General features: G+C 41.7%; 1 protein-coding gene across 1 annotated transcript; it reads right to left on the bottom strand.

The window, feature by feature from the left end:
- Nucleotides 1-16,091: 16,091 nt before the first annotated feature.
- On the bottom strand, nucleotides 16,092-58,343 carry mbd2 (methyl-CpG binding domain protein 2). Its single transcript, XM_062988880.1, has 7 exons — nucleotides 57,926-58,343; nucleotides 42,441-42,600; nucleotides 38,044-38,181; nucleotides 31,766-31,856; nucleotides 28,651-28,828; nucleotides 25,242-25,368; nucleotides 16,092-16,584 (listed from the first exon to the last, which is right to left on the bottom strand). Exons 1-6 carry the CDS (start codon nucleotides 58,039-58,041, stop codon nucleotides 25,254-25,256), a joined length of 798 nt encoding a protein of 265 aa, XP_062844950.1. The 5' UTR covers nucleotides 58,042-58,343; the 3' UTR covers nucleotides 16,092-16,584; nucleotides 25,242-25,253.
- Between the last annotated feature and the right edge of the window lie 2,605 nt (nucleotides 58,344-60,948).

Below are 60,948 nucleotides of genomic sequence, written 5' to 3' on the forward strand. Positions count from 1 at the left end.
ATCAAACACATTTTCAATGTAATCATATAAAATTAATCAATCAGAGACAATCGAGTTCAGGATTTTGCTCAGTAAGGTTGATCAGAAGGAATGTTTAAGCCGTGAATTACAAACAAAATTAATACCTGCTCTGTGGTGGTCCTGTTAAAAAGTATGTAGAGAAACAGATGGACTACAGTCAGTAATTGTAGAACTACAAAGTGCTTATATGGTATATGGTATATATGGTAAGTGGAGCTTGTTGGTAGAAACAAGGAGGTGGTTTTAATGTTATGGCTGATTGGTATACAGTATATATATATACACACACACACACACCAATCAGCCATAACATTAAAACCACCTCCTTGTTAATGTAATGATAAACTTCATAAAAAGGAATTTAAAAATCAAGCGCAAATTTACTTTACTTTCTGTTACTGGCTTTGATTATGGAATTTTAAAGTGCTGGCACAGCTGGTAGAGTGGGTTCTGCACAGCTGCATAGATCCTTATGTTTAATCCTGGGTTTAATCCTTGATCCCATTCTCAAGCCCCACCTGAGTTTTCTTTGGGTACCTCGGTTTCCGTCCACCCTTCACAAACATAAAGAAGCCGGACCGGCTGCTCTAAATCCCCCCCAGGCTTGAGTAAATCAGTGAATGTGTGAGTGGTTTGGCACCGCGTTCGGAGTGTATTCCTGCCATACAGACGGTGTTTCTGGCTGGCGCTGCACTCATCACCATCCTCGCCAGGATGAGCAGGAACGGAACGTGGATGAGTGGTTTTGAAAAGTAAGTTTAGGTGTCAGGAATTCTGCAACTTTTAGCAACATGACTAATCATTTGAGTGTATTTTAGCTGTCACTCAGATCTGATAGCTTTATTTTTGTCCGGGCGTTTAATCTGCTAATGGTAAAAGCTCACAGCTGAAGTGCGGCGCTGGCTCTTCGTCTCTGTTTTATTACTTTGACATTTATGAATGAGATGATAATTTAGGGTTGTGACGTTCTTGAGAAATGAAGGGCCCAGCATGCCAGGGGTTCAACATAATAGGTGAGTGTTTATTTAAGTAAAAAATTTCATAAATTGGGCCTGTTAAACATCTTGACATTCTGGTCAAGATTAGCTATTATTAGGTTTCAGAGTGTTAATGGGTCCTACCAAGATCCCAAAGCTTGGATGCTTGGATGGATGGATGGATGGATGGATGGATGGATGGATGGTTGGATGGATGGATGGATACACAACAAACTGTGCTGCATTGTGTATTCTGACCAGCATTAACTTCTTCAGCACTTTGAGCTACAGCAGCTCCCCACGTGCATCAATGAGCCTTGGCTGCCCATGACCCTGTCGCCGGTTTACCACTGTTCCTTCCTTGGACCACTTTTGATAGATACTGACCACTGCAGACCGGGAACACCCCACAAGAGCTGCAGTTTTGGAGATGCTCTGACCCAGTCATCTAGCCATCACAATCTGGCCCTCGTCAAACTCGCTCAGATCCTCACACTCGCCCATTTTTCCTGCTTCTAACACGATAAAATGAGGATAAAATGTTCACTTGCTGCCTAATATATCCCCCCCACTAACAGGTGATGAAGAGATAATCAGTGTTATTCACTTCACCTGTCAGTGCTCATAATGTTATGCCTAATCGGTGTATATGTGTATACATATGCTTATACTAATATATATTTTATATAATTTATATATTTTTATACTATTATTATTATTATATAATAATAATAATAATAATAATATAGCAATTACAATAAAACGAATATATTTTATATAATTTATATATTTATAGTATTATATAATAGTAATAATAGTAATATAATAGCAATTATAATAATACTAATACAGTTAAAAAGATGTTTGATGAATTGATTTTAAAATGTAAAACTAAGTCACATCACCGTCAGTTAAAAGAAGAGGAGATTCTCTTTTGTTCAGTGTGCTGGAAACACACCACACTCCCTGTTTGCCCTGGTAGATTAAATAACTATTTGGCAGAGAAACTGAGCATATTTCAGATCAGACTCTCATGCTGGAGATCCACCACCCTGCAGAACTGCATTCCAATTTTATTTTAACTCCCCCATCTGCTTTATTCATACACGTCCAGAATCCTCCATCGGATCGAATATGTTCGATTAGAGCTGGAGCCAAACTCGCGATGCTATAAGGAGCTTAAATTGTACACGGACGGGCAGATTGATTTATTAAATATATCATTATTAGGGAGTTGTATTGTATTGTACGTAGTTACAAGTGTCATGTAGCTAATGTTTGCATTTACGGTACTGAGCGGACGCTGTTATCCAAAGCGACCAAATACAATGCAAGCAACTGAGGGTTAAGGGCCTTGCTTAAGGGGCCCAACAGTGGCAACTTGGCGGTTGTGAGGATTGAACTGGCAACCTTCTCATTACTAGTCCAGTACCTTAACTGCTCAGCTACCACTGCTAACAAGTAGGGCAGTTGTAGCCTAGTGGTTAAGGTACTGGACTAGAAGCAATGGCTGCTGGTTCAAGCCCCATCACTGCCAGGTTGCTGCTGTTGGGCCCTTGAGCAAGGCCCTTAACCCTCAAATGCTCAGACTGTATACTGTCACACACATACTGTAAGTCGCTTTGTATAAGGTGTCTGCTCAATGCCGAAAATGTAAATGTACTGACAACCAATCGCACTAAAATCCCTAAATAAATTTAAAAAAAAATAATAATAATAATATATATATATATATATATATATATATATATATACAGTATATATATTCAGGAAAAATCTGGCAACCCTGGAGGTGTAAACTACGTGGGTTCAATTTTCAGAGTCTGAATTTGCTCTGAGAAATGTACCTTAGGTCCCCACGTCTGAACACAGCAACTCTTCCAGTATTTCTTTTTGATTATGCCACAAATATCTCTATAACCAGATATCTCTATATTTTCTGGCAGAGGGGGTTCATACTGTACACATTAAAAATACATGCACAGTAACACCTTATTTTAGCAATGCCTGAAGCATTTCTAAAAATTCTGGCTCCTGAGCGTCTCTCTCTGTTCCACATTCCACATCCAGACTCAGGTTTGGCTTTAAAAATCACCAGGTCTCTGAAGGAACTTCAGCAGAGAAGTAACTGCGAATGGTGGAAGAAGTAGAGAGGACAGGACGTACAAACAGCTTTAAGATGCTACACTGCATCAGAACAGCTCCATGGGAATAGCAGTGCGCTGGTTTTTTCCTGTGCTGTGTTTTTCTGCGTGTTAGTATGCACCAGACAGGATTTCTTCTCCTCCAGTCACAGCATGGTTCGTCTCAGAGCTGCTTGATGTTGTGGAAGCATAACTTTATTTACAGGTTAAAACCAGAACCGGGTGCAAATCGTGTTCATTCTGAGAAGTGTGTATGTGCGAGTACCTGGGCTACGGTTCAGGCCGAAGTACCTGGTCGTGTTTAACAGACGTTTATTTGTATATCTCTGTGCTTGCTAACATGAAGAAAGCATCGACCTGCAAGGTGTGGGGAAAAAATGACAAACAATCCATTAAAAACCAGCTGGACTCAGAATTGGCTAAATTACAATTACAGTTACGGACATAGAACAGCGTGTATCGGCTATCACTGACCCCTGACAATTAGTGTTTATTGTGGACACTTTCGAAGCAGAGAAAGGCAACCCACAAAGTTCCAGAACACCAGAACAGCAGGAGAAGCAGTTACAAAGGCATACAGTATGTCAAACATGGACAAATAGCATTAGCAAAAGTCAACAAAACTACAAAAACTACACTGTGTGCTTTGTCTGGATTGATTTATGTCTAAATGAAGCCAAAAGACAAGATGCATTCATGATTAATTTTAGGTCTTACTATTATCTGTGGGGCAGCACGGTGGCTAAGTGGGTCTGGGTTCGATCCCCAGGTGGGGCGGTCCAGGTCCTTTTTGTGCGGAGTTTGCATGTTCTCCCTGTGTCTGCGTGGGTTTCCTCCGGGAGCAACCATGATTGGATAAGCGGTTAGGAAAGTGAGTGAGTGAGAATTATCTGTACAAACAGTTGTCCCATAGTATAAAGTAAATGGAACAGTGGTCCATTTGCCAAGGGCACAAAAAAATCCAAACTACCACCCTATGCAAAGAGTAAACTGTTCATCTGATCAGATGTAATCCAAGAACCAATGAAGAATGCTGAACATACTAATGACATACTAACTAATGAAGCTCTCAGATTTGCCAGTTCCGTAGTCCTGACTTCGATACTTTTGAAAACATTTACATTTACATTTACATTTTCAGCATTTAGCAGACGCTTTTTTATCCAAAGCGACTTACACAATGAGCGGAACACAATGAGTAATTGAGGGTTAAGGGCCTTGCTCAGGGACCCAACAGTGGCAACTTGGTGGTGGTGGGGTTGAACCGGCAACCTTCTGTTTACTTGTCCAGTACCTTAACCACTGAGCTATCACTGGCCAAAACACAAAACATGACGAGTGTACTGAAAAAGCAAGCGTATGCCAGAAGTTGATCCTATTGAAAGGATTCAAGGTGAACGCTACAAGTAAATGTGTTCATATTGTCAAATGTAATCCAAGAACCAATAAAAAACGTTGAAGATACGCACTATAAGAAAAAAATATATAAACCCAACACTGACATGAAAAAGTGTATGTAAAGTTGTATGTAAACATTTGACCCTTAACTGTTGATCTCCACCTTTTTCATTCATCGAAAAAAGTGAGATTTTTAAAAGTCGGCTTTAAAACCACGACACAAACCATTTTATATTTAAAATGTTTAAAGGTGTTCTGGAGGTTTAAAAAATGGTTCTATTGCTTATTATTATTATTATATTGTTTTGTTCCTGTGTTTGTTTTTATTCTCCGTTTTGATGAAATGAGCTGCTCTACAAGGACCAGAAAACAGCTTTAATGTTGCACTAATGTGAACCCAGCGATATAAAAGATCTGATGTAACGAGCATTTTGTATTCAGTGGCGTAATAAACCTGATTTTAGTGGCGCAGGAGATTTTTAACTCGCGATTTGGTCGGACTTCAGACACGCCGGCTTGTTTGATACCGCCTGTGAGAATTTTTCACATAACGCGAGGCGCTCACGTCCTGCCAAAGCAAATCTGCAAATGAACTCAGTTTTCTTGATTTATTTTTTTTAAAAGTAATTGAATTAATTCACTCGCTCTGTCCTTTTCCTTTTTCCTTCCCTGCAGCAATACGTTCACAACTGACTACCTCCAGCCGACTTAATTCATCTGGATACACGGTGTGAGCACATTAATACTCTCGCTCAATACACTTCATACAGACATTTTTCAACCGCGTAATCAACTGAGGAAAAGAGCAGCAAGGTTTATAAATTCTTCACATTTTTTTTTCCTTTCATGCCATTTTGTCTTTGTCATGCAGCAGCGCATTAATAGTTTCATTTCCTGTTGTTGCCAGGTCGTTGGATCATCTCTTGATTAATGTTTCTGGGCTAAATTAAACCTGGTTCTCCACGTCTCACCATAAAAAAAAACAATAAACCGAAGGTGTTTCAGAAAATCATGATACTGAAAATCCACCGAGCTGGTGATGATTAGAGTGTCACAGCATTTGAGCTGATCACTGACCGTGGGGTTCGAGGAGTTGACGACAAATGCCCTGTCTGACTATAAACCAAATCAATCACTGCTGTCTCAGTGTCGGAAACCAGCTCTATTTCTGACTCATTAATTACAAAGGACCAATCAATAGCTTCTCTCATTCGTCTACTGTTTGGTGGGGGGGCTGTAAAAGCTCAGCAGCCGTCTCTCTCTCTCAGTGCATTCTCAGATTCGAGTGTTGTTCAGTCAGCACGCCCATTAAATGTTGATTTATTTGAGCCTCCGCTTGGCATTTTGGGTAAACCGTGAGTGTTGATCGGCAATGTGGGCCTGGCGCTCATTAAAATGATGGACAGAGGTTTTCAGGATCAAGCGCTTGATGAGACGTAGGACAATTATTTCTGAGCTCTGAGTAATGGTGTGATACTGCAGAGCTTTTTAGCAATTTCATCTCATCTGACAAGATCCAGCCTGTCTCACATCTAACACCAACAATGTTTTATGACTTTAGATTATAAACAAACACTTAATTAAACCATTAAAATCAATGTGTAGTAATATATTGGTTCACATGTTTACTAATGACCAAGATAATATTAAAAATGGCCTACATCTCTACATCCTAACTCTTATTAAAAACCATGAATATTTATCTGAGTTATCTGAGGCACATATCACTGATATAACCAATGTTGGGTGTTTGGATGGTGCAGTGGTAAAGCATGCTAACCCACCAGTGCTGACATCTCAAACCCGCATGTTCGAATCTCAGTTCTGCTACCAGCCAACCATGCTCCTACACAGACAATAACAGGCTCGTCCAAAAGAGGCAGGGCTGTATGGATTCCTTTCATCTGCTGTGTTGGTATGTGACTCTCCATGTGCGATATAGGACAAATGAACCCACCTCATGAAGGTTAAAAAGCGGTCCGCTACTGCACGTGTCAGAGGGGGCGTGTGCTAATGGCCGACCGTGCTCCTACACAGACAATAATTGGCCCCTCCAAAAGATGGAGGACTGTAGGAATGCATTTCATCTGCTGTGTTGGTGTGTGACACTCTATGTGCGATATAGATTCCTATTTGAACACACCTCATGAAGGTGAAAAGAAGTGGTCAGCTACTGGTTTGTGGGAACAGTTCGTGTGTTAGTTACAGCCCTCCACGGTCAGGACTGGAGGTCAGCAGCAGTAGGGGTGAAAATGCATCAAAAATGGCCAATGTTTATATCTTTAAAGTAATGAAATGGGGACAGTTGTGGGTCTGAAATATTACGCCTCTTTTTTTCTCCTGTTTCATCACCATTCATTCTCACTGTTTTCACGATCCTGGCTTCATTCCTGTTACTACATTTATTTCTACTTTTATCTCATTATTCTCTCTTCAGTAATTCTCATCTCTAATATTTCCTCCTTTTCAATATTCCAGTAACAGAGCCGATCGTGCATAAATTAAAATCTCTCTCTTTTTCTTTCCTTTTCAAAAGTATGTGGTGCCAAATTGGACAAAAGATGCTCAACAAAGCAAAAGAAAGTGAGATAATAATGAATGAGATGAATGTTAATAGGCTTAGTGCACAGAAAATAAACTGATACGTTTAAAAAGTCCATTTGGTCTTTTTGTTATTATTATTATTTCAGCAGGTAGGAGAGTAAAATCAGCCTGTGGAGGCAATAAACTGCAGTACTGAGCAGCTCCCTCTGCTGGTTAAAGCAGTAATGACATATTATAATGATATAATGATATATGCGCTTTAAGTGAATATTTAAAGTAAAGGCAAAGCAAAAATCAGGAACATTACAGGGGACATTTCTTACTGGGGTTTAGTTCCCAACTCATTACATTAAAATGTATATATTTATCTTTAGTAATAGATCTAACATGAGCCTGTTCTGGAAACACTGGACACAGTGGGAAAAACCCTGGATAGGACACAGTTCTCTTAGGGGTGATTTAGAAAAGCCCACTGACCTACTGGTGAACTGTAGTTTAAGGTGAGGACTGATCCAGTGTTTTAGCAGCACCAACATTTTTTGTAGTTTTTAAAATAAAACTTCAGGGTAATTAACCGAGTATCTAGTGACTAATGCCGAAGCATTATGACGGTTCAGCTTAATTAAAGACAAGTCTTTAATTTAACGGCTGAGTCGTGAGTCCCCATGCAAAAAAATAATCAAATAAAGAAAAGAAAAGCCACAGAAGGTCGTGTTGCTCCTAAAGCCGTCACTGCCCGTGAGGAGTTTAATTAAGAGTGCCTATTTTTTTCAGACAGGTTAATTACACGTAATGAGGCTCCTGATGGGTTTTTGTTCATTTTCAGCCGCCGGCGTGGACTCCCGTCACCTCCGCCGAGTGCATTAACCCAACTTTTTGATTCCCTGAGAACGTCCACCACCCTTTCGATATCAAACACAGAGCTTGTTGAAGTGGTAGCACAGCTTGAAGCATGGCGCCGGAGCTCATTAGACAAACTTCTAGAGGATAACAAGGGGATTGTGTAAGGTCCCTGGACGTGGTTCTGAGCCGTCGCTTGTATAGGGAAGTGCCAGCCTTCAAGAAATTGCTCAGACAATAAATTTGCTCTCTTCACCGTGTGTTCGGAGTTTGAATTGTTATGTTTTCAGATTTCTGCAGGGTCAAGTGGAACAGCAGCACCCTGACAAGAGAGCATTCTAGAAACGTCAAATATTTTGTTCTCAGTTACAGTGCTCAAATCAGCTTGAAATATTAATGTTAACCATGCTCTTTATTCTTATAATAAATTCATGTCATTTAATGTGTTGGACTGAATTGTAAGGCTGTGCAGATTGAAACCTTCTAGGCTAGCATGTGAAGGTCAATCCAGTTGACCTCAATACTTCAGTTTATCAGCCTTTGAGCTGTCTTAGTTTATTAGCAGTTAGCCGGTTTGCTTATATGAATGGCAGAAGGAAATGGGTAGGGTGACCAGACGGCGCCCATATGGGAACAGTCCCCTATTTTGGGAAATGCCAATGCTAACACTCTTCTCATTCTTATAATAGATTCATGTCATTAAATGTGTTGGACTGAATTGTAAGGCTGTGCAGATTGAAGCTTTCTAGACCGGCATGTGAAGGTCAATCCAGTTGACCTCAATACTTCAGTTTATCAGCCTTTACATATTGATTATTCACATTTATACGTTGATCTATGGACGTTTAATAAAGTAGCCGAAACTGTCACTGGGTCTCTGGATCCATGAGGACTTCAAACAAATGGCATACTTTCTACAAGAGACAGAATGAAATCTGTAGCTTGTCACGTTCAATTCAGATTCTCCCAAATGACAGGTGAGTTCCTAGAAAAGCACATTATGGAATAAAAGATTAATGAGGAAAATAAAATTCACTACAGAAAGTGATTATTGTCATTTATCACCAAAGATCTGTTGATTTGTGGAAAGCACGTTTTGGAAACATGACCATAGATCATGCATCACGTTAGACAGTTTGGAAATGACCCATGAATCATGCAGCACACCTTCAAGTCATGGCTTTCCTACATGATCAATATTCTACAAAGCAAACACGATTTACATCGAAAGGAACTAGCATTATGCAACTGATGTAGTGCTTTAAAAGAAAGAAAGAAAGAAATGCAACTTTGTTTATGGTTTCATTTCACAGTGTACTGGACAATCAGTTGAAAGATCTGCCAGCGTTAGACGCATAAGCAAGAAATTAACTTCTGAATTGTTTGTGTTTGTGTTGGAATGAAGACTAAAGATTATTTGCAAGGTCAGTCACTGATGTTCGACAAGAGGCTCGGCTCACAATCAGTGTTTATAAATTGCAAAGGCATCTGCCGACACAAAATAACCTCAGTTGAATAGCTAAACAACGACTTTATATAAAAGTGAAATCTGTTAAAAATGTGTGTAATAAATGATCTGACAGCTTGAATGTAAAGAAGTCTAATGACCAGTTGTTGGGGCAGTCAGCAGACTAGAGGTGCACTGAGGGGCAAATTGTGCTGTTTTAACACCCTAAAACATGCTGTTGTTATTCTTTATTACATTTCACAATAAGCACTACAATTTTTAAATAACATTATAATAGTTTTTTCTACAAAATGTTGAACTAGGAGTCTCCTGATTGAAACTTGGTCATCAACACAGCATTAGTTAGTAATGTAATTATGCAGGAGATTGTAGGCACAAATTCCCTTAGACATACATAAGTCCTGTGAGACGTTTTCTCAATATATAGAGCTTACATAAAGGTCACTCCATCATTTGTTTTTGAAATAGAATGTCCAACAAGCCAACAAGCTCATGGTCACGTGTCAAAATACATTTGGCCATATAGTGTATGTCTGTGGGAATTTGTGCCCATTCAGTCAAAAGAGCGTTTGTATAGCTGGGCACTAATGTTGGTCAAGAAAGCCTCGACTGATGTTCCAGTTGACTGAGGTCAAGACTCAGCAGGTCAATGGACTGAGCAGGTTACTGGATATTCTTTAAATTGAGCTTTTGATTTGTGCATGGGCACAGTATTGCTGAAACATGAAAGAGCCTTCCCTAAACTATTGCTGCATAGATGGAAGCTTATATTTTTTATATTATTGATTTAATACACCTGTTAGCAATTATTGTGGCTCAAACATGTGATGTTTGTCCATATAGTATATGTGGTTTTCCCTCCTTATAATTAAGTGTAGGTATTTTAGCCACACCCAAATCTAACAAGTATTAAAAGCGCCATCATATAAATTCAAAAATGTCCTTTTGGATTTGTGGTAAGAGTCTTGTGAAGGTTATTTCTTGTTCCAGCATTATTTTGTATCTGTGCTCAAATCAAAGTGCAAAAAAACATAGTTTGACGTGTGTAGTGTAGCAGAACGTTAGTAGTCTGAACAAAGCACTGACTTCAACCCTGTAAATCACTTACAGGATAAAATAAAACATCCAATTCAAGCCAGAACCTCTTGTGTCTGCCTTCACAAATGCACAATGATCGTTATGGCCGCAAATAGGTTGGAGGAGCAGCTCGATTTCAGTATCTATAGTTTTGGAATGTGTCATCCTCAAGATCATGGTCTGGTGTCCACAAACTTTTGGCCCTGCATTGTCAGTTGACTAATTGTTAAGATGCCTTGACAATACTAATTTCCTACAGCAGGTCAATAAATATCCAAATCATCAATATCTAAATCCCAAAAGCCAGTCATTTGTTCTATTCAAACATCACCTTCCAGTATTAATGACTTCCTCTTGGTTTCCCTGGAAACAGAGTGATCCTTCTCCCTACTTCCTTTTTTTTCTGCAAAAGGAGACGAGTTTGTAATCCAAATGATCCATGGCCATGTTAAAGAGGCCACAAAAGAGCTCAATAGATGGCCCTTCCTGACCCCGATTCCCTTCCTCCTCACCCCTGAGTGATTGCCTCCCCTGCTGCAGAAGCTGCTGGTCAATTTGGTGAGAACAAAAGCAGAAAGAAAATGCAGCGCGTCTCGGCCCGGGCTGATGATCAACCCTGATTTATACCAGCAGAGAGCCGGGGAGTCTTTTTATCGCGTGGCGGAATGTTTTATAGCGCCCCACTGAGTTCTGTCGTAAAAGCATAGAGGGCAAAAAGAGGAGAGAGAGAGAAAGGTGCAGATGATGAGATGCAGCATATGGTAGTGAGATACAGCCCAACATCTGGATGAGAGAGACAGTGTGCCATTATCTTATCTACAGCTGCAGTGTGAAAGCCTCAGCAGCAGAGATGAGAGTGCCGGATACTGTTCGCCTGGCAGATTTAGGGAGTGTAAGTGTTTGACGACGTGCACACTGAGGGAGATTGATCATAAAAAATAGTGCCTCTGCGTTTTACTCTTGAGAGACCAGTAGTGCACTCGTCTACACATCTGTATTCACTACAGTAAATCTTAATTTCACACAGCGCTGCTGAGAATAGCAAGCCAGCTGTGTGATCGGATACTAATTATACGTAAGATTATACAGATGTGGTATGAGTGGGGAAAATATTGGAACACACCTTGTAATTATCGAATTCATGCATTCCAGCCACAACAATTGCATACAGGTGCAATAAATCAGTTATAAAAAAGGGAAAGATAGTTTAGGGAACAGTTTAGGGAAGGCCCTTTTCTGTTCCAGCATGACTGTACCCTGTGCACAAAGCAAGATCTATAAAGACATGCAGAAAAGCTCAGTTTAAAGAGCCCTGATCTCCGCCCCACTGAACAGCTTTGGAATGAACTTGAATACCAACTGGGGCTTTCTTGACAAATATTAGTACCCAGCCATACAAACACTCTTATGACTGAATGGGCACAAATTCCCACAGACATTCAAAGCCTTGTGAGAAGCCTTCTAAAAAGAGTGGCTGTTGTTATAGCCAAAAAGATCACATAGAGTTCACTATAATTTAATACCATTTGTTTTTAAAATGGGACGTCCAACAGGTGTCCAAATACTTTTGCCCCTGTAGTGTATCATCAGAAGATTTCATTCCAGTTCCTAACGTTGCTACCGTTATCTGTTTCCAGGAGAGCATAACTGGCCCTGCTGTTTAGGTGGGAGGGATGGCATTTCTCTCACTCCCATTAATCAAACCCATCCCAAACAATCTCGGGTCTGTGAGAGCTCACATCCACAAAACTGAGCACTTACAGCATTCAGCTACTCAGTGACTCTGCATGAGCTGCTGTAAAAAAAAAAAGTGATAGAGCTCCTTGGAGGAAGCACATGTTTGCTGCAGTGGCATCGGTGGATTTCAGCCACCCAACAACCTGTCGGCGGTTCATGGCTTGTCCTGGACCCCGTCAGTTTAACACATTTAACCCAATCGTCTATCCATTACAATTTGGGCCATACTTAGGTCTTATGTCTGATCATATGTGCTGCATTTAACACATGAACATGATTAGTAACTACCATCAGCCTGACATTTAACTCTCTGACCATGAAAAGCATAGATGTCATGAAACAGACACTGACGTGTACATTTCGGAGGATGGTTCTAATGTCTTGGCTGATATAGGAGACATTGTGAGGTAGCAGATATTATGAATGCTGCACAACACCATAGTCCTGGGTATAAGCCTCACCTTTAGAACCTGTCTCTAAGAAATTGGTGTACTCAATCATTAACTGGTTAAAGCTGTCGTAACAAATGTATTTTTTCTTTTCAAAAAGTCAACTGATCTTCCATTATTATTATTATTATTATTATTATTATTATTATTATTATTATTATTATTATTATTATTACTACTACTATTTTGTTATTATTATTATTATAATTATCATTGTATTATTATTATTATTATTGTATTATTATTATTATTATTATTTTATTATTGTTGTTATTATTAATATTGTTATTATTTTTTATTTTATTATTATTAGTAGTAGTAATAGTAGTATTTTATTATTATTATTATTATTAATATTTTATTGTTGTTATTGTTGTTATTTATTTATTTATTTATTTATTTATTATTGTTATTGTTATTGTTATTGTTATGTATTTATTATTATTATTTTATTAGTAGTAGTAGTAGTATTTTATTATTATTAAATTATTGTTTTTATTATTATTATTTTATTATTATTATTATTTTATTATTATTTATAGTAGTAGTAGTAGTAGTAGTAGTATTTTATTGTTATTATTATTATTATTATTGTATTATTATTTTTTATTTTATTATTGTTATTATTATTATTATTTCATTATTGTTATTATTATTTTATTATTATTTTATTGTTATTATTATTATTTTATTATTGTTACTATTATTATTATTTTATTATTATTATTATTAGTAGTAGTAGTAGTAGTAGTAGTTTTTGATTATTATTATTATTATTTTGCTTGCTTGTGCTTTCCAGTAAAATTAATGCTATACTAAAAAAAATTCTCTGACAAAAACAGAGTTGAACTGGGTTTAAAAACAGACTTTGACGGTGCTAACGAAGCTAAATAGAAGCAGTCATTTTCCTATTAGTGGGGGCAGAGACAGCTCATCTTATATCACTAACAGAAGTGGTCGCCCGCCAAATGTCAGCTCGTGCAATGTAAGCTTTTGGCTCTGACAGCCAAACGCATTAAGCAAAGGAGTTTTAAAATCAATCCTGGATGCCCGGATGCCAGAACAGGTGTTATAATGTTTTACTTCATATCCACTGCCAAGTCAGTCTGCCGGCCTGGCACGAAGACAGAAGCATTCACAGAGCACAATTATTCATATGAAAAACTACAAAACCAGTACAGTACAGCTCAGAGGTATTGTCTCGTATCTGTTCAAAAGTCTCCTGAAGGCTCAATCACACGACTTGGGAATAAAAGCTGAACTCTGTGCCATGTTGCTTGTTCAGGATTTCCTTACAGTAGGGTTTTATCAGCGTTTGGGCGTAATTATTATGACTATAAATACTAGGGTTAAAGCTTTGGTGCAGGCAAAATACAGGAACCATGGGCAAGGTATGAACTACAGGATTTGACATTTTGCATGGTTTGTTTCACTGATGTGTTGATGAACGATGCTGTATTTCTAGATCCTTTTCTATGAGGACAAAAGCTTCGTGGTCGTTCCTGTGAGTGCAGTAGCAACCGTGCTGACACGTCTTCTTACCTGAGCTGCCGCCATGAGTTCTGGGTGGAAAGTTGCTGCTGGATGAAGTGATACTATGGACTTTCTTTCACTCTTTAGCAGGAGACCGCTGTTCCATGAAGGTGCTGTCGATCCAGCCCTATTTATATAGACACAGAGAAGTGACCAGTCATGTAGTCAGACATGTTCATAACCAGATCACTTCAGAAAATATCACCTATGTTCACACTAACAGACGATAAGTTGCTGATCATTTTTCATGGTTGGCACTAAGGGCGGGGCAGTGAACAGGAGATGGCCAACTGGTAACTTGTTTTAAATGACTCCTGTTACTGTTTTAAAAATTCTGATTGGTCAGTAAAATTTACCAATATGTACCAATATGTCGGATTTGTCACTAAACCGTGTCGAGGTTCATTTGCATAAAATTAGGAACATTTTAATTCCATGTTGTGTGTCGCTCTGTGTCGCGTAAATGGAAGCTCTACTATCACATTTATCCAAAGTGACTTACAGTACAGTGACAGTATTTTATCTAAGCAATTGAGGGTTAAGGGTCTTGCTCAAGGGCCCAACAGTTTGCAATCTGGCAGTGGTGGGGCTTGAACCAGCGACCTTTTGATTACTAGTCCAGTACCTTAACCACTTGGCTACAACTGGCCACTATTAATACTATTACTAGTTCTACCAACAACAGCAATAATAAGATATTTATAAGGCGCTACATGGTACAGCGGTCTCCACAAAGTTGAATCAGTTCATCTGGACACAAGTTTGTTGTAGAGATAAGTTTCGCCACTCAATCCAAGTGACCAGATGAACTGATTCAACTTTGTGGATTTGTGTACCTGGATTATTGAGCATGCATCAAGAGGTACAGCGGTCTATTACGCTATCCGGGTTTGAAACGTAGCAGCCAGCCGGGCATCTGCACAGACATGATTGGCTTTATGGTGGTACCCCTGAGATAGATTGGTGCCCTGTCCAGGGTGGACCCGCAGTGACCCTGACCCTAAAAAAGGAAAATCAACCAACATAAAGTTTGTACGCTGCTGCAGGTGAAGCAGATTTTTTGTAACTAATCAATGACACAGTCAGCTTAGCTGAGCATGTTGCTAATATTGAATTTCAGTGACTTGTTTGTTTCTCTATATTTCACATCATCAGCTGAGTCAGTCAGGCCAGTAATCAGATAACAAGCTATCATTACGAGCGTCGAGGTAATTTCATGCTGTCAAACTTGGGATCGTTTACAAGGTTGCAGAGGGACGAGATGAGACAGACACACACATTGTGGAGTCAGTGAAAAGGTTTGTTTATATACCGAATTTCAAATAATGAGCATGAAGCGCCGAGAAAGTAGAACCAAAAACCGAAGAGCTTAAGAAATGTGTTGTTTTATTTGTAGTCTGAGATAATGCAGCAGTGTCGTCGGTTCCTGATCGACTTCTAATGATCATTTTTGCAGACGTGTACTTCTTAACAAGCTCGCTCACGTTTTTAAAAATGACAATATAAAAAAAAACACAAGACCAGTCCAAAAATATATGCAAAACATAACCATTATGAGACGCAAATGGACAGTCTGGTCATTTTGTAAGGAAGAACCTGCCAGCAAGAGATGGAGGGGGATTACATTTCCATAGACTGATTTCATCTTGGCAACACTGGACCATTAACACATGCAAATGACTGAAACGACTGAACGCAGCGGCACTGTGGAACCTTTCACATAATAAAAAGATCAGATACTTGCTTTCATATTTTAATAACATATTTTAAAACATTGACTCATTTAAAACACTGTTAAAATTTAAAAATCTGCCCTTATTTTAGCAAAAGGGGGTTTCTGAAAATAATTATATATACAGTTTATATATTACAAATAATCATAAAAAACAATAAAGAACAACCATAGGAATATAATCATTTCTTTATTCTATTATGCTGCACAAAATGTACAAGTATTATTTTCACTTTCAAAGTATAAAATTATTTCTCTTAAATAAGTAGGTTTTCATTAATAAGTCCGTAAATGCATTGTTCGTTACACACCCTGAAAAGATCGAATCCCATACGACCTGACATCTGTAACAAAAGTTAGCAATACAAATCCAGCAGATTGCAACCTGACACAGTTTTACCCAGAATTATTGCTCGGCGTTCGCCTGTAAAATGTTTCACCTGATTATTCCTGGACACGAAATAAAAATGATTTTGAATCATGTATAGAGTCGTAGAGGAAAATATATGCTCTCCTTTAAAAAGAGAAGGAAGGAAGAGGCCGTGATCGAGGCCGTTTGTCCGCGGTTGTGATCGTGTGCTTGCGTCTGTGCTCTGGGTTCGGGCGCAGACAGATGACAACGTCTCCGGGAGTCTGGCGGCGGTGAGATCTGGATTCAGTGCTTCTGTGGAGCAGATGAAGAGATCCGGTAAGATGGACGCTGGCATGAATGAGAAGCGTGTCTGACTTGTTGGCATTTAAATCTAAGCACAGCAGGAGCAGTTTTATCAGACTGCAGACGCGTCCGAAGCACCAGTTGAGACTTAATTATTTATTTATTATTTATTTATTACACTTTCATTCATGACAGAAACGGTAGTTACTCATTACACAAGATTCATCGGTTCAATTTTGTATCTCCAGTTCACCTCACTCGGACATCTTTGGACTGTTGGAGGAAACCGGAGCTCCCGGAGGAAACCCACACAGACACAGGGAGAACATGCAAACTCCACACAGAAAGGACCCGGACCACTCCACCTGGGAATCGAACCCCTGTAAGGTGACAGTGCTGCCCACAGAGCCACGTGCCACCCTAAGACTTAATTATAAAAGCATGAAGAAAGCTAACAATTTATAGTTTTATTTATATTTTATGTATATTATTTTTAATATTATTTTAGCACAATATTGAAACAAGACAACAACAACAACAGCAAGAAGGTTCTGGCTTTGATTCCCAGGTGGGGCAGTCCAGGTCCTTTCTGGGTGGAGTTGTGTAACCAGTAACTAGCAGTCGTGTTATGAATGTAACCAAAGTGTGTAAAACCTCACAGTAAAATCCTAAACCAATAGTTCCAATCTCACACAAACACAACTGTTCATGTCTGAGAACAGGAAGGTGGGTGTGTTTTTTTTCCCGTTGCCAGTGTGATATGCGTTCTCCAGGACTGGTCTCCGCTGGAGTCACATGGAACGTAGCGCGGCTTTCTGTACGTCAGTGGTCCCCAACCACCGGGCAGTGGACCGGTACCTGTGATCGCTTCAAGAGCAATGAAATTTCCAACACTTCGGGTGTTATTGTTTCTAATCACCACTAGGTGGGAGCAGCATCTCGTTGCATCAAAAAAAGCTCAGGATTCACACTGATTTTCCATTCTATAGTTATTTAATTTTAAATCCACCTGCCCCAGTCGGTCCATGAAATCATATCTTATATAAATAAGAAACCCAACACTGGCAGGTGACAAGTAGTGGCTGCAGCGTCCATGCCCGAGATGTCGTGTGGTGATCCGGCTCTCTGTGATCAGATTTTGGTGTTGTTTTGGGGTTGTATTTCCCTTAAAAAATGAAGACATTTTACTAAAGAGCTGGTCAGTGATCTGAATCCTAAATCTTTGAGCAAAATTGTGATGAAATAAGATTCTGCCAAATATGCCACATCCAGCAGCTTAATTCATTTTTTTGCTAAAACCCACTCCAGAACAGAAGCCCTATAATCAGTCTGAGCTTTGCCACGTGCGTCGTTTGCATCTCCATTAACAGATGCTTTATACTTCGGATGAGATTTGGAAGAGAAACAGGTAATTAACACCACATGCCCTACAACTTTAGGGTTTCCCTGCAGCGCAACCATTAATTACACACACTTAGCGGCGACGCATAAAGGGGAAGGAAGAGTGAGCAAAATATTCAAATGAATCAAATGCTAACAAATGCTCATAGTGTCCAAACAAACGTTAATGTGACTAACGCTGCTGACTTGACTTGTACGGGGTGGCACGGTGGCTCAGTGGGTAACGATCCCTAGGTGGAGCGGTCCGGGTCCGAGTTTGCATGTTCTCCCCATGTCTGCGTTGGTTTTCATTCCTGGTTTTCACAGGAATTTGAGTCATGATACACTCTAAGAATACTGGGGGTGTCCGCGGCACTGTCCAGTAAACACTTCTACCATAATGTACTGTAAGAAGCTACAGTACAGATTGCTGATCCAATGAGATCTGAGAGCGATTGTGATTATTCAGAATAGTATTAAATTGCAGCTACTACAACTGATAATAAAGTCATTCAGATGCTACTATAGACTTAGCATTGTTGTGAATGTGGCACAATTCCAGCAGTGAAGTGAAATGTTTATTTATTTATTTATTTATTAGGATTATAACGTCATGTTTTACACTTTGGTTCCATTCATGACAGGACAGGAACGGTAGTTACTGCTTACACAAGATTCATCAGTTTAGGTTTAATGTCAAACACGCTTTTGTATCTCCAGTTCACCTCACTTGCACACAGAAAGGACCCGGACCGCTCCACCTGGGAATCGAACCCAGGTCCTTCTTGCTGTGAGGCGGACAGTGCTACCCACCGAGCCACCGTGCCACCTGAAGTGAAATGAAGCAAACACACAAGCACATCTTATAAACAGCACTTGAAAAACCCAAAGAGCAAAAGTAAAACAGACAGATGGATTTTTTTAGCTTCATTTTTAACAGCTGCGTCTGTATCATAAATTTCCGTTTATGCTCAGTGTATTGATTCTGTGACTAAATATCTAATAAAGCATTTCTCCCGCAGCCAGCAGGCCACAGCTGCTTCAGAGATTTACACGTAGGGTTTCCCGTGGTCAGATGCTCACGAGGAAAGCTCGGCGCAATGAGCCGTGCATCAGGCTCTGAGCATCCTCGCTGAAAACACACACCTATTTCCCTCTCGTGAGTCTCCGTCATAGGGGACGAGCGCCGGAAAAAGACTACAGGTTGTGAAACATTAGGTACCTAATGATCAATACAAAGCAGGATAATACTAATTTAAAGCCAAACGAAATGTCAGTTCCACAGAGACCGAGAGCAAAATCAAGGGGGAGCGAGTCGGGGAACGTTCAGTTCGGCTATTAGAATCGTATGTCTCCATTCTCCGCGATGTAATGATGTCAAAGTGGAGCTGAGGCTTCATTAATATTTAACAGTGCATTAGGACGCATATCATCCCAGTAATTAAGGGTATTTTTCCTCTATCAAATGCTGCCCCGGGGCTGAAGAAGCCTCCTGATGTGTGAGCAAGCATTAGCACCCAGGAATGTGTGCACACTTTTTGATTTCTTTAGCTCTTGGCCTCTGAACGTCTGTCGAATTGATTTGAACTGTTAAAAAGCCGAGTCCAACTGAACAGTAATTAGAACAGTAAGCTAGAAATATTTGGCTTGGATCTTTAAGCAACAGCAAAATTTCTGCGCTTATGAGAAAACCACGGCCGATCCATTAAGCTGTACAGAAGGAAGAGCTGAGCGGTTACATTTCACATCAAAGTCACATTTAAGCTTCATGTCAAGACACACAAAGCATGTGGACATCCCTCTTAATTATTTATTCATTTATTTATTTATTAGGATTTTAACGTTATGTTTTACACACTTTGGTTCCATTCATGACTGGACAGGTAGTTACTGCTTACACAAGATTCATCAGTTCAAGTTTTTAATGTCAGACGCAGTCATGAACAATTTTGTATCTCCAATTAACCAGACTGCACGTCTTTGGACTGTGGGAGGAAACCGGAGCGCCCGGCGGAAACCCACACAGACACGGGGAGAACATGCAAACTCCACACAGAAAGGACCCGGACCGCTCTACCTAGAAATCAAACCCAGGACCACCCGCATCCCGGTGCTTCATTTTTATACCAGTAAAGTTGATTGGCTGTATAAACGTATAAATAAAAAAATGAGTTTGGTGCAGTTGTATTGTTTAGAGTTTACTGTGTAGCTGTTGTTCCTGCTGCTTTCAGATCTGCAACATCTGTTTGCTTGTTTGTATGTTGTTTTATAGGCAGTTTAGCTCATATGACTATTTCCTGGCTGGTAAACGTTTTATGTTTTATATTATTATACGTGTTCTTTATTTTAAAGAAATAAGCTTAGGTTAAAGAAACTCCAGCGTCCTGCACAGAGCCCTGACCTCAGCCCCACTGAACAGCTTTGGAATGAACTAGAACATTAATCAAGGCTTTCCTGACCAATCAGTGCCCTGTCATACAAATGCTCTCGACTGAATGGACACAAACTTCCACAGAACTTCTCAGAAGAGCGGCTGTTGATAGAGATGAGAAGATCACATTAAGGTTACACTATCTCAATACCAAACGTCCAACAAGTTTATGGTCAACTGTCCACATACTTTTGGCCATATAGTGTACTTTGTTTACGTCTCCTTTTCAGGTATTTGGTTTTGGTTCTTCCTGTTCTTATGTTCTGGTTTATCTTATATAGTTTGTTGTTTTTTTCTTTATTTTTTGGTCGTCCATTCGGGCCATTCGAGCCATTCGGGCCATTCGACGTCCCATGTATTAATGATATATGCGCTTGTGTTTTAAGATCTGTTGCAGAAATTAGTTTTTGATCTTAATCTTGAAAGCCTCCTTAGATGTAGTATTCTCTGTTTTGTTTCCCTCTAGTCCACAGTGTCCAGGTATCCAGCAGAATATTTTCTTGTATTTCTGTGCTTTGAGTGAATTTACATTTACAATTTCGGCATCCAAAGCGACTTACAATACTGTGACAGTACACAGTCTAAGCGATCAAGGTCTAAGTGCCTTGCTCAGGGGCCCAACAGTGGCCTGGCAGTGGTGGCAGCAGCTTGAACCAGCAACCTTCCGATTACTAGTCCAGTACAACTGCCCTAGTGGTGAAAATACTGCCTGGATGATGCTGGGTGGGTTGGGTGAAATAATTGGGTGAGTGTTTGCAAGCATGTGTTTGAGTTTGTGCAGATCATTGACTGTTGACTTCTTGTTTTCTCGACGTACTCTAGCACCACGAGGATAGTTTGTGCTTCTGCTGTAAATACTGAGCTCTGTTCTGTTTACACACGGTGTTTCCTGCTACCTGCTGGAGCGAATCCATTTTGGGTTTGGGTTTGGGCTCGGTCCGTATAGCTTTTTTGTATCATTAGTCTGAAAGCATGTCGTAAATCGTGTGTAGTCGTATTTGACTTGCAAATTATCTGACAAATTGTCCTGAGTTGTTTCTGTTGTTTGCTATTATGGCTTTGTTGCTTTTCCTATTTAAATATGGTAAAATAGCTATTATTGGAGCTTTTAAACAGCAGGTGAGTTTGCTATTCTTGTCTCGTGTGCTTTTGCTTCAAGGGTATTATTCTAAAGATCTTGCCCTAAAAAATCCAGGCTGGCTCTGTGTTTGTGTGTATGCAAAGTGACCAAGCCAGGAAAAAAACAGCCTGATTCAGGGGTAATTGCAGCACAACCTTTTGTTTAACATAAATAAAGACAATCAAAGCTACGCTCCATTTGTTCATACTAAAGTAACCGAGGGCTGGATGGAGACCAAAGTAGAGACATGTGGAAGGGAGAGATAGGCAGCTCCTCTCTTCTCTTCCTGACCTGCACCGAGAGCGCCCATAATCCTACCCAATGCTGCGCTGCTCAGCCGTGATTAGCTCAGACGGCAGATTAGAAACAAGCAAGTAATTACGGCTCTTGCGACTATCTTTTCAATTCGCTGAGCAATTTTCCTCCTGATTGTTAAAAAGATGCTCTATTACTGCGGATGGACACACAGAGTGGTAATTTCTGGAATGGTAGTATCGCTTCTGAAGGAATTAGAACACGCTTTGTCTTTGTCAGAAGTGGAGGGAGGGAAATTATTGTGTGCTTTAAGGTGGGTCCATTTTCCCTGAAATCAGAGAGCGGAATGAGGTATAACACCCTGGACAAGATGTCAATCCATCACAGAGGCTCGGCCATCCCACCCCTCACACATAGGCAATCATGTCTGCATGTAACCGCCTGACTGGCTGATAGTACAGCTGGGGATTCGAACCCTAAATCCCAGCAGTAGTGGGTTAGTGTTATTTACCGCAGTGCCACCCGAGTGCCTAGCACAGACCCACGGTTCCAAATGCTTGAATATTATTACGGTACTTGTGTATTTTATTAGTATTATTAGTGTGATTGCAGTAGGCTGCAGTTGGATACACACACCCGTTACCCGCCACACCCATTTTTTTTTTGCCCTTTTTAGCCCCATTCACATCCATTATTTTTTTTAAATGTTGAGATATCAACACCGTTCCAATTCTAAATTGTCCGGCCAGTTGATGACACCGCTAATTGTGTACAACTTTTGGATACGCACACCCCCTCACCCGCCACTTCCATTCATCTTTTAAAATACCGAGATATCAATGCTATTATAACTCTAAATCGTCCTTCCCATTGATGACACAGTGACTTGTATATAGCTTTTGGATATGTGCACCTACAGTATTTACCAGGTTGATCTACAGAACTTCTGCATGCATGACCAAAAGTATTCCTACAGCATTTTCTTTTTCTCTAGTTAATATTAATAATGCACCCTCACTCCATCATCTAACAGAAAATACTGTAAAACACGCTAGCACACTCGTCGGTTCAAAGCTCGAACAAGAACAATGATTGGCTGTTGTTCATACAGGGTGGGAGCCGGAGCCGGGACCTCATAACTAATGCAATTGCGTCCTCTGCAGGCTGGTTGATGGCACCAGGGTTGATCAGGGTGTGGCTCTCCGTACACAAAGCTGATCCACATTTGAACTCGCCTCGTGCAGGTGAAAAGATGCAGTCGGCTACTGCACACGTGTCTCGCTCTCCTCAATCAGAAGTGGAGATCAGCATCAGTAGAGAGGAAGCGCAATGCAATCGAGTAATTGGATATGAATAGATTGGAGAGAAAACTGGGAAAAATGTTAATGATGAAATAATCTTCTTGAAACTGAGGGGTACTCAGGCATGTGGCATAGTTCAACTCCTTTTGAGTTATGGCTCCAGGGGAGGAGGGGTTAAAAATATGAACTATTAATTTGCTTTAAATTTTCATAAGAGTAATAAAAAAACAGAGGAGAGGCAGCGGGCGAGAGAGACAGCGGAGCTACAATCGAACCCTGCTCCTAATGACCATCTGAATATTTCATGGCTGTCTGGTGGCCGGGACTTCTTCAGGCCACCGAAAAGACTTTGAAATTAGCATCAGCTCATGACACCCTTCATCCACCAGCTTAAAATGCTAAATGACTGTGCAGAGCCAAAAATATAATAGCTCCGTCCGAAAGGCATTGAGTGCTACACGGTACCTTTCATATTTGTTTGTATGAGTAAATGGCATGGCGGCTGCTAATTTGAAGCTCCTTTGTGGCAGGACTGTATTTTTTGTATGTTTAGAAAATAAAGCGTGAATCGCAGCACTGGAGGACAAAAGCTAAAAGGCCAGCGCTCAGGGGTAAAAATAGCTTCTGAAGTGCCACAGTCTCCTCAAGCCATGCAATGTAATTTCAGTTTAAAGTAGGGCAGAAAGAGGGAGTGCTTTACGCAGCAGTTGGCAGGCCATATGCCAAAACTAATGAGAGCCAGAACTCCAACAGGGCTAAGATCCATATTTACAGAATCACTAAACACCCGATAAGTCAGGCTCGTTCTGCATACTGCAGCTCTCTGCTGTATCGCACTGTGGGCAAACAGCAATTTGCTGCAATCAGAATGCAAATAGGTTTCTATAAAGGGTTTGAACTTGCGCAATTTGTCTGGCGTTTATTATGCAAAGTAAAGGCGGGACGGTGGCTCGGCGGGTATCGCTGTCGCCTCACAGCAATAAGGTCCAGGGTTTGATTCCCTGGTGGAGCGGCCTGGGTTGCATGTTCTCCCAGAGTCTGTGTGGGTTTCCTCCGGGAGTTCCGGTTTCCTCCCACAGTCCAAAGACGTGCCAGTGAGGTGAATTGGAGATACAAAATTGTCCATGAATGTGTTAATTAAAAACTACCTGTCCTGTCATGAATGGAACCAAAGTGTGTAAAACATGATGGTAAAATCCTAATAAATAAATCAACAAGGCAGATTTATGCAACTACAGTTTATGTTGGGGCCCTTGATGTAGCCAGGGGTCTATTACGCTTGTCCACTACGTCTGGGTTTAAATCTGGAAGCCATCGATTGCAGAAGACACATAGCAAAGGGCGCTGAGGTAGCACACCAAAGCTGACATCTCAAACTTGTCAGTTAAACGAGGGATAATAAGGATCAGGGTGTGGCTCTCTGTACACAAAGCTGATCCACATATGAACTCGCCTAGTCAGCTACTGCACATGTGTCGGAGGGGGCGTGTGTTAGTCACGGCTCTCCTCAGTCAGAGTGGTGGTCAACATCAGTATAGAGGAGGCGTAAAGCAATCGGGTAATTGGATACGACTATGTTGGGAGGAAAATTGGGGATAATATGCAAATGGGGGAAGAAATTGTTTTTAAAAACACATTTTAATATAGATATAACACATAAACGTTTTACATATGTAGTAAAACGACCAACTAGGTCTATTAATGTACTGTGAACTACGAGGGTTCTTCAAAAAGTTTCCACACTTTTAAAAACTCTATTTATTAAGAATTTTAATAAAAATAACATCACTTTTCTACATAATCACCTTCCGATGCATTTTTCCAGCATCATACCAACTTTTTAATGCCGTCAGCAAATGCCGCTGGTTGAAAATGCACCGCTCATCATCACATGAAAATCTTCTTCCCCTTAAAGCTTCTTTGAGCGTCCAAAAAGGTGGAAATCAGATGGAGCTAAATCCGGACTATAAGCATCTTTCAGTCTCTCACACACGACTGATTACTCCTCCTCCTACTACACCCTCACAGTTTATAACCAAAATATAAAAGTGCTGAAACTTTTTGAAGATCCCTTGTACAACTATAAACAAGAGGTAACAGAGAACTGGGATTTTGGGCGACGCCTGCCTTCCTATATGACGCGCTATAATTCAACTATTTGTCTCCTGCACTCACTCACCTGCTGGAGTCTCTATGCCGCTTTACCCTCTATGCCTCTGGCAGATTCGGCGGCCCGCGCCAATCCGTCGGCCATTAAAGCCTCCTCCAGACTCCTCCTGGCCTGGTACACCTTTAGCTCCTGCTCTCTGAGAAGACAGACGTGGTGGATTAGAAAAAGAAAGATGAAGACAGGTCTGGACGTCAGAAGACTGCACTCTGTACACTGCTGTCTAACTGTTCTCTTGATTATGTTTGACCCCTCGTTACCACTTTCCATCATCCATCAGATCCTCCTCTCTCTCTCTCTCATGCCCTTCCCCCAAACTGTCTCCATGCCTGTCGCTCAACTACCCCGCCCGTCTGCCCTCCATCTCTTCTGCTCACCTCGGATCTACTCTAAGCTCTCATTAGCGAATCTCACACAACTTCAGAAGCCGTCGTGGGCTTAATTAGAGGTTAATGAAGGCAGAGGCAAACAAAACACAAGAGTGCTCACTAATGATTTCCTCCGTCCATTTCTTTTTAACATGATTTAAGGACACGCAGCATTTTAACCAAAAGGAACCTTGGCAGGCATTGCAACTAGACACTCTTCTTAATGGTCATCATAACTTATATGTAGTTGTGCATTTGACATGTTTATGATAAGCACATCAAATTTATTAAGAGTACTTTATTAAGAGTAGTTTATTTCTAATGTATTTATTTAGGCTTAGGCTGTGCTTACACAGTGGTTATATTCACGGTAGGATTTGTAGGTAATTCTCATATTCAGTTCATAGTCCTTGTCAGGTGTTGTTCTTATATGCTGTTCTTTAGATTCACTTTGTTCTTTTAGACCAATTTTTTCCAAAAACTTGAAGACTGTTTTCATTTCGGCTTAATTAAAGATTTCTCTTTGTCGTTGCTGTAAGTATTTAGGACAAAAGTATGTTTACACCAGTCCCTAATTCCACATTTCTGTCTCAACAAATGGTTGAGTGTGTAACGCCTTGCGCTCTGACCCCAGCGTCCAGGCATAACATTATGACCCCTGACCGGTGAAGTGAACACTGATTATCTCTTCATCACGGCACCTGTTAGTGGGGGGGATATATTAGGCAGCAAGTGAACATTTTATCCTCAGAGTTGATGTTAGAAGCAGGAAAAATGATCAAGCGTGAGGATTTGAGTGAGTTTGAGGGCCAAACTGTGATGGCTAGAAGACTGGAACAGAGCATCTCCAAAACTGCAGCTCTTGTGGGGTGTTCCCGGTCTGCAGTGGTCACTATCTATCAAAAGTGGTCCAAGGAACGAACAGTGGTAAACCGGCGACAGGGTCATGCTGCTGTAGCTCAGATTGCTGAAGAGGTTAATGCTGGTTCTGATAGAAAGGGGTCAGAATACACAGTGCATCACAGTTTGTTGAGTATGGGGCAGCAAAGTGGGACCAACACAATGTTAGGAAGGTGGTCATAATGTTATGCCTAATTGGTGTATGTATATATGACCAATTAAGGTATTCTATTTTGTTCTAAGATAAAAGGGAAATACAGATTTAATTCAAAGAAAAAAGACTATGCAACCCCTATATCACCCATCACTCAGACCTATATGGTCTTGGATCATATACTTCTGAAAGTCTTTCACTTCACTCATTTTTGAATAAGTGTTTTATTTAATCATAAGTTGGCTATTTAAGGTCCTGCCTCAACAGTTCAATGAAGTTATAAAAATATTTCCTGCAGGTGGTCTGGATTGCACCACCCTCCCAAAAATGATGAGGATAAAACAGCTGGTTCAGTGAAATGAATAAATAAATAAATAAATAATGTGTAAGTATAAAACAAGCTAGATTAGGCGCCCAGGTGGCGCAGTGGGATATTCCGCTAGCACACCAGCACCGAGATTCTGAACTCCTCAGTGCCACCGGACGGCTGGGCGCCATCTAGCGGGCATAATTGGCAGTGCCTGCAGGGAGGGATGACTGTAGAATAATCCCATAGTAGATAAATATAAGATATCATCACATTTGTAAAAACTTTCCTGACACTTTGGTCTGGTGAACACTGTGAAGGAAACTTTTAATGCTGACCACAAATTTGTCCTAAACAAGCACACAGGGCAGCTGGCTTCTGAACAGGCCGGTCGGTCTTTATCTTTATCTCTGAAATGTGCAAATCGAGCCTGACAACGCTGCCCACTGCCTGAGAAGCTGACATATCCAAACACAATGAGGATGAACCCACTGCGACCATTAGATGACATGGACCGGCAGAAAATCACCACAGCATGAGCCTGACACTCTGCACACACGCTGTCTCTGTCACTCAGACCCCGTCTGCTGTCTCCCTGTCTGCTTCCAGAGGGCAGAACGGACTAGACACGATTCATTTCCTTTATTTCTCCCAACTCTGTAATCACGGGCGGCGTGCAGCTCATCTCCAAAGCTTTTCACAGTCCATAAGGTTGTTTGGACCCACATCTAACACATCCCACTCAGACATCTGATCCTAATATCAAGTGGAGTGACGTGTAGAACTACTGCCATCTAGTGGGTGCCGCTTTCCCATCCTTTTAGTGATATTAAACAGGGACATCAAATAAAACAGCCGGTAATTATTAGGAATCATACAGAGTTTATGGACGAGTGTGGCTCCCTTGGCACTTTTAGCCATTTATCTAAGTAATCAATAATGTCTAAACATTTATTTGTATTACCCAGTTTTACTAGTGCCTCACATCTGATCAAAAACAGGTACCAATTATTTCTAAGCCTAGTCATTCCACATCACGTCTGTAAACGTGATAATTTTACCAGCACGGCTGACAGATAAATACATCATTTTGTGCCAAAATGAGTAAAAGCTCATCAGCATTCCGAAGGCGTTCTCCGACCGAAAACGAATCTGTCTTGCTGGGAGAAAATCCTATCTCGGTTCTTTGCTTTTTCAAATACAGAAGCTGGTCGCCGATTTATCCTGTCTGTAATGCATCACAGAGCTGGAGCGAGATTGAAATTGCCTTCCATTATGAACTGTATGGAGTCGTCCGCTATCCGGCACTCCAGCGTAACGGCGCTAATCCTGAGGAGCGAACTGAACGTACCCTGAGCAGGAGAATGGGATGGAACTTATGAAAGGAAGTAAAAACGAAGCACACAGATAATAACCTGTGTTCACAACAAACAAGTCGATACTTCAAGCCTAACAAACCACGAGTGGATTTTTGTCTTATCAGGGAGAGCCGAGAGGTCGGACGAGAAGCTTGTGGTTCCTGTTTTCACTACAAACAGGCATGAAAATCAGCAGGAATCGATTTCTGGAGAAAATAGGACTTGGATTGCGGTGACAGGCGTCTATTCGCCAATCACACTGATAGCGTTCAACTGCAATCTGGCCTTATTGTTAGACTCCCAGCTTAACACACACACACACACACACACGTACTTGATGTCATCATCAGTGACGATAAAGGATTTGCAGAGTGGCTGAGAGGTGTTGAGCCAGATTGCAGGGTTTTTCTCGGCGGCCGTGGACGTCTGACCCGTGATGGGACCCGAACTCATGTGCAGAGCGGTGGCGATGGCCGAAAGCAACGTCTCATCTGACGACTCTGGACCCACACCTAGAAAACATGTGAATAAAATTATAAATTGCTACAGAATATATAATGATTCAACACTGAATAAATTACAGCACATTAGATAGATAGATAGATAGATAGATAGATAGATAGATAGATAGATAGATAGATAGATAGATAGATAGATAGATAGATAGATAGATAGAGACAGACAGACAGACAGACAGACAGACAGATACTTTATTTATCCCGAAGGAAATTATTGCATAACAACAGATTACTGCTGTTAATCATCAGATTTTCATACATCAGCAAATACCAAGTATACAATCAATGACTACTAGTGTCGTTAAATCACAGAACCTTAATACTTTAATCATTAGTAATGGTCCAGGCCTTCAAACTATGGACCTTGTGTGCATGCTACATTTGCCGGTGTTTAACTTCTGCAGACCAAAAAATAATCTAACATCTAAATCTGTATATTAATATTATTATACTCATTCATACCTATATCTGATATTATATTTCTATGTATAATATTTATCCCTCTGTATATTTATATATAAAACAATGCATAATATTGCTTATATTGTATATACTGTACATATACCCATAACCTATATATTGTATATATATACCATAACGATAACTTTATTTTAAAATGTGTACTTCTATATCTGTATACATTGTTTATAAGAATAGTTACACAACTGCTCATATTATTATTATACCAGATGCACAATTTGCACATAGTTTTTTGCATACCGTATATTGTCTATATGCACGCTGTACTTTTGCTACACCCTATTTGTATTAGTTCTTCTTCTTTTGCTTGTTCAACTACCGGATGCCACTAATTTCCCTTGAGATAAATAATGTATCTATCTGTCTGTCTGTCTATCTATCTATATAAATCTAGACCTAGGCGTCTTTATCTGTTGAATGATGCAGCGTTTCCCACTTGCACACGTTCTCACACCTAGGAACAATTTAGAGCTGCCAATATACCTTCAGGTGAGAGGAAACTGGAGTACCTGCAAGAAAACCTGTACAGTTTAGAGGCGAGGATTTAAACCAGGTCTCCCGGACTCATCAATCACTTTACCAGATGGACCAACGCATGGCCTGCAGGGTCATTATATTCAAAATAAATGTAATGTGTTGCTTACTATAGCAATGCTTCCACACATACATACACTATACGACCAAAAGTATGTGGACACCCATGCCAATTATTAACTGTTTAAGTGTATTATTAAATGTATAAGCCCCACCCTTTGGTTTTAGCACATCGATTAAATAAAATAAAATACATGCCTCAAACTTTGCATCAATAGTTTAGGGATGGCTCCCCCTGTCCCAGCTTGACTGTGCCCATGTGAACAAAATGGGATCCATAAAGACATGGTGGCCTGTGGCCTGCATAGAGCTCTGGCCTTAAATCCACAGAACACCTTTGGTATGAATTGGAACATCAACTGCGAACCAGGACTGCAAACAGCACTCCCAGAATAGTGGAGACTGTTGATGCTACAGAGTGGAGGTGACATAAGTCACGGTTTTAGAACAGGACGTCCAACGAGCGCATAGTCGGGTGACCACATGGGATGTATATATTATAAAATATGGTTTATTTGTTTACATCTCTTAGTAAACGTTAATCATTCCGATAGATTTGGGCACCGCAGTTTGTGTGTATGACCCAGTCAGCCAGTCTGTAAACAATATACAACACTACCCTTTACTTAAACAAATTCTATTTGAGTAGCTCTTAGACAGATCTAAAAGCAAAGCTGTGTGTAAATACTGAAGCAATAGAGCGTCTCATGGGCGCAGTACAGCACTACCGGCGCCACATGAGATACCATTTAAGTGCAAAGCACATCGTTGCTGGGCTGTTTATATCTTTTGTACGTCTTTTATTATCCACTTTTGCAGTTAGCATCGGTGTGGTATTGAGATAACAAAATCAATACAGATGGAGTTTAGATCATGACATTAAATTAAGAGCTCGGGCAAATATTTATTTACGAGGCTCTGTTACATACACACAGCTGCCTGCACTGTATATATACACACACTATATGGACAAAAGTATTGGGACACCAGCTAATTACAGAATATATATGTGTTTCAGCCACAATAATTGCTAACAGGTGTAATAAATCAATTATATAAAGAAAGTTAAATGCTTTTAACTTTGCAGCGACAGTTTAGGGAAGGGCTTTTTCTGTTCCAGAATGACTGTGCCCCTGTGCTCAAAGCAAAAGCTCGGTTTAAAGAAACTCCAGTGACCTGCACAGAGCCCTGATCTCCGCCCCACTGAACGGATCTGGGATGAACCGGAACATCAACTGAGGCTTTCTTGATCAACATCAATGCCCAGCCATACAGACACTCTTTGGACTAAATGGGCACAAATTCCCACAGACATACATACAGGATTATATTTACATTCTAGGCATTTAGCAGACACTTTTATCCAAAGCGACTTACAGTTGTGACTACTGTCTAAACAATTTAAGGGCCTTGTTTAAGGGCCCAACAGCACGAAACTGGCAGTGGTGAGGCTTGAACAGGCAACCACTAGGCTACAGCTGCCTTACAGGATGTTGTTATAGCTGAAAGATCACACAGATGTCACTCTGGTTTAATACCGGTTGTTTTGAAATAGGATGTCCAACAAGCTCATGATCAGGTGTCCAAATACCCAGGCCATACAGTGTGTGCGTGTGTGTGTGTGTGTGTGTGTGTGTTTATATACTGTATGTCAATACATCAATGTTCTAATTCGTCTTTCTCAAACTGTCACAAATATCATTTATATCCATTATTTTATACAACTACACATGCCCGAAACACCTGAACTCGATACCTAAGCAGGGTGTCCACATATTTTTGGTCCTATATAGTGCATTAAGCAGAAATGGACACGGATGTAATGTATGTTGGTAGATGAAAGAGCTTTGTGCTTACTTTGTAAACCTTTAGGAAGCTCCATAGCTCTAAGAACCTCTTCCGTGACATCGGACGACCTCAAACCTTTCAACCTCCTTTCCCAGAAGAGCTGCACATACAGAGTGAGGAGGAAACGCACTTCAGAAGATAAATATATACAAAATAATCATAAAAATTATTCCTCTAGTGTTCATGAGCAACTCTAAGGTTTAAATAATCAACCTTGAAGCCTCATGTTTATTGTTTTTACCAAGAACTGCAAGGAATTTAACATTTAGGTCAAACGCTCATCTGAAAACAACAGTCAGTAACGACAAAAGCCTCCGTTTAAAGAAGCTAGCTTTTTCTGTGTTCCTGCACTGTTCGGCGGTGTTAGAATGGTTCAGTTTCACTTATTCCTCCCAGGATTTCCAAGTCATGATGAACAGTAGGTAGAAGCTGCTCACCAAGATGTCACATGTCAGTCAAGATGGGCTTTTATCACTGAAACTGCTCCCACATGGCGGGATGCATGAAGCGTATTTGAAGCAGCTTTTCCGACAAACTGTTAGAGCACAGTCCGTGCCCAGCCCAGGGGAGCCATCTTTAGCCAGCATGGCAGTTGAGCTGGCGTGGAGCTCCATACGACTTGCCAACAGCGGCTCATAAACAGGCCCGGGATTTATTGAAGTGTGTTCTTAAATAAAAGCTCCTCCACAGCCGCCGTGGGGCCTTTAGGAATAAATCCAGCCTCTACAACAGTGGCTGCGTATTTAAGAGGGAATGAAGAGCTCGGGTTTACCGCCAGCGATTCCGGGCCACAGGGGCCCTAACAGCAGGCCTTTACTTCCTGTATCATTCCAACGGCCTTGCTGTCCTGACTTGAGCCTTCTGCTCGTGGCAGATACCCAACGACGCTGCTCGCATTCTGATTGGGAGAAGAGGCAGCCGGTGACATTCGGTCAGCAGTTGTGGTGTAAGCTAGCTATAGTTAGCTGGGGTTTTTTTTTAGATCAAAACAAATACAGCCCCCTCCTTTCAGCTTTACAGCTTTAAAGTGACGTCCCTAAAACATGTGCACATAATAGAATTGAATTCCTGAACGGGAGAGCCAGCAGGGAAGCAATGAGCGACATGAGTAATAGACAACTGGATCTTTTCCTTGATGATGGTCTAGATCAGTGGTCCTTAACTGGGCTGCACAGAAAGAATAAATAATTAGAGATCGCTACAAGAGCAATTCAATTTCCAATACTCTTCGGGTGTTATTGTCCCCAATCGCCACTAGGTGGGAGCAGCGTCTCGTTGCAGTGTAAAAAGCTCAGGATTCACACTGATTTTCCATTCTATAGTTATTCTATTTTAAATCCCTCCGCCCCCACCGGTCCGTGGTGCAAAAATGGTTGTGGACCGCTAGTCTAGATCACCGATCACTGACTGCCATTAGTGTACAGTTAACTGATAACCGTCAAGCTTATAGTGCCCCATATAAAAATAACAGTTTCATATCAACACGTTTTTATACTGTACTTCATTTAATAAACAGTGAGGAGAGCGAGCTGGAGGTGGCAGAGATGGAGTGAAGAGGATGGACAGAATTAGGAACAAGTATATTAGAGGGACGGCACAAGTAGGATGTTTTAGAGATAAAGTTAGGGAGGAGATATTGAACTGGTTTGAGCATGTGCAGAGGAGGGATGAGAGTTCTATAGAAAGAAAGGTGCTGAGAATGGAGCCACCAGGTCTAAGGAGGAGAGGAATAGATTCTATAAAGCTGTTAGCAATACGTGTGGGAGAAACACCTGAGGTCAGTAGGTTAAAGGGGGGTCAACATACCGTTGGCCACAAAGTGCATGTCCAGCAGATGACAGGCTATTGATCTTCTTAAAAAAAGATGTAGCTACTAAATTAAACACCCACGAATGCTGTGATGACATTAAGCTCTTTTTGTTAGACCCCTCACACTAATTGTGATTTTGCTTTGTTATTGTAATAGTTCTGGGTTTTTTTTTTGTTTTTTTTTAATAGGTTGTTCTGTTCTTGCTGTTTATTAAAGTTTCACACTATTAATTAAAGAAAGTCTTTAATACTTGCAATCCTGATTAGAATCTAAACATAATGTCCTACTTAAAATAAGTCACTGCAGCCAAAGAACTTCTCCAAACCACATATAACTCGCCAGCTCCCTAGACAGTTCTATTTTTGAGGCTTTTAATACAGAACAATTAGTCCCACTGAGACAGCAAACTGCTCTCCTTAACTATCTAATTGTGCATCATGGAGCCGTAGGGTTCATTATAAATTGAGGACTGACTGACTCATCGTTGTAATTTGTACTCAATAGTTAATTGGTGCGCCTAATTAACTCAGCTGCTTAGTCACTGCTGTGTGTTTGAGGGTATTGCAGCATATTTATCTATTATAGTGTCCCGGGGACATGATACTTATGGGTCGCAGCGGTGCGTCTCAACACCCTCAAATTATAGTCTCAATAAACAGAGCCTCGTATAATAAATAACAACAAATCAGTTCTTATGACCGACCTGTATTCAAAGTTCTTGTTGCTATTACAGTGATGGGGATCATGTATCTGATCGCTTGATTTATTATTAAATAAAATTAATCAGGTCTGTGCATGAGTTACTTTACATTTCACATTCTATTATCATACATGTGATTTTATTTATTTTTTTTTTTTTCCATCATAAACTATCATAAACTATTTATTCTAGAGTGGGTCATGGACGGTCCAGTTCTACTGAGAAACACTTAACTCAAGGCAAGAATACACTGGACAGAGCACCACTCCATCGCATAGCTTTGGCCTCCCCACCTCCTCAGACAAAGCCAATCATGTCTGTATAGACGCCTGGCCAGCCAATAGCACTGCTGAGATTCGAACCAGGATTCCAACTATTAAGATTCTTGAGATCATTTTGCATCCATTTTTGGTTTTTGTGAAGAGTCGCACTGGATCATAGAGGTTTGTGTACAACGCCTGCATATGTAATACATCACATATTAATATGTAATATGTCAAATTTCTTCCTTTATTTAATTCTTTGTCTCAGACCCCATAAATGCTCACTTTTAACTATTAAGCGACCTCACAGTACGATTCTGAGGTACAAAATCACAAAATTGGAGTCTTAAACTAAAACATTATGGAAAACAATAACATTTGTAAGCAGTATGTCTGCTTTTTCGACCTGATTCGTAAAAAACATGCCTGTAATCAGTAGGAATCTGAAATGCTTTCTATAATAATTTAACTGATATGCCGGGATTTGGCCACCAGGGGGAACCACTTACATCTTCAAAACCACAATCACGTCTGTTACAAAATAAAATTTAATAAAACTAAAATATTCTTTCATTTGCTCATATTTCACTTAAAGATTTGCTTACTAGAACATTTAGTAATGGTCACATAATTTAAGATGCGCTGCATAATAATTAAAACTTATTTCTGCAAGCTATGGCTAAGCTGTGGTGATGTCTGAAACATTACATATTGTAAACAATATAGCTGCTAAATGCCGATCAGTCCTTGTTAAGCAGAGCTGGGTTGATTTAAACATCTGTATGTTGTGAATGCTTTTATAAGGTTTTATGAAACTTAACGAACATGTACGGGACATGATTCTGATTGAGCCTGCCAGGTTGGAGGTGCAGAGACCTAGCTGTGGATTGGCATCGGGTCAACACCGGACCCACTGTTTAATCAGTGATTGTAATGAACTGTTCACTACCGGCTACTGTTTTAGAATCTTAATTCTGGCTTTAATGTTCCTCTTACTGTTCTCCATCACTGCCACACTGATATTATTAAATAAAATATAAAGACATTTTGATATGAAACTCAATTTATCGGTTATCAATTATCAGTTAACCATCAACTAATGGCAGTTGGCAGGAACAAAAACAATGGCCAATTCACAGAATGCTTGGACTGATGATCACTCCTTGTGGCTTTATTAATTATCATTTTTCTTTTAATAATTTATTCATTTGCATTTTTTTTATCTGGCGAGGCATAGCAGTCTAATATCCATGTCCACTAGAGCATAAAAATTCCTAGAAAACTCTCAGCAGTGTTACTGGGTCGGCAAAATACTAAGCGGACACAGTTGGCTGTGTCTGAGGGAGGCTGTCCGATCTGGTTGAGGCGCTGGCACAAGTAGCACAAGAACACACAGGGCATAGGACTCTATACGTGGAACAGCTCTCTGTGAGAATCTACTGTTAGCTGGTGTAGGGAAGTTGTAGCCTAGTGGTTAAGGTATTGGACTAGTAATGGAAAGGTCACTGGTTGAAGCCCCAACACTGCCAGGTTGCCACTGTTGGGCCCTTGCGCAAGGCCCTTAACCCTCAATTGCTTAGGCAGTATACTGTCACAGTACTGTGAGTCGCTTTGGATAAAAGTGTCCGCTAACTGCAGAAAATGTAAATGGTGTAGAAGATGACATGGACATGTCTGAGGAGGAGCATAGCGGTGGTGCAATTTGAGAAATTAGAACTGGGAATTGGAAATGCCTAATACAGAAGACAAAAGGGGGACATGCAATAATAAAATGAATTTACATTTTCGGCATTTATCACACGCATTTATTCAAAGCGACTTACAGTACTGTGACAGTATATAGTCTAAGCGATTGAGAGTTAGGGGCCTTGCTCAAGGGCCCAACGGTGGCAACGTAGCAGTGGTGGGCCTTAAACCAGTGACCTTTTGATTACTAGTCCTGTACCTTAACCATCAGCAATTGTTATCCTAATGTAATACAAATTAGGTGGCTGGGAATACTGTAATAGGAGAATACGACAGTGGCACACACAGGGTGCAGGAGTGAGATCATTACAGCCCAGCTCACGGAGAACAGAGCAGTCAGGCAGCAAGCTTATTCCCAACCGCCAATGACTACCCCAAAACACACACACACACACACACACACACACACACACACACACACACACACACACACACACACACCAAAGCTCTTCGTTACCTCAACTCCCACTGCAACCCCACTCCCTATCTGCTCAACTGCTTGTGCTTATTCTTCTGACCTCTAACAGATAATTAAGAGAGGGAGAGAACGACAGAGACAGACTCGTACACTCCTGATGTATTAGCTCCTTTATGAAAAATAAACTGCCCCATAAATCCCGTATTGATCGACACCAGTGTTTTTCTTTTGTGTTTATTGCGGCCGTGTAATTGACAATGTTGCGGTCCATTTCCTGTTAAACGAAGGTACAAGGCCGAATGAAAGGAGAACGGGCGCGCCCCTTCGGACCAAAGTCACAAGATCACACTTCCTCTTTATGAAAATCACAACCGATCTGTGAGCGCCGTGTTAGAGTGAATGCCTTGTTGGCCTGGTCAAATTAATCAAAAAAAAAATATCAGCTTAGAGGAACAGCTGAATAAAACATGCTCATGTGGTTAAGAATCAATAACAAACACGAATTATCATAGTGTCAGTAGCATCAGGCTAAATAATAGCTATTCTATCTCATGAATTATGGTCAAATGTCATTAATCACAAATCTTTTCCTTTACATTCTGGGCTTGAGCTACAATGCGTGTATGTAGCGACCCCGTGTGGTTAAAATAACACACAGCACCTTCAGAAATGAGACTCGTATTGGAAGATCCTTAAATTCCAGCTTTCAGAACCAAAACATGTCACATTAATTTAGTTTAAACGAGTGCTTAAATTGCTAACTTTAAATATTCTAACTTCAACAGATATTAGTTAAGACCCAAAACCTGCTGGGATGGGAACTGAACGTATTTTCAGATTTTACACAATTAAATAATAACTCGGGAGGCATATAGGGTGGTACCCGCTGAGTGGTACCCGCGCAAGTGGAAAAGGTCTCCAGGACGATTGGGAGACGAGATAAGAATACGGATGGGACCAACATGGAGAAGACTGGCAAGATTGAGTAAGGAATGGAGGAAATGCCAGGACCAGCGGTGCCTAAACGCTACCTGATAGTCTGGTCGGTCAAGGTGATCAAGGTGAAATAATAATTCAGGTGCTCGGGTGGCGCAGTGGTGTCTAACGCCAGCCCACCAGCCCTGAGATACGGATTTGAATCCCAGCGGTGCTAGCTCTCTCCAGGTTATTCCTGACTCGTGCCCAACGTTTCCCAAGTATAACCAGACCCGCTGCAACACTGCCCAGTAATCAAACAAGCACATAAAATGAAATGAACAACCAATTGTTTACATTAATATTTTGTGTCTTTAATAAGACTTGATTGTGAGAAAAGTGAAATTCATGTGTGAAAAAGATGAAGATTCTGACCTGTCGTGGCTGTTCGGCTGCTCGCTGGGAATCTGTTTTGACTTTGTTGTCGGGATGGTTGACCACTTTGGTGACTGGTTGTTTGAAGATGGAGGCCGTTTGTCGGATGGGCAGCGCTGTGTTCAGGTCAGGCTTTCCCTGCAGAGAGCAAAAATATTGTATAACAGATGATGACGGTCATATAACAGATGATGACGGCATGAAAAATGTGCTGTGGGACACGAGTGGGTTGTTGTTTATCATGTTGCCCTAATACACTAAAGTAAATGTGAATATTTTGTTTATTTGGAGGTTTCTTAAAATGTTGAAATAATAAACACTGAAAGTTTAGACACCTCTTCTGTAAAACTACCACAATTTTACAATATTTTAATATTTGAATAATAAAAAATAGCAGAAATTGAGCAAACGGAGCCAAAAGTACTGAGACATCCACTAATTGCTGTGTTCAGCTGTTTCAGCAACGTCCACTATTTAATATAAATAATATAAAATAAATCATACAATCATATGCTTTTAACTTTATGGCAACAGTTTAGGGAAGGTAGTTTTAAGTTCCAGTATGACTGCTCCCGTGCACAAAGCACGTTCTATACAGATGGTTTGATATGTTTGGTGTGGAGAAACTTCAGTGGCCTGCACAAAGACCTGACCTCAACCCAACTGATCACTACTGGGATGAATTGGAACACTAATTTCAGGTCAGAACTTCTCTTCCAATGTTATTGCCCAACCTTTTAGGTATAAATCCTCAAAGACATATTTCAAAAGCTCCTGGAAAGCTTTTCCAGGAATGTAGAGGCTTTTATAGCCATGAACGGGCCGTCAACTCCATAATATTAACCACGGGTTGGACTGGGATTTCCATAAAGCTCATGGTCAGGTGTCCACATATTTTTGGTCTACTTCACTAGAGTGAAAAGCTAATTATAGGACTACTCGACTGTGTGACCTTTTTATACTTTATGTGCAGTCAGTAAGAAAAAAGTGAGCGCACAGGACCAGTCATACCTACATTATTCTAAAAACCCTCGTCGTTTTATTCCGGATTTACAACTGTGAGCATGCACGGTCCTTCCGGCTGATTGCAGTTTTTATTTTACAGCCGCAGTGAGGGTGCTCGTGTGGAGGTGGACGTATTTCATAGTTTCACAGTTTCACAACCGGGTTGGCGCTCATAAAGTAAAACCACCGTAGCCTCACATAACCACCCATCGTTATTCAGATGATCACACTGTATTAAAATAGAAACCAGGCCAAAGGAGAGTGTAGGCGATGGTCAAACGGGTCTTCGTGTCAACCAGGGAACAGAGATATGTAGGTTTTTCATAACAGGAACGTTTAACTACTCAATCCGACTGGTTTACCAGCACTGAATGTATGATCACAGCACTTTATTCATCAATAACAGCCGGCTCAGTCTTCTACAAAGGTTTAAAATAAAGCGCATCAAGAAGAATCCAGCAGCAGCGACTGGATTACACACACACACACAGCTCAGCAGGCAGATGGAATGATAGACAGATAAACAGACAGACAGACAGACAGACAGACAGACAGACAGACAGACAGACAGACAGACAGAGTAGATGGATGGATGGACAGACAGGCAGATGGAATGATAGACAGATAAACAGACAGATAGATAGACAGACAGACAGACAGACAGAGTAGATGGATGGATGGATGGATGGACGGACAGACAGGCAGGCAGATAAAATGATAGATAAAGAGACAGACAGACAGAGTAGATGGACGTACGGACAGACAGATAGAATGATAAAAAGATAGACAGACAGATAGATAGACAGACAGACAGAATAGATGGATGGATGTACGGACGGACAGACAGACAGACAGACAGACAGACAGACAGACAGACAGACAGGCAGGCAGACAGACAGACAGACAGACAGAAACAGATAGCTAGATGAATAGATAGATGGATAAATGGATATATAGACAGACAGACCCACAGACAGACAGACAGATAGACAAACAGACACAGTAGATGAATGGATGTGCAGACGGACAGACAGACTGATAGAAAGATAGACAGATAGATAAATAGACAGACAGACAGACTGATAGTCTGAGACAGATAGAATGATAGATTGGTTTAATCACTGGCTGTCACTACCAGTAAATTTCTAACCATGACTCTCTTTAGGCACGTGTCTAATTATTTTGCGACTATCTTAAACACACCAGTCACGTAACTCCTTCCAGGAAAAAGATTCTGAACATCTCGTCCTGAGCCTTCAGGAAAAACTAGATAAGATGGATGTTGTTCAATCAGACCAGACTGAGATGCATTCAGCCCTGGCAGGAACTGACAGCCAACCGGTTCGGCGGCATCAGGGCCAAACTGTTCGACTGGCAAAGTCAAAAACCATTAAAGGAACAGGAGTTAAAAAAAAGAGCCACTCCTCATTCCATTCAAGCGAGCGAGGATCAGAAATCTCAGCGTATAGACGCGACACTATCACACTGTAAAACACATTCAACAGAAACTGAGTCACAGTTGTTTGTTGTTTATTATTCTTTCTGGTGACGCAGAGATCTATCACGCTAGCCTACTACCGCTGAGATCCGGCTTTGAGTCTCAACAGTGCTATTGGTCGGCTGGGTGTTTACACAGACGTGAGGGAGGATGGCCGAAGCCCTTTGATGAACTGGAGCCCTGTCTGGTCTTCCTGCCTTGGGCCCAGTGTTTCCTGATGAAACTCGACCTGCCGTGAGTCTGGCCAGAACAAAGCGGCTGAGATGAATAAATTAATTAATAAATAAATGAATTAATTCTGTCCCGGAAGTTTATCACTACACGTATAAACCTGTGTGTGTGTGTGTGTGCATTAACAGGTACGTACAAACTGTTAACTAGGGGTGGGCGATATAGCCTTTAAATAATATCACGATATTTTGGGATATTTTTGCGATAACAATATTCACTCGCGATATATAAGAACACTTTTTTAAAAAGTCTATTTTAAAAACACTTTTGTTTTGCACACAGTCAGGAAATCTAAGGTACAAATGTTACTAAATGTACATTAAATTATTCATCACTTCCAGTAGGGCTGGGCGATATGGCTAAAAAAACTCTTATCTCGATATGCTTTTTAGAAGTGGTGATATACGATACGATATAATGTAAAAGTGCAATGGCAGGCCACCACCCGTATTTTACCTTATAATGTTTATAAGTTCTCTTAAAAACACAAAACATTGTAATTCTGATCAATTCTGACTAATTAAAGTGTTTTTTGTATTATTATAAGGCTGTATTTGTATTCATATTGACAATATTTATATAAAACAAACCAGCAGAATCTCACAATCACATGTATGCTGTCCGTTTTACTTGAAATAAATGAGCATTAAAAAAAATCCCAATTAATATTCAATCATGCTATCATTGCAAAATGAATATCTGTCAATTATACAACAACCAATGAAGAGAGAGCTTGAAATTCCGCCCAGAATCTGAATTCGAAGCTGTGATTGGTTTATACATCTGAATCTCTTGAACCGGAGATGAATTTTTACCACAGATAAGAGCACAGTTTTCTGATTCGATTCCAATGAATTATTCGTCTGAAAAGAGTCGTTTCTGACTCATTGACTCAGTGATTCAGTTTCCATGCTCATACGCGAAGAAAAGCGTTCCGCTTAGCGCTGTTGAGTTTTAAACGTTCTCAGATGGTAACCTGTGTGGTAACGTGTGTATTCTGTGTTCGTTCACTGACAGTTTTTGGCCTCACATCATTCTCGGACTCACGCAGTGACTGACTACAGTATTTTTGCACGTTTTGTCTGACCTTCTGTATCTGAAACTTCGTCCTCGGTGCTAACTCCGGTACTACTCTCTGTCCATTATTTCACTGTTACGCGCTTGAGAGCGAGTGACGCGCGTTTGCTAACAATATATTACATTGCTAACGATATTACATTGCCCACCCCTACTGTTAACACACATTCTTTCTCTTTTTTTCTCTCTGTCTCTTTTGTTGGCGTTCCTGGTCCTGCATGGCACCAGTGTGTTCTGCTCTTATCTGCTCGCTCAGGGTGGCACAACGATTAGAGCAACCACTGACATGTCAACAACCACATACACACACACAAGCACGTTTACACAAACACACACGCTTACACACACACGCACACGTTTACACACACACACACACACACGTTTACACATACAAAAGTCCACACAGTCACTGCAACAAACAACACTCACTGAGAAAGTGGATATGAAAAGCACTGACCGCCATGTAAACACTGTTATATGTGACGCATGGGCACCAGTGTTAATGGTATATAATTTAAGCACTACTAAATTCACAGGGAAATTTCCTTTTACACACACAGGTCCGTTTTACTGACTGAGTCTTTACCTTGGACAGACTGAGATGTTCATTTCGAAGCCTCTGCTTGTTTTTCTGCATTTTGCCCGGCATCATCTTTCCCGTCCGGAAATCGAAGCATCCCAAATCAACCGTGTTGCCGAGGCATCGGGAGAGCTGAGGCTTGCTCCTGAACTTCTTCCCCGTAGGGCTGGAGGTCACAAAGAAACAGTGTATAAGTTAGACTATGCAAACAGATACACGTTGCATATTACTAATTCTGATCGCTTTATAATTACTTATCAGAGGGCAGCTTTTAATTATATCATTTAAAAACATACCAGGCGGTGTTGTTCCAGACCTGGGCCCTAAGTGAACTTTGAGAGCTAAGCATGGCTCTCTGTATGCTACACGGCTCTGTGTGGGGACCCCAACTCTGGCAGGTAATAAGAAGCAGCCGCAGATTGGGCGTGTGGTGAACCCGTGCTTCTTGATGAGATCCGAGGTTGTGCAAACAACAACAGACTAGATTGGAAAATATCCAAGAAAAAGACACGATTGGCGACAGCTTGGATGGCTCATTCTCAGTGCAGGTCTCCAGCCCGGATAAAAATAAGGAAAGTTGTGTCAAGAAGGGCATCCGCCATAAAAATTGACCCAGATCAGGTATGTGGACCAGAATGATCCACTGTGGCAAGCCCTAAATACGGGAGCAATACGGGGGTTCATAATTCTACAGTGATCATGTGGTCCCAAAATCAATCATAAGTGTGGACCAGAGAGTTTAAACCAAGACGTTCACTAATTTACTACCAAAATACATCATATAGATAAAAGTATTGGGCCACGCCTACGTCTGAGAGGGAGGATGGCTGAAGCCCTGTGATGGATTGGCGCCCTATTCAGAGTATACCTGCCTTACGCCCAGTGTTTCTGGTGGAACGGGACCTACTAACACCACCACCCGTGACCAGGACCAGGACAATTTTGGTTAATGACAATAAAATGAGATAAAATATGAAATTTTAACACAGCTTGATCCTGGTCTGGGTTGCGGTGGGTCTAGTTTCCACCAGAATCACTGGGCAGAAACACACCCCAAACAGGACGCCAATGAATCGCAGGGCCTTATATAAAGCTTCCTTGACTAGCACTTAGCGTACAACTCTACTTTTCGCTTCAATTCCCTTTGGGTTAACTCGAAAGCTAGCAGTGAACTTGGGTCGATACGTGATTGTAATCTGTACTCAGGGTTCAGCTAAATATCAAAGGGAAGAGGAAAGGACATGACCCTATTACCTAATTATTTGCATTTGGCGAAACCTGTTACGGCACGTCTGCCTGCTTATCGTAAGACCACAAAACATCTGGATCATTCAGCTGGAGGTAAGACATCAGGTTTCCATTGTTTCGGCCAACACGGCTGTTTGTTTGCTGACAATCTCCACTCAGACAACGATATATCAGAAACTTCACAGTACTCTGATTTTTTTAAACTGTTGGTGTTAGCATGAGCCGTTTCTATTCACCCTAGGCCTACATTTGCATTGATGCTCCATGGCTACATGCAAATCTTCGGGGTAATTTAAACGAAACCCTGAAACAGATGCGAGACCTGACGCAGCAGCGCTGCACAAATTCACTCTGTTATAAAGGACAAGAGCGTCGATAAGCGAGGATCATCAGTTTCGGTTTCTATCAGCGTATCCAGAGCAGCAAAGCCAAGGCGACACGGTGCAGAAAAAAGGCAGCTAACATGGTGGCTAGATGCCTATCAGGTGGCACGGCCGCGCGTACAGCTTAATGCTTTCCAGATGCAGCTTAAGTCATTACTGACAATGAGTGCTACCGGGCTCTGTGAGCTAATGATAACGCAGACGGTCGGGTGGAAGTAAGCGAGATACGTGCAGATTATCCATATCAAAACGTTCGTACAACAGCCGTGTAGTGGTGCTTCATTCATTCTAGTTAGTAAATATGCAGCCGAGACCTGAAATGACTGTGCACCGCTCAGACCAGCGGATTAAAGCTAACCACGAGTCAGAGATGAGTCAAAACGAAGAGCGAGAGAAACCGCAAGTGCACAGAACACTGCAGGTTTCTAAAACACGAACGTGTACGCCCTCGTGTTTAGGGCATGGACGTCACGGCCGTCCTGGGAGTTTAACGTCTCCTGCAGTCGAATGACTGGAACACATATTATTTTGAAAAAACGTCTGCTGGATCAAAAATATCCATCATACAGCGACTTCGATTATTAACCTGGTGGTTTAGAAAGCTCTAGAATGCTGTACATTTTAGGGTTTGGCCTCCTAAATACTCACTTCATTTTTTGTGTTTGTTTGTTTATTAGGATTGTAACGTCATGTTTTACACTTTGGTTACATTCACGACAGGAACGTTAGTTACTCATTACACAAGATTCTTGAGTTCACACGAGGTTATATCAAACAGTCATGGACAATTTTGCATCTCCAGTTCACCTCACTTGTATGTCTTTGGACTGTGGGAGGAAACCGGAGCGCCCGGAGTAAACCCACGCAGACACGGGGAGAACATGCAAACTTCACACAGAATCAGACCGCCCCACCTGGGGATCGAACCCAGGACCTTCTTGCTGTGAGGCGACAGTGCTGCCCCATTTTTTGTGTCCAATAGCAAAGATTCAATAAGATTCAACCTACTGATTCATTTAACTGTACTGTATTTGTACCATATAATTCTGTCGTGTAAATAATAAATACATTTTACATTATATGTAAGTCCCTACCTAATTCACTGCCGTGAAAATCGTTTCCCGTGTAATATGCAATGCAATATGTTTAGCGATTTAACGTAAAGTGTCTAGCAATCCTACGGCAATTCAGTTAGCAGTCGCATAGTCAAAATGTCCAAGATGTCGAAGTGTAAAGCAGGTCAAAACACGACTCAGGTAACTGAGATTGGAAAACCCCCAAACAATTCTGTGGATGCACAATATGGGGGTTCAAAACACGGACGAGAATTTTTGTCTTTGAGGCAGTCACTGGATATTCTAGGTTAACATTTAACTATTAAGGTAGCTGTGCTGTGTATTGTAGCTTCCATTCATTCTATCATTCCATTTATGAGTATAATTTAATGACTGCTGTGAAATGTTAATTCAGAGGGCCCTAGATATATGTGATGGATTTTAACAGCAGTCTATCGGGTGTGGGTGGGGCATACAGTATATTTAGGGTTTTAGGTCTGCTCTTGTAAGCCCTGTACAAGGTCCTGCCTCCCGCAAGGTTCCTCTCACAGCAATGCAGAACCATATGGACACGCTGTGATGCCTGGGTGTGGACTATCAGCTCTTCACAAAGCGACAAATCCGAATCAGAATTGTTGTGCGTCTATTTAATCCGGGCTTCATTTTGGACTAGACGGTGGTTTAGGTTCGAGCGGGTTCAAATCCGAGGGTGTCGGGACCCTTCCTAGAGGACGCAGTGATGCCAGTACGAGGGCGTAAACCAGTGCAAGCGCAGTGTGGTTACAGTGTGCGGGGGGAGGGGTGGAAGTATGTTGCTTACTACTCCTCACCCACGACAGCCCAACCGTGCTATCCGTGCACACACACACACACACACACACAAACACACACACACACACACACACGTGAAGAAGACACGTTTAAAAAGGGATATTACACACACAATCGTACACGAAAGGAATCCCACAAAAACAACACACAGGCCGGTAAGAACCAGCGGGTCTCAGAGACTGAGCAGAGCGGCAGGAAGGCCTGGCGAGCTCCAACCGTAACACTCAATTATTCATCTTCCGGCGGTGTGAACACGTCACGTGGGTCAGAGTGTGTGTGAGCGAGCATGATTCTCTCAGACAGATCAGATCCTCCGGGCTAAGCTCAACGCCCAAGATCCACTAGAACACGACAGCGAGCGGCATTTTGGTACGGGTCACGTCTACCGCCTAACAATCTTAGAGGCTCGATGCTCAGTATGGAATACTTTTAATACAAAACACTTCTGTAAAAACACCCTGATGTGCCTTTTAACATCTTTTAAACTAAAATAAAATAGCGTTTTTGGGGATGTGTGAGTCAACTGGTCACGCCTACACGTCCCAGATATGGTTGCGCAGAAACACTGACCAGTTTTCCCTAAAATACAGTGGTGTGGAAAATCCCAGTTCACCACCAGTAAGACCTTGAGCCCCCAGGGTGTAATCCTAGCTGTGTCTGTGGTAGGGTGGTAGACAGCGGTCCTCAAGGCTGCTGCAAATCCGAATCAATGCCTGCATGAGGGGTGAGGAACTCATGAACGCCAGCTACTCAATCCACTGCCGAGTTACAACCCACAGGGCAGTGGTAGCTCAGGTAGCTGGTTCAAGCCACATCACCTGCAGTGTTGAGCCCCTGAGCAAGGCTCTTACCAGAGAACCAGACATGGGAACACAGTGAACCGGCACTGGCAAGAAAAACACAGGAAAAGCTGCCACACCGCCCATGAACCAAACTCTGCTACAGACAGGAACGTCGCCCTGTTTAACCAGGACGAAAGAATGCCGGCAGGAGAAAGCCAGGCAGGTCGTCAAGTCCAGCCTTTAGCCAGACGAGCGTATGACTAATGGACAAGACTATCAGATAGACAGTTACACAAGGAGTCAGAGGACTTCACGAGTAGCTGAGTCCGAAATGCACTTATAAAGAGCCCCCTCCAGGCGTAGCGAGTAAGGTTTGATTAGTAGCAGAAATCCAGGGATGGAGGGATGTACAGGGTTTTCCCTCATTGATGCTGCAACGGCGACCCCTGCTGTCTGGTCGAGGTATCCAAGTAACACTTAGGGTATAGCGTGACTCTCCCTACACAGTACGACTCTCTAAACGTATGACGAAAGAGGGGGTGATGCTACTCCATGGCCCTCCTCGGCCAGTGTGGGGACGGTGCATGCAGCAGAAACATTGTATTAGGGAATTGAACTTTATGTCTGGTCATACAGCATTTTATAGAAGTAACATTAAATGGTGAGGAAGTGCTTCGCTGCATCAGGGCCGAACAGACCAATAGCCATTATTGAAGAAACACTGGATTTTACTTTGTATGAGGGATTTATTGAGAAAAACGTAGGACCATCGGTTTTGTGAGCTGAACCTGGGGTAGAACTGGGAAATCACAAAATTCTCAGCATTCTTAATCATGCTATAGCTCAACCACTGTACACCCCTCCAGCCCTACAGTCAAGTCACAATCTGACAATTCGAGTACTGAGAACAATCACGGTGGCCTGACCTTTACTGCCTTCGTTACTCAGTACAAGCGCAGCAGGCAAATCACTTCAGCCCAGCGGAATTCATGATTCAACAATCAACACAAACAGGAAGCACGCATTTGGCTCGTTTCCCATAGAGCCTTTAGGGCCTCTGTTATTCCGCCCACTGGTCCAAAGGTAGATTCACTATACAGACAAAAGTATTGGGACAGCACTTTGCAGCAACAGTTTGGGGAAGGCCCTTGCCTGTTCCAGCATGACTGTGCTCCTGTGCACAAAGCAAAGACATGCTGAACAGCTGAACCGCTTTGAAATGAAATTTCAATTGAGGCTGTCTTGACCAACAACAGTGCTCAGCCATACAAACACTCTTTTCATCTCTTTTCACAAAATGGGCACAGATTCCCACAGGCATGCAGACATTCTCAGTGATTCTTGTGAGATGTTCTAATAGCTGAGGGGGTCACATAGAAGTCGCTCTATTTTAATCCCATTAGTTCTTAAAACAGGATGTCCAACAAGCTCATGGTCAGGTGTGTAAATACTTTTGGCTGTATAGTGTACGTTTATAAAAAGCTCCTTTATAAGCGCTGATGATCACGGCATTACAGACTTCGTTCCAGGAACTCTGTGCTTTGTGGTTCAGAGCCAAGAGCATCATGTCCAGAATGACGCATCTACTAAATGGAAGCAGAGGCCAAGGACAGCATGGTCACGTCTAGTGGTGGGGTCAGGAACACCACGTCCCCAAACAGCCAAATAAGAGAACGTGAGAGAGAGGAACTGCCTAGAACATAAAGAAACCCACTGGAGCTTTGATCCAAACTACAGCAGGAATGTCAGTACAGTGCAAGATCTAAAGATACAAAAGACTTTTGATTCCAACACATCAAGCATTGCTTCTTCTATTTTGTTTAGAGGTGTATGTATGCACATTAGCCTCAAATATGCTCCAAATTAAAATAAATTAAGTTATTAGATATTGTGTGTCCAAAAGAAATCCTTATTTAGGCTCAGGAAATTCGAAATGGTGCTCAGGTGGTATAGCATTTTATTATGCCAGCCCACCACCGATGCTGTCGGCCGGTTGGGTGTCTACAGACATGACAATTGGCTATGTTAGCTCAGTGGTTAAGGCATTGGACTAGGGATCAGAAGGTTTGGTTCAAGTCCCACCACTGCCAAGGCACTGCTGATGGGCCCCTGAGCAAGGCCCTTTACACTCTGCTTGCATTGTCTTTAGTAACAATTGTAAGTGTCTTATAGATAGATAGATAGATAGATAGATAGATAGATAGATAGATAGATAGATAGATAGATAGATAGATAGATAGATAGATAGATAGATAGACACACAGACAGGCAGGCAGGCAGGCAGGCAGGCAGGCAGGCAGGCAGGCAGGCAGGCAGGCAGGCAGGCAGATAGATAGATAGATAGATAGATAGATAGATAGATAGATAGATAGATAGATAGATAGACAGGCAGGCAGATAGACAGGCATGCAGATAGATAGACAGATAGATGATAGATAGATAGATAGATAGATAGATAGATAGATAGATAGATAGATAGATAGATAGATAGATAGATAGATAGACAGACAGACAGACAGACAGACAGACAGACAGACAGACAGACAGACAGAGACAGACAGATAGATCAAGTTTGTATACATTGTAAAGTATTACTTCTAAAGTGTTCTACAGTGCAAAAATAAATAAATGTGTGGATGAATGTGCAAATTCATGCCATAATCGTAAAAATAAGGCATGGACTGGCATCCAGTACAGGGTACTTCTGATTGGGGCGCAGTGTTTCCCAGTGGAACTGTACCCGCCATGATCCTGACCGAAATAAAGCTGATTGGTTGATAAAAATCAATAAAGAAATTTAAACCTAAACCTAAACTTCACAAACATTTTCATTTTCACTAACAAGCATTAAAAAAGCTACATCTGAGAGAAGAGCCCACATTCCATGAGAGGAGAAACTAAACAGTCAGTTCTCAGAGACGGGGCGCAGTGGGAGAGGAATTCGGAGGATTGGAAGATGACTCAAACCGTGACTCAATGAAAACAGTAAACTGAGGCTGAGGCTGGGACGGCGGCGAGACCAGAGTTCTGCAGCCGTACTGGTTTCGTTTCAGGATCAGATAAAGGCCGCGGTTCACGGCGCTGAGACCCGGATGGACTCGAGGGACTGATCGGGGATCAGCTTTCTGACACACGGGACTGGCCTCGGCGTAATGGCCTCGGTCGCTAGTAAAAACAGTGGGTTAGCTGGGAAAACCCCACACCCATGTGGAGCTGCTGACGAGGAGAAAGAGAGCAACAGTGCATGGCTACATTTAATTGAAACTCCTTACACGCATAAAAAAAGCTCATCAGCATGTCAAAATACTACGTGCGGAATCTCTAGATCGTAAAAAATAATTACGTTGCGCTCGGGTGATGCTGCATTTTAATACGCTGGCACATTATCACAGAGCGGCTGTCTGAGGGAGGGAGGGGTGTACAGGGTTTCTCATCATTGCTGCTGCAACAGTGACCCCTGCTGTCCGGTCAGGGTATCCGGGTAACACTTAGGGCATAGCGTGACTCTCCCTACACAGTACGGCTACTCCGCAGCCCTCCCCTGCCAGTGTATTAGGGTCGCACTTATAAAGAGATTAAAGAATTGAAAATGACTAAAGTGGAAGAAATTTAAATCCATGTTCGAATCCCGAGTCACAGACCTGGACGGGCGACCTTACAAACACAACTGGGCGTGTTTGAGGCAGGCAAGGTCAGACGGAGTGTCTTCCCGGTGCCACTGTAACATGGGGGGTTGGAGGAGACACATGGAGCATGGCGTGGCTCCTTGTACATGATACACCTCTGTGAGGGAACCAAAGCGGCCGCAGTCTGGACATGTGTCCAATGGGGCGTGTGGTGATCCAGTACTCTGGGGTTGTGTCAAGCGGCGACGGATTTACAATCAGGAATTGGAAATGACTAGATTGGGGGGAAGGGGCGGGGGTCCAGAAAAAAAGAGGGGTTCACAGATGGACAGGGCCTCAGTGACAATGACAGCTTAACTGGCTAGTGTCTGACCAATATACATTGCGTGTGTGTGTGTGTGTGTGTGTGTGTGTGTACGTGTTGGGGGGTGGGGAAGTGGGTGTTCCACTGTGGGACAGTTGGCCAGCGTAATTTAGGTCCACTCATCTCCTTTGACTGATTAACAATGGATGAGTATGTGATGCCACGCCATTGACCGGATCCCTGTCCAGAGCAGAATGTATTCCTGACCATCGCTTGGTTGCACGACAGCCCTGGTCAGGAAGGAGCAGTCTTTAAAGATTAAATCTATTACATTTGTGTGGGAAAAGGTTTTTTTTTGTTGTGTGTTAACGTGGATGATCAGTGTTATGTCAGTCAGTGTCTGACCAAGCATAGTATACCATGGTATAATGATCTAAAAATTCTTCAAATCTACTTCGATACCAATCTGGTGCCAATATCAGTCGATACTGTGCTTTAGTATCAGATCGGAATGACCCAAGTCAAACCGTCTTTCATCCCAGAGCGAGTGTTTTATCTATTTATGGTCAACAAGCCATTCGTTACCATGGGCTGGCTACCCAAAATCTAACCGGTAAAAGAATCAGATTAATTTCTAGTGGCCTAGAGGTTAAGGTACTGGTCCAGTAACCAGAAGGTTGCCAGGTCAAGCCCCACCACTGCCAGGTTTCCACTGTTGGGCCCTTGAGCAAGGCCCTTAACGCTCAATTGCTTAGACAGTATACTGTCACAGTACTGTAAGTCGCTTCGGATAAAAGCGTCTGCTAAATGCTGAATGTAAATGTATAGGGCAGTGGGAGCTAAGAAGTTAAAGTAAAGAGCTAGTAATTGGAAGGTTGCTGGTTCAACATCAGCCAGGTTGTCACTGTTGGGCCCTTGAGCAAAGCCCTTAACCCTCAATTGCTTGCAGTGTATAGACGTCACATTTGTAAGTCGCTTTGGATAAAAAGCGTCTGCTAAATGTAAATATGTAAATATTTAGGACAGCTCTTGTTTTTGAACACGCGGCGGACACATGAGTAATGTTTGACACACGTGAAGTTCCAAACGACGAGCCCAAAAGACAAAAAGTAGGTGGAAGAAGCAGGACAGGATCTCCTCGCCAGCACCCACACCCTGTTCTCCTCATGCGCTCCACACCCTGTAACGAACAGTCGGCCTAAACAGCATGCCATGTTCAAGCCGCCTGATCCACATCTCGCGATTAGAGTCGCCACCAAGGATTCTGGCTCCGGTTCCCGTACTGCAAAAGCAATTCCTGCGAACCAAGATTGCGGATCAGAGGAAGCCACGCTTCATTTAGCTCCCCTGCCATGTGAGAAGCAGCTTACGGCCGTCCACCTTCGAACTGGCAGGCGAACACAGGGACGACGTGACGGAAGATGGGAGGATTCGCCTTCCCCCACCGCCCTGACACCCTGTAGAAGCCATGCCGACAATGTCGGCGGATCGGTTTACAGCAGGCCTCCCCTCGGCATCGTGGCACCTCGAAACGAGCCGCACCAAACACCCCTCCCCCACGCCGCACCAACGCCACTGAGTCGTGAAGAGAGCAACGCGAGGGGGAAAGAGAAGCCACTTCACAGCTTTTGTTCTGCTTATTGCACTGCTGTAAAAAAAACAGTCTGATATCATCAACCTATCAGCGCAGGAACTCACAAAAATGCTTATCAGCACACTTTTAAAGTATGTGATGGAAATATGGGATTAAAAAGGAGGTTCGGAAAACATGCCTCAGCAGTCAGGTACGGTGGCGGTCGTACAGAACAGGCGGTCGTAGAAAACGAGGCCTGTTAGGGTTCGTCTGCTGCTACAGAGAGAACTGATTCGCCGCACAGGAAGTGATGGAACCAGAAATACTCAGAGGTGTGATGTACACCATCAGGCAAATCAGCATTCGGTAAACACTCCTCTCCGACAAGGCTGTGAACCTCTGAAGTCTTACTTCCCCAAAATGAAAACAAAAGTTCACCAAAGTGCAGAAGATAGTCAGGTACGGCACAAATATGGGCTAATCTCCAAGGTTTTACTTTAAACAGGGTCACGGTGGGTCCTGAGCCTATACTGGGTACAAGGCGAATACAACCAGGACCACAGACCTACACCCAAAGGTTTCCATGTACCTGCGAGCGACCTGTATATCATAACATTATTATTTTGGCTGAATAATTAAAACATATGGTCGTTATCCCAAAAACACACATTAGGATTTTTTAAGTAGATTTTTGTGGTTTTCTGAAATGACGCTGGGTCAAAGATAATGTTATTTAATTGTTATTTAAATTGGTGGTGACGAGAGCTCAGGTGGTGCGGCTGTAAATTCAGCTAGCCCACCATGCTGTCCTTGCTATCAGCCGGCCAGGCGTCTACACACAGACACGATTGGCTATTTCTGAGAAGGAGTGGGGGGTGGTGATGGATTGGCATCCCGTCTGGGGTTAATTACTGCTTTGTGCCCAGTGATCCGGGGAAACCAGACACACCCCGACCGGGACCGGGATGAAGTGGTGAGAGAACATGGAAATGGAATGAATGTTGTGACGTGGCCTCACATTTACATTTACATTTACATTTTTAGCATTTAGGAGACGCTTTTATCCAAAGCGACTTACAGTACTGTGTACAGAATACAGTCTAAGCAATTGAGGGTTAAGGGCCTTGCTCAAGGGCCCAACAGCAGCAACCTGGCAGTGGTGGGGCTAGAACCAGCAACCTTCTCATTACTAGTCCAGTACCTTAACCACTAGGCTACAGCGCCTCACGAATTCTCGTTATTAAGTCCACAAATACTAGATTTAATTTGTAATTATATATTTGCATTTAACAGACGCCTTTATTCAAAGCGACTTACAGTACTGTGACGGTATACAGTCTGAGCAATTGAGGGTTAAGGGCCTTGCTCGAGGACCCAGCAGCAGTAACCTGGCAGGGGTGGGGCTTGAACCAGCAACCTTTTGATTACTAGTCCAGTACCTTAATCACTAGGCAACAGCTTGCCTTTTTTGTGTAAATATGAGCTTATTCTGAAGATGATGTTTGCAGCATGTTCCAAAAAGAGACAGGAACAAGTAATACTAGGAACATGATGAACTGTTGCTTGTTTAGAACAGGAGCATTTAGGAAAGACATGGGCTAATGCGAAAGACCACTACGCCACCCGAGTGCCCACTGTCAATATATCATCATATATATATATATAGCTACCTTTAGCTTCAATCACCAATGACAAAATCAGGGCATTATGTTTTTCCACTTAAGGACGAATAACTCTGGATAAATATTACATGACGGGAAGTGAAAACAATGGTGGCGAGTTTCTGTTCCACCGAATGGTGTGAACACGGTAGTTAACTCAGATTCATTCGTGGCCTCGTGCCGACAAACACCTTGACTGCCTCGAAGAGCAAAAACACTTCCTGTAAATTTCGCCACGTTTCTAGTCAGTGCTGAGTCACTTCAATTCATCCAATCAAACCCACATGTGAGCTCAGCACATGCAGTGCACACTCCAGATCAGATGAAGTGATGAGTCTCAATCCATGACATTTAATCATTTAATCATTTAATCATTTAATCATTACTCCCGACAAGAACCGATCACCATCAGCGTCAGTCGATAGCTCTGATCTTATATCTATAGCTGCTGAATCAAGAAAATGAGGTCCGTACTGGACATGAATGAGAATGATTCCTTTCAGCTGCTCCTGTTAGGGGTTAATTTGGCACATTTTTTATTTATTTTATATTTATTAGGATTTAAACGTCATGTTTTACACACTTTGGTTACATTCATGACAGGACAGGTAGTTACTGGTCACACAAGATTCAAACACAGTCATGGACATTTCTGTATTTCTGTATTTACCTCACTTGCACGTCTTTGGACTGTCGGAGGAAACCGGAGCTCCCAGAGGAAACCCACACAGACACGGGGAGAACATGCAAACTCCACACAGAAAGGACACAGACCGCTCCACCTGGGAATCGAACCCAGGACCTTCTTTCTGTGAGGCGACCCTCGTACTTATACAGGTTTGGGACCAGCACTAAGGCGGCACTGATATGTGTTAAGTTCACGTACCGGCATGCACTTTCTGTGCTTGTGAGCCACGCCCGGGATTTGAACCCTCAGAACTCAGGCACCCACCACCGCTGAGGTCTGGCTTCGAATCTCAGCGGTGCTATCAGTCGGTCAGGCATCAACACAGACATGATTGGCTATGTTTGGGGCAAGTGGCCGAATCCCTGCGATGGACTAGCGCCCTGTCCAGGGTATTGCTGCCTTGCCCCCCAGGAACCAGACCCACAGCGACCCTGACCAGAATGAAACGAATAATGAATAAGAAAATGTACTGAATTAATGAAAGTAATTTACATTGTAATAAAATTATTAATAAATTAAATTATTTTGGGGGACCTGAGTTCAATCCTCACCCCAGATCACTGCCTGTACGGACTTTGGTATGTTCTCTTGTCTATGTGGGTTTCCTCCAACTCTCTTGGTTTTTTTCCACCTTCCAAAAACATGCAGTAGGTGGATTTGCTGCCCAAAGTTACCCCTAGGTGCAAGAGAATGAGTGACAGAGTGAGTGATTAATGTCCTGTCCTGGGTGCTTTGGGAGGAGTGCTTCCTGGGCCCACCGCAACCCTGACCAGGACCCAAACAAGAAAATGAATAGTGAGTAAATGTGAAAGTGTATGTTTCCTGTGATATACGATGCTGTTAATAAAACTTGTTCAATTAATAAAGACGCTTTAGCCTGACCAGGGTTTGGGTGGGTCCAGAGCCAACTAGGACAACAAAAAGCGGGCAGGAACACGCTCCGGCCAGAATGCAGCACATCACGTACTGTACATCCATTCATATTCACTTAAACCTTGATTTCAATGCATCTGAATCAAACCCAATGGGAGATGAAGAGAACATGTTAAACTTCTAGACATATAGATTTATTTTGGACTAATATGGATGTGCTCATGTGTATATCATTCATTCATCTTTAGTAAGTGCTTTGTCCTTTGTCCTGAGTCATTGTGTCCATCCCAGAAAATTGGGCGCAGGACTCACGCACTCACTCACTTTGTGTAGCAAATCCACCCACTGGCATGTTTTCGGGGGCTGACAGGACACCAGGATATCCTTTGGAGACCCACACGTAAAGCAGCCAGAGGCGAGGATCAAACCCAGGGCTGTGGAGCTGCGTGCCACCCACCCAACCAACTCATACTGAAACATTTAAACTGTGACAGCAGTGAAATAAAGTCAGACAAAGAGTTGGGGCGGCACGGTGGTTCAGTGGGCAGCACTGTCGCCTCACAGCAAGAAGGTCCTGCGGTCCAGGTTCTTTCTGTGTGGAGTTTGCATGTTCTCCATGTGTCTGTGTGGGTTTCCTCCGACGGTACAAAGACGTGCAAGAGAGGTGAACTGGAGATACAAAATTGTCCATGACCGTGTTTGACATTAAACTGGTGAACCTTGAATAACGAGTAACTCTGTTCCTGTCATGAATGTAATTAAAGTGTAAAACATGATGTTAAAATCCTAATCCGAGTCATCGTGGGGTCCAGAGCCCATCCCAGAAAACTAGGCACTGGACTCAAGTTCATCCCAAGACATCACACACTTATCACACACACACGTACACGCTTTGTGTAGCAAATCCACCCACTGGCATGTTTTTTTCGGGGGCTGATTAAAATTCTTTCTTCGCATATCCCAGCTTGTTTTGGAAGCTGGGGTCAGAGCGCAGGGTCAGCCATTGTACTGCGGGGTCAGCCTGGAGCAGAGAGGATTAGGGGCCTTGCTCAAGGGCCCAACAGTGGCTGCACGGCAGAGCCGGGATTCGAACTACCCACTAGACTACCACTGTCCAAGTCAACTTATATTAAAACATTTAAACTTAACTTTTTTGTTTTGTTACACTGTGACAGCAGATAAATAAAGAATAAAGTCAGACATGCTGATCGGATTGGTGAAAGACAGGTGAAGTTTAGTAGAGAGCTACCTGTAGTAGTTAACATCAAACCCAGGGCTGTGGAGCTGTGTGCCACTCACCCACCCACCTAACTCATAGTGAAACGTTTAAACGAACTTTTCTGTTTTGTTACACTGTGACAGCAGTGAAATAAAGAATAAAGTCAGACATGCTGATCAGATTGCTGAAAGACAGGTCAAGTTTAGAAGAGTCAGACTACCTGTAGTAGTTAACATCAAATCTTAGTCAATGCATTAGTCACATCACGGACTGACTACTGCAATGCAATCCTGGCTGGCATCCCCAACAAACTTATTCAAAGACTTCAACATATCCAGAACTCAGCAGCACGGATAATTACGTGCACCAAGTCCGCTGAGCGTGTCACACCCCTGCTGATCCAACGGCATTGGCTCCCAGTATCACAACGGATCAATTTTAAGATTGTATTACTGACATTCAAGGCACTTCATAATTTATCCCCTGCATATCTCACAGACCTCCTACAGTTTTACACTCCTTCCCACACGTTGCGATCTTCCTCAGCAGGCTTTCTGGCAAGACCAGCCATTAACCTTAGCACAATGGGTGCCAGGGCTTTCTCCTATGTTGCACCCAAACTCTGGAACACACTCCCCACCCATATTCAAACACTGCATTCCATTGCAGAATTCAAAACTGTCTTTCTTTTTAAACTGGCTTATTCACTTTAACATATCTTGTACTTTTTGTTTTATGCTTGTGTGCTGTGATAATTTGTTTGTTGTAGTTGTAATAACTTACTGTATGTTTTAATTCTTGTTTTAGTTGATGTAAGGTGACCTTGAGTGTCATGAAAGGCACCAACAAATAAAATGTGCTATTATTATTTATTATTATTACCTGTAGGAGTGAACATCAAACCCAGGGCTGTGGAGCTGTGTGCCACCCACCTAACTCATATTGAAACACTTACAGTAACTATTTTGTTTTGTTACACTGTGACAGCAGTAAAATAAAGAATAAAGTCAGACATGCTGATCTGATTGGTGTAAGACAGGTGAAGTTTAGTAGAGAGTCACCTGTAGTAGTTAACATCAAACCCAGGGCTGTGGAGCTGTGTGCCACCCACCCACCCACCTAACTCATATTGAAACATTTACAGTAACTTTTTTGTTTTGTTACACTGTGACAGCAGTGAAATATAGAATAAAGTCAGACATGCTGATCTGATTGGTGTAAGACAGGTGAAGTTTAGTACAGACTTACCTGTAGTAATAAACATCACTCTTGCCAGCACTTAGTCCTGACTTCCGGATCACCTCTTCTTTCTTCCAGCCCGGGGGTAGAGCCGGACAGTCCATCCTCTTCCTCTCCATGATCATGAATTAGCCTCACCTCCTCAAAAATCCTTAATCTGATCCCAAGACGTGAGCCAAAGGTAATCCACTAATGGCCCCGACAGGGCAGGCTGATTGGCCGGTCGCTTCTGAACGGTAAGCTAGCGCTGAGCGCTAATGACAGCTCCGGGACCCAAGTGAGCCGCTCCACCCGGCCGGATCATTTATTTCCACTTAATGAGTCTGTTCTGATCTGAACTAAGCATTAAATACTAATGAATGTAACTTCTGATGAGTCTGATCTGACACTAGCTGTGCAGAAGCTGGTGGAGCTGTGACGCTGTGAAATTACCACTTCCCACACCAGCGCCTGGCAACCACGCAGTTTTACTAAACCCCGCCCACTTCACATTAAAACCACGCCCACGGCACGTTTCCTCCTATCTACTGTACATTACCGCAAATACACGCCCAGACAGTCCGGGACACGCCCACATCACACAAAACCCCGCCCCCTCACCACGCCCCCGTTCTTCTTTTTTTTTTTTTGGATGAACAACAAATATATTACAAAAGAATACATCAATCACAGCCAAGATGTAACATACACAATGAAAATTAGACAATTATTAACAAAAAATTGCTCCAGGTTATAGAAATACGAGCCTTATAGAAGTACGAACCTTAAATATTTCTTTATAAGGTTATTTAAAACACATGGGACTGTGCAATTTTCAGACAATGTTTACAAAGGGTTATGTGCAAATCTCCACCAGCTTGCTACTGAACAGAAAGTCTATTATGTGTGTGTTATTGTTATTGTCATTGTAAATTCTGTAAATTTTTAAATTTTAATATTTTGTAAATTCTTGTTTTCTTTCTTTAAATATTGTTTATAACACTTGAGAGTTTGGCACCTTAATTTCGTTATACCTGGTATAATGACAATAAAGATATTCTGACTCTGATTCTCTCTGATTCTGAAATAGAAATCAAATAAACTATAAATAAAATTAGCTAAAATAAAGCTAATAAGGAGTTATAGATAATACCATTTAATGATTTTCTAAAATGACCTTAAGGGATAGAGAAGTTTTCTAACAGTGTTAAAGTACAGTACGTCTTGCCTTCACATTTTTACAGAGTTTTAACGTATTCATGTACAATATAAAGGATGCCTTAAGAGTGTTGAAGTTTGGTCTATTATTCATAAATGTACAACAATGAATGTGATATTTGGATAATATTAAGAGAAGGTTGACAATATAAGTCTCAATATAAGAATTCAAAATGTCACTTTTAGTTATTCCAAATAGAATAAATTCAGTTTTCAATTTAAAGTTATAGTTAATTTTTCTATTAATAAAATTATGTAAATCAGTCCAAAAAATTGAGCAAAATGAGCAATCCCAAAATAAGTGAGTAAGGGATTCTTCATATCTGTGACAAAATGAACATTCAGTATTTATATCTTTTTTAAATTTAGCAATAGTTTTATAGGGTAACATCTATGCAGAATCCATGTTATTTTCCAATCTATATCATAATATAAGTTATTCCAAAAGAATACTGCAGCTGGTTTAGATATTATATTCCTTTGAACAATGTTCCTAGGTTAGTAGTTGTCATTAAGCCACGCCCCCCCCCCCCCCCCCCCGTTCAGTTCTCGGTACTTCTGCCCTGTTCTGTTTACGCCACGCTGTAATGCAATAGTGTACAAAAAAATCAGCCAATCAGAACACGTCTAAGTGTCGTGACGTTTCTTATCCTGTCACGTAATCCAGATGTTCAGATAATGCTGGACAAGTACAAAAAGAGGCTGATCACCCTGCCTGAACTTTTACAATCTATCTTCAAAACATGCAGTAGGTGGATTTGCTGCCCAAAATTACCCCTAGGTGCAAGCAAATGAGTGACAGAGTGAGTCGGTTAGTTTGTGCTACACTGCTATTGATTGTGTGTCCTGTCCTGAGTGCTGTGGGAGGAGTGCTTCCTGGGCCCACTGCAACCCTGACCAGGATAAACAAGTTAGAGAAAATAAATAGAGAGTAAATGAACTTACATAATAGGGGTACATGTATCCAGTTTATGGGACTTTGTAGAGTACTTCCTCTTTTAAATAATATAATTTTTTGGGTTGTATAAAAACGTAAAGGGTAAGGGTATTTGTGAAATGTAACATTGTTTCTGCAGTCTCTTTATGTTCTTTCCTATTCACATTGCTAAATACCAGTAAAAAGGTTTAGGGGTACGTAGATTAAAAATCATTAAAAGGAGATAAAGTAGACTCTTAGAATCTGTACTGTATACCACGCATTGTGAGAAAAATTATCAAATTGCATTGGAAATCTTTATTTTGCATCATCATTAAGCTCAGATATGATGGCCCTTTTGATGGCTGACCCTACACTTCCAAACAAGCTGGGATATGCAAAGAGAGAATTTCGTTGTACTGTACGGCTGTATATGTATATATGACAGATAAAAGCGTAAATAGAGAGTAAATGTGAAAGTGTATGTTGTCCTGTGATATATGATGCTGTTAATAAAATTGTTCAATTAATTAATCGCCTGCAACTTTTACAATCTGTCCTCAAAAGTCCCATTATATACTAAAGGCATTCAAATAAAGTTAACCCCCCACCCCCACCACCACCACCACCACCACCACCTTCAGTTGCAACTATAACAGCAACTACTTAAACTCAAACTTAGCTTTATTGGCTATATATTTAAAATATGGACATTAATATTGCCAAAGTGTAATTACTGTTTTAAGAAATATAATAAAAAGAAAATAATAACAATATAATAGAAGAACAAAAATATTTACAGTGACAGTAATTATAATACATGTAAGCAGTAAGAACAAGAGTCAGGAGTCAAGAGAGGTTTATTGTCATTTCAGCTATATACAAGTACATATTGAAACGAAACAACGTTCCTCCAGGT

The sequence above is a fragment of the Trichomycterus rosablanca genome, chromosome 26 (assembly GCF_030014385.1).
Source record: "Trichomycterus rosablanca isolate fTriRos1 chromosome 26, fTriRos1.hap1, whole genome shotgun sequence".
NCBI classification, from domain to species: domain Eukaryota; kingdom Metazoa; phylum Chordata; class Actinopteri; order Siluriformes; family Trichomycteridae; genus Trichomycterus; species Trichomycterus rosablanca.

Excerpts from the sequence above, each read along its gene's own strand:
- mbd2 (XM_062988880.1), bottom strand. The coding sequence starts at position 58,041 with ATGATCATGGAGAGGAAGAGGATGGACTGTCCGGCTCTACCCCCGGGC. Across the intron at positions 38,182-42,440 it reads AACATCTCAGTCTGTCCAAG|GGAAAGCCTGACCTGAACAC; the intron begins GTAAAGACTCAG and ends TGCTCTCTGCAG. Across the intron at positions 31,857-38,043 it reads CAGCCGAACAGCCACGACAG|CTCTTCTGGGAAAGGAGGTT; the intron begins GTCAGAATCTTC and ends CTGTATGTGCAG.